Raw genomic sequence first — 72,089 nt, 5'->3', positions numbered from 1 at the left:
TAATTTTCACTAGGACTATGATTTGGGTTGAGCATGTAGACATATTGTCAATTGTGAGGCACTTTACACTAGGGTTTCAGGGAAAGTGCAAAAAATATTTCATGAAGAGAGTATCATGGAAGAGTCATAGGTGTTACACCTAAGGGTTTTGGAGGCCTCCAAGGAAAATGAAAGGATGCAAAGAATAAATGCACAAAGGGATGAATCTTGTCACAAGAGATGAAAGTGAGGATGATGGTGAAGAAGAAGAAAATGTTGAAGAAGAGGCAGTTCTAAACCCTAAAAATGATAGATGTTTTAGGATCATTTCCAAGGTTGGGAAAATACCTAAATTTAAGTTTCCCACATTTTTTGGAAATCTTGGCTTGGAGGAATAGATTGATTGAATCAATGAATTAGATGAATACTTTGAGTATGAAGATATTGAAGAGTAGATAGGGTTAAATTTGTGAAGGTTGAACTAAAGGGTCATGTGAAGTTCTGGTGGCATGAGATTCAATTGGAGTGAAATAGAAGAGGGAAGGAAAAAATCACAAGATGAGAATGGCTAATAGCTAAATTGAAGAGACAATTGATTTTGATGGATTATGAGCTTGATCTGATGAAGAAATGTAAGGCTTGAAGCAAGTGAGAACATCTATTCAAGAGTATATCAAGGATTTCTATCAAGTTCTCATTCAAACTAGCCATGTAAAAGATGGAAAGGAGAAATTTGTTCATAATCTTAATGGGTTGAGGCCAAGCATTCAAGAGGAATTGAGTCTAGTCCAAATGAATAGTATTAAAGAGTCATACTAATTTTCCCTAAGAGTTGAGGAAAAGATGAACATTAAATTTGATAACAAGAAAAGTTCAAGAGATTGAGGTGGAAGATATGGAAAATAGTCTTATGGAGGCCAAAATGATGATTAAAAAAGAAGGATGAGGCTATCAATAATAGTTAGAACCAGAGAGGAAACAATTCTAATCATTTTCCTAATCACAATAATAAACATTAGAGTGGAAGAGGAAGAGGGAAAGGAACTGGTAAAGGAGGTTTTTGTAGAACCTATTTTCTTTGTAAAGAAGAAGGAAATAGAAGGAGGACATATAGGAGTAATTAAGGTTAGGCCATATTTGTGCATGTTGATGAAGATGTCAAATCATCACATTCTAAATATGTTGAAAGAGGAGAAGTCATAGCTAATAGAAGAGTCCTACCAAGTTTTGAGAATGAACTTGATCAAAGGAGGAGTCTGTTTCACACAAGGTGCAAATGTAAGATAATTATTGTGACATAATCATTGATGGTGGAAATACTAACAATCTAGTGTCATAATATATGGTCACGAAGTTAAAGTTTAAGAGGAAAAAATATATGAGTCTATATTGTATCTCCTGGGTACAAAATAACCACAAGGGCATGGTCAATGAGTAGTGCCTGGTGAATTTAAAGATTGGAAGCTACCAGGATGATGTGCTTTGTGATATCATACATATGGACATATGCCATATATTTTTAGGTAGGTCATAGTAGTTGGATATACATGATATACATGATGGGTGTGCAAATATCTACACTTTGGAAAAGGATGGAGTGAAATATAAGTTCAATCCATTGAAGGTTATAGATGAAAAGGTATGTAGTGATTCTAGAGTATCTTTTTTTTATGGAAATTAATTCTTTGAGGGTATGAGGCATGAGCATATGTGTTTCCCTATAACTCCAAATGATGGCATAGAAGAAGTACAAGAGGTATTCTTGGCTATTTTTGTCACCATTTGTCATCATTTAGCCAATCATTGATAACTAATTTGAGAGATCTTCAATGGGCTGGATTCTTTGGTGGGTTAGCATATCAGTTGGAAATTTATTTTTTGTGTTTTCTAGGTTGTTCTTTGGTCACGTGGCTCAGTAGTGTTGAACAAGTGTCGTGTTATCCGATAATATTTATTTTCAAAGGTTAACTTGGGTGGTTTGCAAAATGTGTATGATATTTCCTCCACTGTGGTTGGGTTTTGAACTTCATGGTTTCATTCAAGAGTTATGCTTGGACTCTATAAAAAAAAAAGTTGTAAATATTTTCAGGGTTCTTCTTTGGTTCTTTTATAGCAACATTATGCTTTTTGATTGTAACATTTCTTGTTTTTCCTTGCATTAATAGAAACCCATGTTTCCTCTTCTTACCATGTTAACTATCTTGTGCATGTTTTTCCTTGCATTGAATGTTTCTATTTTATCTTTTAAAACTATATGTTGTGTTAATCTTCTCATGGGTGTTGCATTGTGAATATCTCTTTCCTTGGAATGTCTCATTTTTTCTAACCTATATAAGAAATCATTGAAGGGTGAATTAGAGTTAAGATGTGAATTAGAGTTAAGATATGTGTATTTTGAGTCCTTTTATTAATTTTATGTGCATCTATAGGAATAGATTGTATCCAAGTTTAAATCTAGTGCGTCACCCCCTTTCCCTATCAACAATTTAATTTCATGTAATCCTTATCCCTTTTCCCTCAAACAAATAGTTTAGATGCATCTTGATTGTAAGGAAGCTGACCTTCTTGGGAGATTCAACCTTAGAGCACAAGTCCTACACTTGGAGTTTGTTTCCATGTTATACAAGGTCACTTGAGGGACATACCTCAAGCAGGGGTACATACTTTTGTGTCAATAGGTACCTATAGAATTTGTAGATTTTTTGGTAGAGATTTTTCAAATGTTGTATTTGATAATGCACCTAATGGATTGTCACTAGTGAGGAAGATTAGTCACTAGCTAGACTTGAATACAAGTGGTAGTTTTCCATACAAGGAAATGCACATAATGACATTGACATATAGTGGGGAGTTGAAAAAACAAGTGCATGAGTTGTTACAAAAGGGTTTGATTTGAGAGAGTCCAAGTTCATGTGTTGTACCAACCATATTGGAACCAAATAATAATGGAGAATGAAGGATGTGCATAGATTCTTGATATATCAACAAGATCAAAATCAAATATAGATTTTAATTGCTATAGATGGATGATATTATAGATTGTTTGAGTAGAGTTGTATATTTCACAAAGATACATATGAAGAGTGGTTACAATAAAATTTGCATCAGAGAAGGAGATGAGTGGAATACTACCTTAAAGAAAATGGAAGGATTATATGAGTGGTTAGTCATGCCTTTTGGGCTAACTAATACATCGAGCACTTTCATGCGGCTCATGAATGAGGTACTGAAGGATTTTCTAGGTAAGTTTATCATTTTTTTACCTCAACGATATTTTGATCTTTATTAAGACATTGGAGGATCATTCGATGCATATTTTTAAGGTTTTTGATAGGTTGAGGGGAGAAAATTTGTTAAACTGTAATTTTTTGAAGGAGTTGGTGCACCTAGGATTTGCAACTTTAGCAGAAAGTCTAAAACTAGACCCTAAGAAAGTGAAGGCTGTCCTTTAATGGCCTACTCCAAGGAGTATGATTGAGATAAGATATTTTCATGGATTGACTAGTTTTTACAAGAATTTTATTAGAGGTTCTAGCAGTATTTGTGGACCCTTGAATAAAATAATAAGAGGGGATACAAAAATATTTCAGTGGATTGTAGGAGAAGATAGGAGTTTTAATTTTTTGAAACATAAATTTATAGAGAAGCCTATTCTAGCATTTCTAGATTCTAACAAGGTGTTTTAAGTAGACTGTGATGCTAGTGGTACTGCAATAGGAGCTTTTTGAGCTAAGAAGGTAGACTTGTTGCTTATTTTAGTGACAAGTTAAATGATGTCAACAAAAGGCATTATATAAAACTTATGATCAGGAATTTTATGCTATAGTTTAGACATTGAATAAGTGGAGATATCATCTTCTTCTTAAGAATTTTTTTTGTATACTAGTCATCAAGATTTGCAATATTTGAATTTCGAAGGAAATTGAACCAAAGGCATTTCAAATGATTTGAGTTTTTTTAAAGTCATAATTTTTTTTGAAATATAGGAGTGGGAAGTCTAATAGAGTTGTAGATGTTCTTAGAAAGAGAAAAAGAATTGTTCACAGAGACATTGATTGAGGTGGTTGGGTTCAACGAACTAAAGAATTTGTATCTTGAGGATCCTAATTTTGGTGAAGCTTGGAAAGAGTGTATAGAACCTGCTACAATTGACAAGACTAAGTGATTTCATTTCATAATATAGAATGGAATTCTATTCAAAGGAAGTAAATTATTCATTCCTAGAAGTTCTATGAGAGAGGATCTCATCAAGGAGAAGCATAATGAAGGATTGGCTGGACAGTTTGGTAGAGATAAAACCATTGCTTTGGTTACTAAGCAGTATCACTGGCCATAGTTATAGCAAGATGTCAAAAATTTTACATAGAGTTGCAAAGTATCTTAGATGGAAAATAGAGTGAAGAAGAATACAATATTATATGAGCCATTACCTATACAAGAGAAGCCGTGGGAGGATGTAAGCATGGATTTTTTTTTTTGGTTTACCAAGGAATCAACAAGGGCGTAGTTCAATTTTTGTAGCCATTGATAAGTTTTCAAAGATAGCACATTTTATTCCCCATAATAAGACTAGTAGTACTTTTCATGTGGCAAAGTTGTTTTTTAGAGAAGTGGTAAGACTACATGGTCTTCCAAAGAGCATAGTTTTTGATCTAGCTACCAATTTTGTTGGGTATTCAGGTTGAGAACATTGTGGAAGAAGTTGAAGATAGATTTGAATTTCATCTCATCCCATCATTCACATGCTGATGGATGAACAAAAGTTGTGAATTGAAGTTTGGGGAATTTTTTAAGATGCTTGGTAGGAGGTAAGCCAAAAGGTTAGGATCTAATTTTACCACAAGAAAAATTTACATATAATAATTATGTCAATAGTACTATTGGTAAAAATACCTTTCTAGATTATATATGGGAGCAGTCTTAGAAATGCCTCAAAATTGAAGCATTTGGATAAAAAAGAGATAAGTAATGTTGAAGTGAAGGATTTCATTAAACATTTGAATAACATCCATGAGGAGGTGAGGAAGCACATTACAAAGATGAATACATAGTACAAGGTTAAGGTAGATGTGAAAAGGAGAAATAAGGAATTCTAGATTGGAGATGAATTCAAGGTTTATCTAAGGTAGGAGATATTACCAATGTGTACATATAATAAATTGGAAATGAAAATATTTGAACCATACAAAATATTGAAAAGGAATGATTCTAGAAATGCCAATGAAGTAGACTTGCGAGTTGAACTGAATGTTTCACAAGTATTTAACATTTTAGGTTTGACCAAATATTATGAAAGAGGTGATGAAGATAAATTTGTAGAAGCATAATGGGGTATTCTAACAGTTGCTTCAACTAAAAAGGAGATTGAGGAGATATTGGATAGTCATGTTGGAAGAGGTATGAGGAATAGAACATATATAAAGATTATCTAATCAAATGGAAAGAGATGATGATGGAGGATTCATCATGGCTAGTAAAGAGGAGGTTGATCATCTTTCTATTCCTCCAACTAATTGAGAATTGATGGGGTCACTTCTTAAATCACCTCAGATGTCTGATGTAGGTGCATCTTGGGTATAAGAGCAATATTTCATCACCCAAAAATATTTCCTTTACATTTCTTGAATAAGGGTTGGCTTAGTGTAGAATTGTTGTTTCTAGAAGCTTGTTACTTAGTAAGTTAGTCATAAAATCTTGAAATGTCCTAATTTTAGAGATGGAGGTTTAGCTTGGATATATCAACCTACTAGGTAATGTTTAGTTCCATATCATGAGTATTTGTGAAGTTATTTGTTAGCCTTACTTTTGAGTCACCATTTTAAAACTTTTTCAAATTCCCCTTAAAACCTGAGATCTTGTGTCAATCGAGCCTTTACTTGATTTCTTATTTTCAAAAGAATCACCATACTTTGCATATAGAAGCCAATCTCATGATGTTTTTCACAATCCTTGCTTTTGAACCACTTTGAACCTCTTTGAACCTTGGTTCAAAGTAATTCAAATTAGTTTAACCAAAGCATTTTGACACTAATCTTTTTCTACAGGTGGGAGCTACTAAGTGTAGTGGAGACATTTACTTGAACCACTTTGAACCTCTTTGAACCTTGGCTCAAAGAAGGTCAAAGTAGTTCTATTACTAAAGATTTTTGCACATGATGGTTAATGATTCCCAAAGGACAAGTAGTTCCTAAGGAATTAAATGAGGTGTCAAAAGTAATGATTAAAGGTCTTGTCCTATTTATTTTTGCTCGAGACAAAAGATCAATTATCATCATGATTAAAGAAGGAAAATATTTCATTTGGGAGTCAAATTAGAAGTTAAAAATTTATAATTATTGCAAGGACATTCACAAAAGGATGATCATTTAATGAGGGTGTCTTGTCACAATTTCAAGCATGCAAATTAGGGCACAACAAAATAACCATGAATAACTCATTATAAGGAAATACTTTCACCATCCCCTTACCTTTTAAAGCATAATTTTCCCACTTAATTGTTTTATCATGTGCAATGGTGAATCAAAAGTGGAGCAACAATAAGCGAAGAGAAGAAGTTTGGTTTTGTTTTAGTGGATTTCATGTGAGAATATGATAAAATCCCTTGTCCTTTGTTCTATGTATTGCTTTAAAGAACAAAAAAGGTGTTGGGATTTTATTTCCTTGTTTAGTATGAGGTTTGTTCTACATTTCTTTGGAAATATTTCTAGTCTTGAGTGTATGAGACCTATCAATTCTGACACTGATTTAGAAGGAGTCAAGTCTGAAAAGCTACAAGAATATTTTCTTAAGTGGTATAATTAAGTTCATGGTTGTTTAGAGGTCATAAATATTAGAAACAATATTCCATCAAGCAAATGGGGGGGGGGGGGGGGGGGGGGGTGTGTGGTGAATCAGTTATCTAACAAGTAAAACATTTATCTTCTTCAAAAAAACTTAACCATTCAACCAAAGTAAATAAGAACCATACAAAGATGCAAATAAACAATTACACCAAATAAGTTGACTACGGAAACCATTGATCAAAGGGAAAACCCCAGTGGGAATGATGCCCACAAGATGATGTACTAATATGAATATTCCTTGTTAGAGGGTGGAACTTATTAGGAGTCTCTAACAACATTTAGTACAATGAGTCCCTGTTAGGAGTTGTAGTACAATCTATACAAAAGGAGTTCACTACCCAAACATGCAATTTCAACTACAAGAAGAGCTCATTGCTCAAACAAATAGTTTACTATTATATTCTTCTTTCTTTGTTCTTTCCTCTATCCTATCAACTAGACCAATCACTCTTAGACCTTGTAGATTAGGTCACAAACTTTAGATACAAATATCAAACCTTAGATCTCTCAGGAAAACCTTGGTAATTAAGTTTCCTTCACTTCAACACTGTTGTACTCAACTTCGCATTCTACACTCTCTGCTACTTATGGAATATTCAAAATTCACATATATTTATACCATGATAAAGGAAAACATCCTTCCTTTATACCAAGTCCATTAAACAATTCCTTGAGTTAGCTATTATTCCTTGTCAATTAATTATTATAGGACCACATTAAGAACATGTTACACTTAGGGATAACATAAATCTTCCACCTTGCAACTTGTATAACTTTTTGTACACACAATATTATGACAAGTGAGCTTAGCCACATCATCCTCAACATGTCTTCTCCATGTCGTCAACCTTGATCCTTAGGATATCAATTCTACTAAGAAATATAATAGGTTTACCAAAACATGCCTTTGTAAACTCTATCTCAGAATAGATATCACCAAAACTTACATAACTTCTTCTAGACTTATCCTTTTTGCTTCTGACATTAATTACATATGCCAGATACTTAGACATATCTTCCATTACCTCGTATGGTTATCATGCTCAACTATCAATCTATATCAACTTGATCTGTCCAGTTTTCTTCTATCAAATACCACATAAGACATCAAACATGCTATTTGGACATCAATGACAAACTCAGACATGAATGTAACATATCATCATCAAACTAATCTTCCAACAATTTCCTCCTTTGGCATTGATGGCAACATAGATGAAAAACATCTAGTTCCAAGAAAACCAATAAAAGATTGTCCATCTTCAAATCCTTTTCATTAATCATAGTCCCCCATTGATATACCTCAATGTACTCTATAAAAAACTATTATTCCACATATTTTACTTATGCCAAATGTCTTCCTTAGCATATTGTCAAACTTTTCTTCTTAGTATAATACTTCTCCCCATTTAGCATAATGTTTTTCATGCCAAATTTTCCCACATTAACATCAATGTCAAAGGTTTCTGCAACCAATATCTCTACATCAAACTCTGAAATCAAATGATACTTATTAAGCTCGAGTGTCAAAAGACACTGTTTACAACAATATCAATCAAGAGTCCTAGATGACTCTATCCATCAGAAATACTCCCCCTAACAAGAAGCATCAACACCTATTCTAGATAAATAATGGTGCTCTATTACCCTAGATTGATGCATTCTTGCATCTTCTACTCTGATTTAGAAAGGGGCATAACCCCAAGAATACCTTGGAAATACTCAAAAGTCTCCTTGGGAAGAAGATTAGTGAATATATCTACAATCTTCTCTTTTGTGCTTACATACTCTAATTTGATTTCTTTTTTTACAAATTTTGCTCTCAACATGTGATCCTTAATAGAAATGTGCTTAGTCTTCAAACACAACACTAAATTCTTAGACATATTTATTGTTCTTGTGTTGTCATAATTTATAACAACTAGTTCATTGATTTCTATCCTTATATCCTTTAGCATCTATTTCATCCAAATAACTTGATTGCAATTATTTTCTACTGCAACATACTTTTCTTTTGCTATACTTTGAGATGTACAATCCTACTTCTTGCTTAACAAAGAAACTAATCTTCCTCCAAGAAAGAAGGCTCCTCCACTAGTGCTCTTTCTATCATCCATACTACCTACCCAATCTACATCAATATAAGCAATTAGAGTAAAGTCATTAGTTCTGTCATACCATAATCCAAATTCTAAAGTTCCTTTCAGATATCTAAATATCCTTTTTACTTTTGCATAATGTGCTTCTTTGGGATTGGCCTAGAATCTTGCAACAATTTTTTTCTGCATTTGCTATATTTGGCTTTGTGTGAGTCAGATATTGTAATTCTCCAATCATAGATCTATACTTCTTCTGCTCAACAGTAGGTGTCTCATTCTTTGTAGATAACTTGTGTCCAGTTACCATAGGTGTTCCAACAGGTTTATATGTTTCCAAACCAAGCCTTTTTAGTAAATCCTTTAAGTACTTAGTCTAAGAAATAAAGTTTCCTTCTTTATTTTCTACTATCTACAATCAGAGGAAATATTTCATTTCTCCTATCATACTCATTTCAAATTCTTTCTTCATTTCAATTTCAATTTTTTTTAATTTCTTCATCATTTCCTCTAACTTGGCATACCAACTTTTAGATTCTTGCTTCAATCCATACAATGCTTTCCATACTTTGCATACAATATCCTTGCAATCTATCAAAGGATATCATTTAGGTTGCTCAATGTATACCTCTTCTTCAAGTTCTCCATTTAGAAATGTTGACTTGGCATCCATCTAATATACTTTGAATTTCTTTTATGCTCTATAGGCTAAAAATAGTCTAATTTCTTCTATTCTAGCTACTGGAGCATAAGTCTCCTCATAATACATCCCTTCTTGCTATGATTAACCTTTACATACTAATCTTTCCTTGTTTCTTACAACTTCTCCTTGTTCATTCAGCTTGTTCTTGAATACCCATTTGTTAGCTATCACATTCTTGTCTACTATTCTAGGGACCAATTCCCATGTTCCATTCTTTTCTATTTGATCCAATTCCTCTTTCATGGCTTGTTTCCAATAATTATCTTTACATACTTCATCTACATTTTTTGGTTCAAATTTAGATATCAATAATAGTTCTTCATTTACTCTGCTTCTTGTCATCATACGTTTGTCTTGGCTTCCAATGATCTATTTAGATGGGTGATTCTTTATCATGTTCTTTCCTGAATTAGGAGTTGCTATCTCAACTCTTTGTTCTATTGAAGGTTATGAGCTTTGTTCCTACCTTGGTTCTCCTTTATTCTACAAATCATTGTTAGTCTCAAAAAATATCTCATCATTCCTTAGCATAGTAACAACATCATCATCTAAATTGTAATCAACTATTCTCTCTTGTATTATGAACTTCTCATCAATTCTCACATTTGCACTTTCCATAATAATCTTAGTTCTCTAATTATAATATCTATAGGCCTTTATTTTTAATGAATAACTAAGAAACATACCTTCATCACTTCTAGCATCAAACTTACCAATACCATCATCTCTCTTTATGTAATACTTACTTCCAAATATTCTAAAATACTTAACTATAGGTGAGTTGCCAAACCATAGTTTATAAGGTGTCTTGTTTATGTCCTTTTAAATTTGTACTCTATTCATAGTGTAGACTATTGTATTCATAGCTTCTCTCCAAAATTTCTTGGATACATCATTCTTTGCTAACATAGTTCTCGCAGCTTCTGTAATAGACTTGTTCCTTCTTTTTGCAACGCCATTCTGTTCAATGGTTCTCGAAGCTAATAGCTATCTTTTAATTCCATTTTCTTCACAAAACATGTTAAACTCATTTGAAGTAAATTATCCTCCTTTATCTCATCTTAAACATTTAATCTTCATACCAAATTCATTCTCAACTCTATTCTTGAATATCTTGAACTCGTCAAATGCCTCAGATTTCTCTTTTAGAAAAATATCAACTAGAGTCATCAAATACCTTTCATCATATAATCTTCTAGTCTTTGTAGGACCACTAAGATATGTGTATAATCTCCAACTTTGTTATAGTGGTAAAATTTTTGCTGGGAAAAGAAGTTCTGTTATGTTTTACAAAAACACACTCCTTGAAAATTGTGTTAGTAGGCTTTACAACCTTTGACAAATCTCTAACAAAAAACATTCTACTTGTCCTCACAACAATATAAAAGTTCATATGATAGAATCTCTTATGCCATAACCAACTATCATCTACCTTTGCAACCAAGCATGTGATTTTAGTAGGATTCAATTGAAATACATTAGCTCTAGACCTGGTTCCTATTCCAATTACCTTTCCATCTTTATCTCTGATCATGCATGTCTTTTCTAAGAATTGCAACTAATAACCTTTAACTTCTAGTTTTCAAACTCTCAAAATATTGTTATTTAAACAATAAACAAAGTATACATCCTTAGTATTAGTTTTACCATCAAGAGTTATAGATCCAATACCTTTTACTTGGCATGTTGCATTGTTTCCAACTCTGACAATTCTTCCATTTTGACTTTTGAAGTCAACAAACTTGTTCATGTCACCAATCATATGATGTGAACAACCACTATCAATTATCCAATTAGATTTCTTCTCAACCTATGATACCAAAGCTATCTTCTGTGGAATTTCTTCTTTAATTGCCACAAATCCAATTTCATCATCACTAGCACTCAATGCTAGTTCATTAGAATCAAAATCTTAATTTGCATACAAACAATCTCTATCTTTTCTAGGCTTATGAGTTCCGTTATAATTTTTATCCCTTTGAAGACACTTAGATGCATAATGGCCATATTCATCACAAGTCCAACATCTAAATATTTTTTTACCTCATTTTTCTCTTCTTACAAGAAGAGCTACTGCTTCATCAATCTTTCTATCTTCTTTGGACCTACAGCTGCTAGAAAAATCTCCTCTAGCACTTGTGCTCCTTGATAAGTTAATGATGTAGGAGCATCAAGAGGTATAAGGGCAATCCTGTGTCACCCAAAAATATATACATAGGCTTAATTTCTGTTTCATGTGTTTTCATTTTTGGATACCCATTTGCGTCAAATAAAGGTTCCAACTCTCACAGTTCCACTATCAGTGTTCATGTAAATCCCAAAAAATTAGGAGTATGTAATTGAGCCATCATTTTGGTGAACTAGGAGGTGTAAATTGGCTAGATGAATGTAATTGTAATTTAGGGCATTCCAGAAAAAAAATCAGGTCAAAAGGCCCCACGGTTTGAAAGTTATTACAGTTTTTCGGGTTGTGGAGACCTCCTAAGAATGCTTCAAAGTCAAGTTAGGGGCATTAAATGACCTCAAAAAGGGCCAAAAAATGGGGGACAAGCAAAGCTGGTCCATAGGGCTATAGAGCGCTTTGAGAGCTTTTCAAAAATGTAAATAGTTCGTCAATCAGAGCTACGGTTCAAAAGTTATGCCTCCTGGAAGTTCAGTTACCATTTCTGGATTCTTCTAGATTTGCGTCGACTTCTAACATAGCTTCTGGAACCTTCTATTTGGTCGGTGGATGCCTACTAGCACTTTCTAGAATGTACTCCTAGTCCTTAACCCTCCAGGGTCTATTTAAGGAGATTTCTGGCATTGTAAAAGGCAGTTCGGAGTGGAGTTTGAGAGGAGGTACTAAAAGGAGAAATTATCTCCACATTTATGCTATTGTAAGCCCTTAAGGAATGTTTTGAAGTTTATTTTCTCTATACTGAATGTACTAGCTTATTTTTTAGTTAATAAAATTTCCCTTTTCTGTTGTGTCCATTCTGTTCTTGGGTTGTGTCCCCATCAAGTTGTATCAGAGCTGGTTTTCCTGAGTGTGTAGACAGAGTGCCGACTGTGAGGCAGTTTTCACCAGGACTGTGTGGTTCTGGGTTTGAGTTAAGAAGATACCTCCATGAAGAGAGCATGGCAGAAGGGCCAGAGCTATTAATCTTGAGGAGGTTAGAGCCCTCCAAAGGCAAGTACAAGCATTGCAGGAGGAGCTCCGTAGAGGAGCAATTGTGGTCGCAGGTGATGAAAGTGAAGATGACAACGAAGAAGATGAAATTGGACCAGAAGGAGAATTTGACAAGGAAGTTCTGAATCATGCAGAGGAAAGGCTTTTTAGGGCCATTACTAAGTTTGGGAAAAGACCTACAATTGAAGTAGGTGTATTTTCAAGAAATTTGAAACCAGATGAGTTGATCAATTAGATCAATGAACTGGAAGAATACTTTGAGTATGAGGATATTAGGGACCCAGATAGGGTTAAGTTTGCAAAGGCAAAACTAAAAGGCCATGCCAAAATCTAGTGGCAAGAGGTTCAATTGGAAAGAAATAGAAGAGGAAAGGAAAATATCACAAGATGGGATCACATGGTGGACGAATTGAAGAAGCAGTTCATTCATGTGGACTGCGAGCTTGATTTGTTTAAGAAGATGCATGGGTTAAAGCAAGCAGGAAGATCAGTCTAAGAATATATAGAGGAATTTTATCGACTCTTGATTAGAGTGGGGCATGCAGAAGCAAATAAGGAGAAGGTTTCTCATTATATCAGTGGGTTGCGACCTAGAATCCAGGAGGAATTAAGTCTGGTAAGAATGACCAGCATTGAAGAGGCATACCAGTTTGCCCTACAAGTTGAAGAGAAGCTGAATAAAAGGTTTGAAGGAAGACAAAGAGGGCACGATCAAGGAGGAAGGGGAAGCGGTAGATCATCTAGAGGCCACAATGAAACCCAAAAGAAAAATGAAGATGTGGGTACTAGTAGGAACTCAGAGAAATTAGAGAGGAAGAGGTAGAGGACGTGGACAAGGAAGAGGAGGCTTTCATGGTACCTATTTCCATTGCAATGAAGAAGGTCATTGTGCCTTTGAATGCCCTCAACAATAAGGAAGGACAGATAGGAGAGCTGAGGGCCAAGCTAGGGTTGCTCATGTGGATGAGGATGCACAATCATCACATTCAGAGGATGTAGAAAGAGGAGAGACCTTGGTAAATGAAAGAGTCCTACTAAGTGGTGAGATTGAACTAGGACAATGGAGGAGTTTGTTCCATTCCAGATGCAAGTGTGAGGATAAATGTTGTGATGTGATCATTAATGGTGGTAGCACTAATAACTTGGTATCAGAAGAGATGGTCTCTAAGTTGAAGCTCAAGAGGGAGAAACATCCCTAGCCCTATCGGATTGCTTGGGTAAAAGATGATCATAAGGTCTTGGTAAGTGAACAATGTCTAGTGAAATTCAAAATTGGGAGTTACGATGATGAAGTTCTCTGTGATGTTATTCCAATGGATGTTTGCCATCTATTGTTGGGTAGACCATGGCAGTTTGATAGAGACATGCAGTACATGATGGGCATGCAAACACATACTCTCTGACAAAGGATGGAGTTTGCCACAAATTGAAGCCCATGAAAAAGGAAGGTGAAAAGGTATGTAGCAGTGCTAGGATTTGTCTTGTTGATAGAAGGATGTTTTTAGATGGCATGAAACATCAGCATATGTGCTATGCTTTGATTCCTAGGAAAGATAAAGAAGGTAGTAGTGAAATACCACTTGAAGTTTCAAATTTACTAGGGGAATTTGGAGATATTATCTGTGATAATGTTCTAGATGGATTGCCACCAGTAAGGCAAATCAGTCATCAGATAGATCTGATTCCAAGAGCTAGTTTGCCTAACAAGGCTGCTCACAGGATGACTCCTACTGAAACAAAGGAGCTAAATAGACATGTTTAGGAGCTTTTGAGGAAGGGCTTGATTCGAGAGAGCCTGAGTCCATGTGCAGTACCTGCAGTACTAGCACCAAAGAAGGATGTAGAGTGGAGCATGTGTATAGATTCTCGAGCTATAAATAGGATAACCATCAAGTACCGATTTCCTTTGCCAAGGATGGATCATCTTATGGACTACTTGAGTGGAGCTCAATACTTCACAAAGATAGATTTGAAGAGTGGTTATCACCAGATACAGATTTGAGAAGGAGATGAGTGGAAAACAACCTTCAAGACCAATGAGGGTCTTTATGAGTGGTTAGTCATGCCCTTTGGATTGACGAACGCCCCAAGCACCTTCATGCGGCTCATGAATGAGGTACTTAAGAAGTTCTTGGAAAAATTTGTTATTGTTTATTTGGATGATATTTTAACTTTTAGCTTGACTTTGGAAGAACATTTATTGCATATTCGTAGTGTCCTTGAAAGGCTAAGGGAAGAGAAACTGTTAATTAATCCGAAGAAGTGTATCTTTGCAAAAAGGGAGTTAGTCTATTTGGGGTTTGTTATATCACCTGATGGTCTCAAAATGGATCCAGAGAAGGTAAAAGCCATCTTGAAATGGCCTACTCCAAGGCTTGCTACTGAGGTAAGATCATTTCATGGTCTGGTTAGTTTTTACAGGAAGTTTATTAAGAATTTCAGTGGCATTTGTGCACCCCTAACTGATACAATAAGAGGGATAGAAAAGAGTTCAAATGGACTGTAGCAGCTGTGAGAAGTTTTGAATTGCTGAAGAAGAAGGTGACAGAATAGCCTGTGTTGGCACTTCCAGATTTTAGAAAGGTTTTCCAGGTGGATTGTGATGCCAGTGGCAGTGCTATTGGGGCTGTATTAAGCCAAGAAGGTAAGCCTATTGCATATTTTAGTGAAAAATTGAATGATTCAAAGAAAAGGTATTCTGTTTATGATCAAGAGTTCTATGCAATAGTTCAGGCCTTAAAGAAATGGAAGCATTATTTATTGCCAAAGGAATTTGTTTTGTATACTGATCATCAGGCATTATAGTACCTAAATAGCCAAGGTAAATTGAATCAAAGGCATATGAAGTGGGTAGAGTTCTTGCAGAGCTATACATTTGTGTTGAAGTATAGAAGTGGAAAATCTAACAGGGTTGTAGATGCACTAAGTAGGAGACAGTTGTTGCTTACAGTAATGCAGGTTGAAGTAGTTCGGTTTGATGAACTCAAGAAATTGTACCTTGAGGATCCTGATTTTGCTGAAGCATAGAAAGCTTGTAAAGAACCTGTTGCTATAGATAGAACCAAGTGGTTAGACTATTTGATTCAGGATGGCATGTTGTTCAAGGGTAGTCAATTGTGCATTCCAAGGAGTTCCATGAGGGAAAATCTGATTAAGGAGAAACATAGTGGAGGGATGGCAGGACATTTTGGTCGAGATAAGACCATTTCAATTCTTAGAAAATATTATTTTTGGCCTCAAATTTCACAGGATGTGAAGAATTTTGTACAAAGTTGCTAGGTTTGTCAAGTTGCCAAGGGGTTTAGTCACAATATTGGCCTATATCAGCCATTGCCTGTTCCATCGAGGCCATGGGAGGACATAAGTATGGATTTTTTCCTTGGATTTCCAAGGACACAAAGGGGTAATGACTTAGTATTCGTGGTGGTTGATAGGTTCTCCAAAATGGCACATTTCATTCCATGCCACAAAACTCATGATGTTGTCCATATTGCAGACTTTTTTTTCAAAGAGGTGGTAAGACTACATGGTCTTCCAAGGAGTATAGTTTCTGACAGAGATACTAAATTTGTGGGGTATTTCTGGAGGACATTGTGGAAGAAGTTGAGAACAGACCTAAAATTTAGTTCCAATCATCACCCGCAAACTAATGGCCAAATAGAAGTGGTAAATAGAAGTCTAGGCAATTTGCTGAGATGTTTAGTTGGGGATAAGCCCAAGGGATGGGATTTGATTCTACCACAAGCAGAGTTTTCTTACAATAACTCTATAAATATGAGTACTAGAAAATCACCATTCCAAATTGTATATGGGAATAGCCCAAGGACTGCACCAGAATTGAGGAAGATAGAACAAGGGGAGAGGACAAGTGTTGAAGCTGAGGAATTTGCTGAACATATCAAGCATCTACATGAGGAGGTTCAAGCACACATTACCAAGATGAATCAAGAGTATAAAGCTAGGGCTGATCAAAGGAGAAGACATAAGGAATTCCAAGTAGGGGATCTAGTCATGGTGCACTTACGAAAAGAAAGATTTCCAGTCGGTACTTACAACAAGCTGAAAATGAAGAAATTTGGCCCTTGCAAAATTTTGAAGAAACATGACTCAGGAAATGCATATGAAGTGGAGATGTCAGATGGTATTCAAATTTCTCCCATTTTCAACATTGCAGATTTAACAGAGTATCATGATGATGGTGCAGATGAGGAGCTGGTGTTAGAGCCATGTCCAATTCCTGCTTCTAAGAAGGAGGAGATAGAAGACATTCTAGATCATCGTGTGGGTAGGAGTACCAGAAACAGGCAGTATGAAGAGTATTTGGTCAAATGGAAAGGATGACCGATCGAGGACTCAACTTGGATTTCAACAGCTGAGGTTTCCCATTTGGGATTTCCTCTACCATTCATAAAGTGATAGGGTCACTTTTCAATCTACCATGGGTGTCTGATGCAGGAGCATCCAGAGGTATAAGGGCAATCCTGTGTCACCCAAAAAAATATACTTAGACTTAGGTTCTGTTTCATGTGTTTTCATTTTTGGATACCCATTTGGGTCAAATAAAGGTTCCAACTCTCATAGTTCCACTATTAGGATAGCCCAAGGACTGCACCAGAATTGAGGAAGATAGAACAAGGGGAGAAGACAAGTGTTGAAGCTAAGGAATTTGCTGAACATATCAAGCATCTACATGAGGAGGTTCAAGCACACATTACCAAGATGAATCAAGAGTATAAAGCTAGGGCTGATCAAAGGAGAAGACATAAGGAATTCCAAGTAGGGGATCTAGTCATGGTGCACTTACGAAAAGAAAGATTTCCAACCGGTACTTACAACAAGTTGAAAATGAAGAAATTTGGCCCTTGCAAAATTTTGAAGAAACATGACTCAAGAAATGCATATGAAGTGGAGCTGTCAGATGGTATTCACATTTCTCCCATTTTCAACATTGCAGATTTAACAGAGTATCATGATGATGGTGCAGATGAGGAGCTGGTGTTAGAGCCATGTCCAATTCCTGCTTCTAAGAAGGAGGAGATAGAAGACATTCTAGATCATCGTGTGGGTAGGAGTACCAGAAATAGGCAGTATGAAGAGTATTTGGTCAAATGGAAAGGATGACCAATCGAGGACTCAACTTGGATTTCAACAGCTAAGGTTTCCCATTTGGGATTTCCTCTACCATTCATAAAGTGACAGGGTCACTTTTCAATCTACCATGGGTGTCTGATGCAGGAGCATCTAGAGGTATAAGGGCAATCCTATGTCACCCAAAAAAATATACTTAGACTTAGGTTCTGTTTCATGTGTTTTCATTTTTGGATACCCATTTGGGTCAAATAAAGGTTCCAACTCTCACAGTTCCACTATTAGTGTTCGTGTAAATCTTGAAAAAATAGGAGTATGTAATTGAGCCATCATTTTGGTGAACTAGGAGGTGTAAATTGGCTAGATGAATGTAATTGTAATTTAGGGCATTCTAGAAAAAGAATCAAGTCAAAAGGCCCCATGATTTGAAAGTTATTACAGTTTTTCGGGTTGTGGAGACCTCCTAAGAATGCTTCAAAGTCAGTTAGGGGCATTAAATGACCTCAAAAAGGGCCAAAAAATGGGGGACAAGAAAAGCTAGTCCATAGGGCTATAGAGCGCTTCGAGAGCTTTCCAAAAATGTAAACAGTTTGTCAATCAGAGCTATGGTTGAAAAATTATACCTCCCGAAAGTTCGGTTACCATTTCTGGATTCTTCTAGATTTGCGTCGACTTCTAACATAGCTTCTGGAACCTTCTATTTGGTTGGTGAATGCCTACTAGCACTTTCTAGAATGTACTCCTAGTCCTTAACCCTCCAGGGTCTATTTAAGGAGATTTTTGGCATTGTAAAAGGCAGTTTGGAGTGGAGTTTGAGAGGAGGTACTAAAAGGAGAAATTATCTCCACATTTATGCTATTGTAAGCCCTTAGGGCATGTTTTGAAGTTTATTTTCTTTGTACTGAATGTACTAGCTTATTTTTCAATTAATACAATTCCCCTTTTCTATTGTGTCCATTCTGTTCTTGGGTTGTGTCCCCATCAGTTAAGTTGAATACTTAAGGCATTGAAAGTTGTCTCTGTTCTAGTCAATTCTCTAGACTGTCTAAGTTCATTCTCAATACTTCAAGTCTTCCAAGCAATGTTTCCTTTGTGAAATATTTGATGCATGATATCAACAACTGTATCATCTAAACTACTAACTTGAATGGTGGTGTTAGAGTCTTCAATATCTTCCATATAACTTCATCATCATCCTTGGTTCCTCCTCGAGCTTTAGTATTCTAATATCTTGCCTAGATATGTTCTTACAGATTCATCTTCCATCATCTCGGTATTTTGAAACACACAAATCCAATTTTGTAGCCTCAACTTCTTAGAGTGTTCATCACCTTCAAAACTATTTTCTAAAGCTTTCCAAATCAAATGTAAAGTAGCAAGTGATTTTACTTGTTTTTACTCAATTTCAAGAAGTGCAATCAAAAGTGTTTCTCTATGCACACATGAAAAGATCTCTTTTTACCCTGGTACAAGTTTCCAAGTTCTATTCTTCAATGATTGTCTTCTCTAATTTTGTCAAGATCTAATATCCCAGACCCATACACAAAAAATGTATCTTCATCTTTTATTTCTAGCTATCATAGTTTTTTCCATCAAACTTCAAACTATCTTTCCTGAACATGTTCAACATGGATCTCCCAAAATTGTTAAAATTTTTCTTCAAGGACCTGAAGCTTTGAGGGTGGGGGGGGGGGCGGGTTTGGGTGGGGGGCATGTAGGGGGATGAATTAGTTATCCAACAATTAAAACACTTATCTACTTCAAACAAACTTAACCATTTGACCAAAGTAAATAGAAACCATATAAAGATGCACTTAAATAATTACAAAAAATATGTTGACTAGGGAAACCCTTGATTAGAGGGAAAAACCTAGTGGGAATGATGCCCACAAGATGATGCACTAATATGAATATTCCTTGTTAGAGGATGGACCCTGTTAGGAGTCTATTACAATATTTAGTACAATGAGTCCCTATCGAAGACTTTGAATCCCTGTTAGGAGATTCTAACCCCATTAGGAGTTGTGCCAACCCTATTAGAAGTTGTAGTACAATGTATGCAAGAAGAGCCCACTACCTAAACATGCAATTTAAACTACAAGAAGAGTTCACTGCTTAAACAAATAGTTTACTATTATTTTCTTCTTTCCTTTTTCTTTCCTCTATCCTATCAACTAGACCAATCATTGTTAAACCTTTTTGACCAGGTCACAAACCTCAGATTTAAATACCAAACCTTGAATCACTCAGCAAAACCTCAACAATGAAGCTTCCTTCACTTCTATACTCTCTAGTGCTTTTTTAATATTAATTATTTACATATATCCATACCATGATAAGGGAAAATATCCTTACTTTATACCAAGTCCATTAAACAATTCCTTGAGTCATCTATTAGACCTTCTTAATTAATTATTATAGGAATACATCAAGAATGCGTTACACTTAGCAATAACAAAAATCTTTGACCTTACAACTTGAATAACTTTCTATACATGCAATATTATGATGAGTGAGCTTAACCACACCATCCTCAACATGTCTTCTTCATGTCCTCAACCTTGATCCTTAAGATATCAACTTTGCTAAGAGATATAACAAGTTTACTAGAACATGCCTCTGTAAACTCTATCTTAAAATAGATATCACCAAAACTTATATAACTTCTTCTAGACTTATCCTTTCTACTTCCAACATTAACTACATATGCCTAATACTTAGACATATCTCCCATAACCTTGGGTAGTTATCATGCTCAACTAGCCATCTGTATCAACTTGATCTTTCTACTGTTCTTCTGTTAGATACCATAGAAGACATCAAACATGCTATGTTAACATCAATGGCACACTCAGTCATGAATGTAACATATCATCATCAAACCAATCTTCCAACAATCTCTCCAATCTTCTAGTAGTAACAACTAGTCTAATCAAAGTTGTTTCTTTTCTCCCTACCTTTTTAAGTCCTAAGCTACTTTAGTTGTGTATTGATCACTATGATGTGAGAGCCAAAAGTATCCTAAATAAGGATAGAGAACTAGTGTTTTCCATCTCTAGGGAGACTATCTCATTAGTGTTACATCTACCTGAGTGTACCTTTTCTTCTTTTAGCCCTACCTAGTATTTGGTTGAGTATCAAGAAAAAATAGACATGTACTGCAACATGTTGGATAGGAAATGGATAGAGACTAACTATAAAGGTTTTTTGAGGCTACCCAAAATAATTACCAAGCATCATATGAAACCACATGTCATGACCTCATTTTTTTTGCACTAGGTTAAAGGGTCTATAGATGTTTTCTTCCTTGAAGATTAGATGTACCACTACATAGAGATTATCATAAAAGGAGAACAATTTTTAGATTGGGCAAAATTGATAGCTAGTTCATTGAGGAATTAGTTCAAACATTCTAAGATATCCAAAGATGATTTCCATATGTCTTCCTACATAAGCTATTACATTGCATGTATTGACAATATTACTTCTCTTCCTAATGAACCTTGCAATAAAGATGTAACTACCTATCAGTATTGTCCCCTACTCCAAAGGAATAGATTAATTGAAAAATTTAGGAAAAAACATGATGTTATAATAAAAAGTGTACATTTGAACCTCAAAAAAGTACCGATGTTGAGAATATCCCCAGAGGCCTAGAAGATGATTCAAAAGTACAGGAGTTATTTCATTCAATTTCCTAAGTTTACATATCTACAAATAGGGGAATTTGAAGAAGAACTAGTGAAGTAACCTTGGTATACTTTAGATTATTTTATTATAGCTGAGATATATAGGTAGTTGTTTTTAAGGATTAAGGATAATCTACCACAGGAAGAATAGGAGTCTGTTTTACCTCTCAAGCTTGGTTTTTTAACTTGTAGCAATATGATTGGAAGAAACATGCTTAGTTTCAACCTTGGATCCTACCAAGGAGGAATTTTGATAGCAAAGGGTTCATAGTAAAGGTACTCAGTTTGAAGTGTCAATCACCAATGGTTCCTCGTTTAGAAGATATGTGGCAAGATTGAAATCATGAGAAAGAGGTGGTAAAGAGGGATCATTCAAGATTAACACTTCCAAAAATTAACTCCTTGAAATTAAAGTTCGAAGTGGAGGGGATAATTGAGTATGTTTCAAATATTGTTGAACTAGGATGGGAAGAGGCAAGTAAACAAAAACAATTATAAGTAGATTGGAGCTAGTGTGAAGAAGGTGATATAAACTTGAGGACTAGATCTATTATCACCCATATAGATAATTGGTTAAGGAGAAGAAACATGAAATTTGTCAATGAAAAACAAATTACAAAGTCCCCAAAGATGGTTTCTTTCTCTAAAATATTAACCTTTGGCATCCCAATTTCATCTCATGTTATACGTAGCACTTCATCCCCCAAGAAGAAAAAATGAACAGTGTCTCCTAAATAAATCAAAGCTCCTAGAGCTAGGTCTAAGACTAGATATGAAGCACTCATGCAACAACAGATTCAGAAGGAGAAAATGATGACTCAAGGAGAGGGTCAATGAGAGGAGCTCACCTTTTTTGATAATCAAGATGGCAATGTAGAGTTAATAGAGGCTTCAAATTCAGGTCAACCTACTTTCATGATTCCTCCCAAAGGAAATCAAGGGATGACCACTACCTCCATCATTCCATCATGGTTATCTAATTTAGTCAATGAGAAAAATAGCCTTCAACTAATGTCTACACTAGTTAAGGATATCTCCACAAAATATGCAGCTTGTGGTTCTAAAAGAAAAAAGATGAAAAGTGACCCATGTTTGATCAAGGACCCAATGATAGGAAAAGTGATGGAAAAGGTAGTTACCTATAAATAGAGAGATGAATCTAGGGAGATTGATGCAGAAGGTTTCAAAGTCACTACTATGCAATTGGGGACCATCACTAGAGATACTAGGAATCACTTCTTCAAATTTTTTGCAGATCATATGCTGAATCAATATGAAAGGGATAGGAAAGAAAAGGAGCTAAAAGGGCTTGTGACCACTATGGCTGCATACATAGATTCCCTACTAAATTTTTTCACCCTTCCATTGGTTTAGACTTTGCAATATTTTGATCCCAACCATGAGATAGCCAACAATTGGTTAAGAAAATGCAAATGGGAAAATTACTCTCAAGTGTAATACAAGAATGCATGGAATTCATAATAAAAGAGGGTAGTAAATTCATTCTAGATTTCACTACGATGTACACTAAAGGAGAAATTCTAGTGGGTGAGGTTCAAACCCTTGTACTAGTGTGGAAAGCTAATCAGACTCAATGTCAAGCCATTGTGTTTCAAGTACATGAGGTTTCATCTAAAAATATTGTGTGTTGAAGTTTTTGAATGAGAATCACATGAAAACTATAGATTCGCGCATGTTGTTAATCCTAAAAAGTAATATGGATTGGAAGGATTCAATTACTGGGATGTATAAAGAGTTCTTGAAGGATATGCAGATTTTCAACCCTACAAGTATAATAAAATTTGAGGATGGCGACATGGACTCCAAGTTTTTAACTAAATACTTCAACAACGCGATATCTGGAATTAAGGAAACTGACATCCCCACTTCTAAAGATTTCACCACTCTAGCTAGAATAGGAATCTTATGTTGAATCAAAGTTGCAAGATTAAGGAGCTTAGATGAAAAAAAGATGCCTGTAGGTGAAAACTACTCATCCTAAAAAATCCTCACACTCACATGATGCAATAATTTGCGAGCACCTTTAGGAGTTGGAAACTATTCAAGAAGACCATGGAAAATGGAGGAAAGGCTGATGAGGATGTTTAGTTGCAAATAGTTATTTTTTGACGTTTGAATTTTCAAACTATTTTAAAATTGTTTCTTTTTTTTCTTATAACCATTTTGAACTAAAAGGTTGAGCTTTAATGGAGGCCTTTTCATGTTTGTAAAAGATTATAAATGCTAGAGCATTTGGCTATAACATGGGTTAGATTTTAGGTAGCCTAAAACATACGTTGTTAAAGTCAGCACTATTTTAAGTCAGTTGTGTGGAAATAGTAATAGACAGATAGTAATATATATGAAAGTCCTCTCTTACTTAATTTGTGCTTGAGAAGTCTTTTTGAATTTATATATCTATCATATTTTGTTGTGCTTCAAAACTTAGCATTTGAGTAGAATCAGTTATGGTTACTTTGTGAGAAGTGATGGTTAATTTTGTATGATATCTACTACTATTTTTCTTTCTATTCATTTTATTTCTCATTCCCCAATTTAGTTTAAGTTATTTTCAAATTTAACTTCATGGATAAATCTTGATTACTTGTGGAAAAACTGTGAGATTTTTATTTATTGATTTTCTAAATCTGTAAACTATCACCTCAGTACTCAAGAGTACATGAGTGTCCCTTAAGCACTTTTTGGAAAAAGTGTCCATTTAGTTTGTGTTGATCTTTTAAAACTTATTGATAAATAATTTGCAAAGGGAGTTGTACCTAAAAACATTTAGAGGAAAATGATTAACACATGTTTACCTAGCTGTTATGAACTTTATTGAATTTTCCAGCCTTGGGCATACATAGGATTATTGATTTAGTAGGAAAAGACGGTCTGTACACTAAAATTATTGTATATTTTTGCTGTGTGATTTTGGTAGAAAAAATTTAGGCTCAATCTCAGGCCTTAGAAGCCTTGATTGGGATTTGAAATGGGATCAAGTAGATCTTGCATGAGTTAGGCCTTGTAGATCAAGATATGAGAATTCTAGAATGGGGTTACAATCGCCAATTAAAGAAATGGTTTACAAGTTATAATCTTCCAAAGTTGGGCCAACCAAAGTTTAAAAAATAACTATCATAATTAAATTCAGCTGACACTATATGTAATTTTAGGGTTGGTCAACCTCAGGGGTTAGGGTTTAATGTCTAGAAACTTCTTGGGTAGTCTAAAATTGCTTAGTAAGGATGACTTGCAGATAGTCTAGGACAACTCAAGTTGATAGTTCACAACTTTATCTTGAAAATTATTGTATGAAAGGTGCCCATGTAGGTTTGCAAATTGTATTTCAAGATTGTATAATCCCACATTAATGGCAATAATAAGAAGCCTATATTTCGTTCTCACAATTTATTATTCTTTCTTTGTTTCTGTTATGTGTTTGTGGTATTAAGGGGTGCACCCTTCATCATATTTTCATTTAATAAATTAATATTAAGTGTAAGCCAAAATTGATTGTAGTGGGTTGTTAACCACATAGCTTAAGTCAATACAAGGGAAACATTTCATTTTTAATAAATAGGTGTATTGTAATGTTCTTGATAACAAGAAGAATCAATAAAATTTTGAATTAATTTTTTTTCTGTTGTAGCAACATGTATAGTATTTTTAATTTTTATTTATGTTGTTTTTCCGTATTCTCTATGCTAACAAAGTGGTATTAGAGCCTAGTTTTGTGAAGTTAAATTAGTTTAATTGAAAAAGGAAGAAGAAGAAGAATTTAGAGAATTATCTTTGTTGACATGACAACAATCCATAATATTTCACATCCTTAAATTCCAAATTTTACTAGTAAGAATTATGATATTTTCAAGTATGTTAAAATTAAGACTTTATTTCTCTCTCAAGTTATATGGAATTTGGTTGATAAGGGTTTTTTAGAACCACAAGATCAAGTAGCCTACCAAGTGTTACTACAAGTAGAAAAAGGTTTGTTGATGGATAAGGAGAAGAAGGATTCTAAGGCTTTGTTTTCCATTCAACAAGAAATGGATGAGTCACTATTTTTAAGATTTTATGGATAAATCATAACCAAACAAGAATGGGTCACTTTATAAGTTGCTTATCAAGGTACAATAAAGGTAAACGTAGCGAGATTGCAAATATTAAATAGAGAGTTTAAAAATATTAATATGAATGCATCAGATAACATAGATATTTTCTTTACTAAAGTAATGAATATTGTTAATCAATTAAGAAAACATGGGGATGATATTTATGATCAAAAAGTGGTTAAAAAGAGGCTTAAAAGTTTGCCTAGCATTTGGATTCAATTGTAGCTACCATTGAAAAGTCAAAATACTTATCATTTTTATCTATGATTGAAATAATAGGTTCTTTTTTTATCTCATGAGTCTAGATTAATAATAAATAACAACTCATCTTCTGAGAATGCTTTTAGGGCTCAAAATTCTTTAAGAGGAAGAAGAAGATCAAATTTTTGAGGAAGAGGAAGAGGTAGAGTTGGACAAGTGAATATAGACCAAGGCCGAAGGATAAACCAATTTAATCAAAGCTTCAATAATAGAGGATGCGGCTGAAACAAACAATAATCAAGGTTTGATAACTATAATATCTAATTCTATTATTATAAGTGGTATGGTCATTTGGATAATGAATTTAGGAGGAAACAACATATCTCAAAAATCTTGGTCCAAATTATTCAAATGTATTTCATAATAATTCAGGTTGTTTATTTATAACATGCAATGTGGCACAAGAAAGTTCTAAGGATGTATGGTTTTTAGATTGTGGTTGTAATGATTATATGACTAGAGATAAAGATGAGATACACTGATGGACCAACCTATGCAAGTTTCCCCTACTTATATACATGTGATTGGATCTATTGGTACACCTCTACCTATGCCATTATTGTCTAACTTGGTGATTCTATGAAATTTGAAAGAAAATCGAGAAATGATAGTAAGCACTTGTAATGGAGAAAGGTGGTATTCATGCATTGACCAAAAATAGAGAAAAAATGTTTATTCCTAATGTTTACTATGTGCCTACATTAACACATAATCTATTGAGTTTTGGTCTATTAGTCAAAAAGGGTTATAAAGTAATTTTTTATTATAATTCTTACATAATCTTGGATGGAATTTCTAGAGATAATTTGGTTCCTAAAGTTGAGATGATGAAAAATTGGGTGTGTCCTCTGCAAATCCCTTGGATTCAAGGAATGATGGAAGCTAGTTCCAAGCTACAAACTTTAGATCAAACATGGCTATGACATTTGAGGTATGTGAACCTTCATTTTGATGGCTTTAGTTTATTGTAGAAGAAGAATATGGTAAAAATATTGCCACCCACTACAATAAATCCTAACTCTTGTGAAAGTTGTATAATGGAAAAACAACATAGAAAAAAAAAATTCTAGTAGAAAGTTTAATTAGAGCAAGAGATCTTTTGGAGTTGGTTCAAACTGACATGTGTCGTTCTATGTAAACTCAATCTTTAGTAGAAATTTTATATTTTATGACATTCATTGATGATTTCAGAATGAAAACTTGGATTATTTTCTAAAGGGGAAATCTAATGCTTTCAATAAGTTTAAGGAGTTCAAATCAGTGGTGGAAAAAAAGTGGATTATTCATCAAGGTACTTAGATTTGATAGAGGTGGAGAATATAATTCTAATGAATCTTAGGATTTTATAGATATAATGGGATCAAGAAAAAATTTACAACTAGATACACACCATAGAAGAATGGTGTAGTAGAGAGGAAAAACAAAACCATAATAGACATGAAAAGGAGTATGCTAAAGGTAAATCCTTTTTTCTAATGAATTTTTGGCTGAAAATGTTGCATGTGTAGTATATTTCCTAAATAGAAGTTTTACAAAGATTGTAAATGATATAATCTCACAAGAAGCATGTAGTGGTATTTAGCATTACGTGTATCTCATTTTAGAATTTTCAATTGTGTTGTAAATTCTTTATTTCCAGTTCGATTAAGAAGAAAATTGGATACTAGGAGTGAAAAAAAAAATTCATTGGTTATAGCTAGGATTGAAAAGCTTATAGATTGTATAACCCTATTTCAAAGAAGGTTATTACAAGTAGGAATCTCATATTTAATGAGGAAGAAGCACGAGATGGAAGCACAAACAAGGTAATCACAATTGGAGCACCAATACCTAATGAAGAAGAACATGAAGAGAAAGTGGGTCAGCCAAATCAAGTGGAACTGAGCACTCAACAAAGAAATTACATGCAAGTTCAAACACCAAGTCATGAAAATAAACAAACTTCAATTGTAAGTAATAAACCTTTCGAAAGAAAAGGTAGAAAAACAAGAAGTTTGAAAGATATTTATGATCAAGAAGAAGAGAGTTTGGATTTTTTTTTTTCTTGTGATCCATTATATTTTGAAGAACTAGTTAAGGAGGAACATTGGGTCAAAGCCATGGATGAATAAAATGAGCTCATTGAAAGAAATGATACATAATAGCTTGTAGATATACCTAAAGTTAAGGATTGCATTAAAGTTAAATGGGGTTTTAAAACCAAATCTAATGCACATGGTGAATTTGAAAGGTATAAAGCTATATTATTAGTAAAAAAAAAAAATTCACAAAAATATGATATTAATTATAGTGAAACATTTTCTCTAGTTGCTAGATTTGATACAGTTAGAATGGTTTTAGCTATAGCTACAAAAAATGGTTGAGTTTTTTTTTTCAAATGGATGTGAAATCAACCTTTTTCAATGGTTTTCTTGAGGAAGAAGTTTATATTTATTAACCTCCTAGTTATGAGGTACATGGGCATGAAACTAAAGTCTGGATGTTGTAAAAGACTCTTTATGGTTTGGAGCAAGCCCCTAGGGATGGGTATAGTAGAATCTATTCATACATGACAATCAATGGATTTTTCAAGACTTGTAATGAGCCCACTCTATATACACAGATCGACAAAGAAGGTCCTATTTTGATTGTATGCTATTATGTTGATTAGTTGAGTTTCACTAGAAATTTGTTTGTAGACATGTTTAAGAAATTAATAATGGAAGAATTTGAAATAATTGATTTTGGGTTTGATGAGATATTTTTTGGGTATTGAAGTTGTTTGATTTGATAAAGGGATATTCATTTTTCAAACAATGTATGCCAAGGATGTATAAGAAGATTCAATAAGTTGAAACATAATCTAGCACTAATTCTAGTTGTAACAAGAACAAAGCTTAGGAAAAATGATTTTAGGTCATATGCTAATTCAACTTTATTCAAGGAACTTGTTGGGAGTTTGATGCATCTCACAGTTACAAAGTTTGACATTGTGTATGGTGTTAGGTTGATCTCAAGATTCATGGAATAACTAAAAGACTCACATTGGAAAGTTGGAAAAAGGATGTTCATATATGTTGCACCTAGACAAAACATTTTGAAATTCTATATTCCAAGCCTAATTATTTTAATTTGATAGGTTATTCTTGATGATAGAAGGAGCACTTTTGGATATATCTTTCATTGTGGTGTAGGTGCAATCTCAAAAGAAGCAACCAATTGTAAAAATTTCATCAACTGAAGCAAAATATCTAGTAGTCACATTAGTTGCATGCCAAACAACTTAGATGAGGAGGATATTAAAGTATATACTACAAGCACAAAATGAGTCAACAAAATTGTTTTGTGCTAATAAATCTACAATTCTTCTTTCAAAGAATCACATTCTTCACAAAACAAGCAAGTAAATTGATGTGAGATTTCATTTCATCAGAGAATTTGTTAGCAATGGAGAAATTCATCTTGACTATTGCAGATCCAAACACCAGCTAGTTGATATTCTCACCAAAGCATTGCCTAAAGAAAGTTTTGAATATATACGAGAAAATTTGGGAGTAATTGGAATTGAAGAAATTAAGGAGGAATGATAGAAGTCATCATTTCTTCCATGCAACGGTTTAACCAATAGTTTTTCCTAGTTGAGATTCACATGGAAAAGAAATATGCGATAGTAATAATTTATTTATGATTGTATTCATTGGAAATAACAAGTTTTTTCATGCAAAACTCCACTTTGAATCTCCATCGCCAATTATTTTAATAAGACAAATACTACCATTGATATCCATGTTAGTTTAGCAGTAGCTACCCAAGAGTCTTGACTTAGTTTCATGTAATAAATGAACATTAAGTGTATGTCAGCAGGTTCACTCAATATGAGAGTAACATTTCATAATAAATAGGTGTTTTGTAAAGTTCTTTACAACAAGAAGAATCAATAAAAATTTTAGTATTTTTTTCATTATAGCAATTTGCAAAGTTTTATTGATTTATACTTATGTTTTTTTTCCGTCATCTATCTGATAACACATAATACATTCTATCAAACACTTTTAACTTAATTTTAAAAAATACATCTTACTAAAACTTAAATGATAATAATAGTCAAATGTCCTCTTTCCATATAAATCTGAAATTATCTCTCCCAGCCTTAAAATTCCTTATCATATAAGCCATAATGCAAAAAGTAATTTCATATCTATCCTTTATACTAATTTATGATAAATTTCATTGCCATGTTAACGTCGTATCAAATTCTTCAATTTCTTGTACAAAATTCAAACTAGTTAAATTCAATCTAATAAATAGAATAGAGACTCTCTCCTTTATAACTCCAGAATCTATTGGAATTTCAGCAAGCTGGTTGCATGGGACCACGCTCCGCCAAAGGAGTGAATCTGTACAAAAGCCAAATGCCAAGGCCAAATGATTCCCTCCTATTCAGCCTAGACTACAGAAAAACAAAATCAAAATTTCAGCGTCAGACAAAATAATTTGCATTCGAAGTCCACAAAATGCCGTGAAAAAGAAGCAGAAGTGACAGATATCTTGGAAATAAACTCCAAATAAAACACTAATGGTGTCAACGCAATAACTTTTTTGGGCAAGCAAAATATCCAACTCCACGAGGTAGAAAAATAATTGTGTGATGCATTTTAATCTTCCAGCTAATTATCCTTATAGAGATCTATAAGCTTTTCACTCGTTTTACTATAAGTATAATTGTCAATTTTTTCAGAAAATTCTACTACTTAATTTTAACAAACAACGTCGTGATATCCTGCATACTAAATAGTAAAGTTTCTAGCTGATTCCTAGACAAAATTGTTTTGAATATTTTACTGCTTTAGTCAACTCATACTAATTGGATTCAGAGTAGTCCACTGAAATGACGAGTGCATGAGCAGAGAAACCCTGAGCCCTACTTGCTCTAAGTTTGTAGATATAGATTAGTTTTAAATAATGGCATTATGTTGGTGCTCATGCAAGTTCTTTGACAAAATTTGCCCACAAATTCCGAAATCAATTGCATAATTTGCTCTATTGTCTGATTTAGAAAATTTCCTTCTTATCTTTAGAAAAATGATCCTTGGACATCCCATGATCAACCACAATTTCTTCTTGATCAATAATGTCTTGAAGGATGTTTATAAGTTTATTGCACCAATACGTCTTGCGTCTTTGGTCTCTAATGGTTGCAAAAGTGATCATCATTCCACCATGGGGTTTGATTTGAGGATTGCACTTCCTAGTTTTAGGTAGTGTGATGAAGTTATTCACAAGGAGTACTTAATAATTGATCCGAGAGATTATCCCAAAGGTGTGAATGTTTTCTTAGGTCAATTTGTTAATTTTTTAAAATTTCCTTTTGTTTTGTATGAATTAGTATCTTTAAGACTCGAAGCAAGTTAAGTGGTCTTCATAGTTTAAGCATATAAAACCCTATTTTTAATGACGTTCTTGTTTTTAGAACAAACACAATGTTTTTCTTTGTTACTAGATCTAGCATAAACTTTTTTCTCTTTCTTTGAGTATATTTTGATGGCTCTTTCATCAATGGGAGCTTGTTCAGTTTCTAATTCTATGATTTCCTTAAATGACTCTAGGCAATGGGCAATAAGTTGAATCCTAATTTCTTTAACCAAAATTTGGACAAAGAGATCAACCAATCATTTGTTGGGTACTTTGTAAGGATCTCTCTTAGCTAAATGCCTCTATTTTTTAAAGAACAAGATAAAAAGTCTTTATACTTGGAACATCTTGAGAACCAAGACATAAAATGCCTTCCAAGACTATAAGGGAAAGATATCAAAAGACAAGTTTCTTCATGTGCAAATTTTATAGCAGAGACAAAAAACTCGCTTAAGTACTCTGTAGGATATCCCTTTCCCCTATACTTGTCAAATAGGGAATCTCCAATTTGATGGGAAGAATATCCTTTTATACTAAACCAATAGTAAACAAACAAGTATTACAAGAAAGAGAAACACCAATTGATGTAGGAGATATAATATCAATACATACTTCTTGAACCTCGGTTGAAAGAATACCAAGATTCACTTGACCATATTGATCAATTTCCTCAAAAGTTTCCACACTACATATCTTCAAGTATGTACATCACCTAAAGGAACAGTGTCAAAAAAGTGTGAGAAGGTGTACAATGAGATTGAAAATCTGCCTCCCCAACTACTAGGATATATCTACTATGCAAATCCAAAATAATTACAAAATATAGAGTGAGCTCAACACTTTTTCCTTCCCCACCATGTGTGATCTAATAGATGGAGAAAATATTTGAAGATGATGAAGGTGCAAAAGGGACATCATTGAATGATCCTTCATCTATGTCAGTATACCCTTTCCCACAAACAATCATGTATGTGTTGTTAGTCATTATAATGTTTGGTAATGAGAAATTTTTAAATGCAGAGAATATATTATGTGATAAAAACATGTGATGTAAAGCTTCTGAATCATATATCAATCTCCTTGACTTAGAAATTTTTAGTTTTAAGAAGTTCTTTCCCCTTTTATTTATTTGTTTTAGATAAAGATGGTGAATATTTTGGATGTAAATTGATTCTATTTTGTGGTAAAAAATGCTTTAACTCATTTTTAAAAAAATAACATTGATGTTCATGATGTCCATATTTCTTGCACTATGCACATGTGGGATTCTCATTTTTAGATGATCCATTGCTTGAGTAAGAAGATTCAAATTATTCTATGTCTTACTCTTTTTCTTCTTTTATGTATGTTCAGGGTATCCTACTTCTTTATGTAACTTAAGCTCACTAATCATCAACACTTGTGACTTGGATGACTTGATGATACCTATTATAGTTATCTTCACTTCCTCTTCAATTGGGAGATTTTAACATGCATCAAAATTAGGATCAATATATGAAGATTCCATTGAAATGGTATTGGTATGAAAAGTAGAAAAAAATATAGATTACTTAGGACCAAGTGTGGATGGCACGTTGAGAATAAAATTATGTCTTCTTTAGCTATCTTGAAATCCTTTAATTATGTTCTTAGCTATCTAATATTGGAGATGTGGTCTTGGATTTTGTTGAAAGTTTTTGTATCAAGATTCATTAGATTGTTATCAATCTAATATCCCTTATTCTTCTCAATTTTAGCATACAAACTTTCAAGAGATTTGTAACCTCTTTTAGTGTCTAGACTAATTCAAGATGTAATTATAAATAAAATACAGTAGTAAAAAAATGTAACGAAGAGGTTTCTCATGACTTATCATGTTGACGCTACAAGTATCTTTGGCAAGAAAAATGAAAGAAGTGTGCATTGTTGTCATTGATGGACAAAAGAATTTGATTGGAAAAATGTCTATCAACTGGTCAAAGAAAGAAGAAGATGAAGGAAGTCAACTTAAAATAATCATGATTTTCATAGGAATATACTCTGGCATACCCCCATTGGCACAAGCATTCAAAAGTAAGTTTGAGTTGATCTAAGTCATGAACACAATGAGTCACCAATGATGTGAAAGAAGATAAGAGAAAAATGACACAAGCAAGAAAGGACAAAAGGCTACCATTGGTTCACATAAAAACTAATATAGGTGGGTATGTGCAGGATCATGGTCAACCAAACTATGTTCTTAAGTGGCAACAAAAAATTAGAAAATCAAGGTTATGTCAATTTGATGTGCAATTTTCTACTTGTTATTAACTTTATATCAAAAAGTTGAGAGAAAAGAATCTCTAGCAGATTGAATCTAGTTTCTAAACTACTAGGACTTATCTCAAAAAAAAAAAACTAATTGGTCAAAATATTAAATTTTAATGCAATATTACAAAAATTTCAGAACAAAAATAAGAAGTAGACGTATGTCTAACCATGTTGATCAAAATCAAATGATAATATTTTTTAATAATATTCTAGATATAACTAGTAGACTTATTCATGGATGTGAAACATATTTTTGGGTATTTTTAATTCTAAATAAATAATAATTAATTAATTCTTGACTTTAGTATTTTTGAAATTAAAAACTCTCGTGTCTGACCACCTTAACTAATTCAAAACTCTAAAAAATTCAAATTTTCATTTTTTTCCCTTATAGTAGAAGAAACGTAGAATGTGATGCATCTTTTGGATTTAAAAAAAGTTGTAGCATTTGAAAGTTATAGTTATTTTTCAAGTAGTGTGTTAGTCAGCACTTTATACATAACTCCATTAGAAAATAAGTGATAATTACTTACTAAACTCATAATTTGAAAAAGCTTACATTTATGGAAAGATAAGAACATTCTTAATAAACCCTTTTCATTTCATCAACTATTTGTGAAAATAAAGTTGTCAGCTACATGTTTGAAGTAAAAATCACATAAAAATAGGCCAAAAGCACATTTTAAGGATATTTTTAAAGTTGACCATATAGGTTTGGTATCAAAAGATATAGTAGACCTTATAAAGATATTAATTTTTTTCATTTAGTATTAGGGTGGGTGGGAAAAAATTTGGAATAGATTTTGAAATGGTTTGAGATATTTCAGAACTACAATTTTTTTAGATCCCCACTTTTTGGCACTCCATGATCCTACACATACCTAGGTACCAACTTAGACCCTAGACATAGGGATTACGGATCTCCTATGAACAAAACAAACATGGAATTCAAATTTTGAACTTAAGAATGAATAGGATAATCTAGTCATGGGTAACACCCTAACATCAAGGATGGGATATACATAACAAAATCAGTCATAGTTAAAGAGAGGTTGTCAAAAAATGAAACATGAGTGAATTATAAGAAGTTGCAAGAGGAAAAGTGGAGAACCAAGAATGAGTAACTCAAAAAGAAGAAAAGTAGTAGGAACAATAGTTGCAAAGGAAGAAGAAACAATGATAGGTTGTTGTAGACAAAAAAGGGAGAAGTGAGAACAATGCTCTAACCATGAAAGAAATAAGATCAACACGTCTTTGAGGACACAAAGGATATACCTACCTGACAATCTAGTGCCACATTTGAGGTCAAACCATTTAGTATGATTTCTTATCATTGCATCTATTTGTAACCTCCTAATAGGGAAAGATTCACCTGGATGCTCATTGTAAAATCCTCTGACAAGGTGGCTTTCAAAGGCTTTTGTAACCTTGACTGGTTGTAGAAAATTATAGCATGTTGTACTTCTAGAAGAATCACTTGTATCTCTTAATAGGGTTCCCCTTTACATGCATCATAAGGGTTAGTGGGTATATTATCCTCATTGTGGTTTTCATCCTCTCATTGAGTAGTTCCACATACAAAAGTATATGTATCAACTTGATGAATACTTTTGGATGTGAACATGCTTGCTTTTATCTTACTAAAATTGTCTTGGTTTTAGCTCCTAAGTATATCACATTAAGATTAGTTGAAATGGTTAAAGGAATAATAGATTTTTTAGATGGTAATGATTAACCCACCCCCCTAAAATTAGTTGGGACCAACAATTGGTTCTAGATCTTGGACCCCTATTAAAAAAGATTGGGAGCTTGAGGGAAGATCTAATGGCATCATTAAGAAGAAAGCTAGAGGAAGCCCTAAGCACCATTGAGTATTTGAAGGACAAGTTGAGAAAGTCCTTAGCCAAGAGATAGAAGTTGATGCAAAAGATGAGAGAAAGACAAGAAGTTATTGACCATCAATATAGAGGATCTTAGGATTCCAAGGTCTCCATCTCTAACCTAATGGTTGAGATAGAATAGCCAAAGGAAACTTCTACTCAACTAAGCTATTGGACAAACCACCAATGTTCCCCTTTGAGATTAATGACATGGCTTAACCACCTCCTATGTTATATATGTCTAGTGGTTGTATCAGGAATTAATAGGTTGATTGTTTGGTGCAACAATAACCCTAGCATGTAACAAGTGGTATCAGAGCTTGGTTCAAATCTCCTTGGGTAATACCAAGGTGGAGATTATTGGACTAACTTCGAACATTCCCCCTTGAGATTTGTGACATGGCTTAGCTACTTACTATGTTCTATAAGTCTAGTTGTTGTATCAAACATTAATAAGTTGATCTTTTGGTTCAATGATAACCCTAGCTTGTAACATAAGCAAGGATAGAGAAGAGCTAACTAGAGAGGTTTCTAAAGCCTAAGATAAAAAAGATGTTACCATCCTAACAAGAAATGAAGTTATTTCAGAGACAATGACAGACATGGAATAGAAGACTAAGGAGAAAAATTATCCCAATATAGAGTAGTTCATATAACTGATAGAGAAAATGCTCAAGCTTACCCAAGTGCTAAGAAGCACAAATGAGAGAGAAAAAAATGAGGAGATTCAATGAGAGCTTCGAGAAAATTGATGACATACTAAAGGCTCAAAAAGAAACAAGAGAACACTTAGTCTTGTTTACCAAAGCGACAAAAAGATTGAACAGGGAGTGACTTCTAAAGCCAAAAAATTGAATAATGATATAACTTGAAGAAGGTCTCCAAATGGTAACGTTATTGTTAAACCTACTTGTAGCTTTTATGGTAAGAAAGGACACACATCTGATGTGTCTATTTTAAGAAGATTACACTGATTCAACAGTGTATCCATGAAGGATACTACAATAACTACCATCTCTATGGCCATACTATACAATTATGTATATCTTGTTTCATTGGGAAAATAATAGATGGAAGTTTCTACCATTGCAACAAGTATGGGCATAGAGTAGAAGACTACAAAACAAGAACTAATTATGATCAAATGTCTCCCAAGGAAATTAGTCCTATTGGTAGGGAAAAATTTTCCACACCTGCCTACGTAACATGTGGAAATCAAGGTCATCTTGCAATTCAACACAAGTTGAAGATGAACCCAAGAAACTACACTTGACCATGGAAAGGCAACAAAATGACCTACTACATCTGCCAAAAATACATCATCTTGTAAGAGACTAAAAATGTAATAGAAGAAAAGATAGTAAGTCCCCAATTAGGAAGGAGAAGATTAAGACCATGGAACAGCCAGAGAAAGTCTTCACCACTAAGTGGAAAAAGAAGAGTGAAGTAACTGAAGAAAATCCAAAAGAGATAGAAAACTCACTAGTTAGTGGTGAGACCTCACAAACTTATTAAGCTCACATGGTTCAGATGGGTTAGAAAAAAGAAAATGACAATCCAATCCACTAGCCTAAAAATAGTAGTCATACAAATCAAGAGTAGAAATGTTGATGTTGAAAGAAAGTGTAACTTGTTGATGAAAGATCACGATGGTGAAAAGTGATCTTTGTAGAATGATCCAAAGAATTAATGGCATGTCCTATCATAGGTAAAATCATTTTCCAACCATTGTAACCCTAACATAGAATATGTGTAACATAAATATAAGGATCGATATTTATTTGATAGTTTGCATTGTGAAATCACTTATGATGTCATACAAAAAGACCCTAAGGTCTCAAAAGAAAAGTTTTAATCTATGAACTAGAAGAAGAATCCCTCTTAGTTCCACTCAGTGAAAAATCTTGAATCAAGTATAAATAATGGTTGAAGAAACCAACAATGTAAACTTGATCGACAATAGTAAAAGAAGTCACCTTGAGTACTAAGAAATCATAGTAAGGGGTAAGGATGTTGAAGATGAAACTACATTATCATCACTATATGATGGTAGATTTCTCATAGAATATTTGAGTACATATATGGAAGTTTAGATACAAAATATCAATGATAAGGAGATAAGAGAGTTGTGCAACACATTTTTCTTAGAAGAAACCCTAAGAGATGAGCATAGAGATATGGTGCATACCATGCTAAGGAGAGTGGTGGACATACCTAATTTATTTCAAAAGGAATGGTTATGATCTTTTCTATGCAAAAAACACAAACAATACATATGGTTGAATGAACCACCTAAGATCACAAAGGCCCTAATTGAGACGGTAATTGGATTCAATGCGTCTAGCATTGATCTATTAATTAACATGATCTTGGTGAGGCAAGAACCTTCATTGACAAGAGAAAAGATGATACAAGACAGAATGGGATGCACTATGAATGATATTCAAATCCCTAAGTTGATGCTTGCAGCCATGGTGTTAGGCTATGAATTGTGTCACACTAGTAGAGTGAACTATGTTCCTAGTAATATAACACATGGAGAAGTTTTGAATATCCACAAAAGGTCAAAGATTGATTTATGAAGATACCTACACAAGAAAGCAATGGAGAGCATGAGAAAGATAATTAATCATCATCATGATCAAACTCCATGGTATGGGTCCATACTTTTATGTATTTTTTTCTACTCGAAGGGATGATTCCCTAGATCCCAAAACATCAAGTGGAGAGAAGACAAATTGATCATGACTCATATAGGATAAATTTATAGGAAACTGGAAAGAAAGGGGAATGTAATGCTATGGGAGTATTTCAAAAGTTTCTAGAAGGAAATGAATCAAAGAGAATGAACCCCCACAAATGTGGTGAAAATTTGCAAACAAAATGTTTTCTTTTTGGAAAGCATAGAGAAGTGTAATAAGAAATCTATGGATAACACTATTCATATATGAAGTAAAGATGAGGAGGCTAAGCCCTATATAGAAAAGTTTGTAACTCATGTAGATGGAACTTCCATCTTGCCAAGGTTTGGTACCTATGTAGAGATGCAAAATAGGATTCTCCTAAAATTGAAGGCAACATAGAATCCAACTCCACAAAGAGTAGTGAGGAGTTAGGAACTTAAATCATTTAGATATGTTATATTCAAAGGATTGAGAACCATACAAATGGAAGAAAAACTAGCAACAAGTCCCCTTTATGCAACTCAAGCACTAGAAGGAAGAGAATCATCACCAAACCAACTCGAGGCTGATGAAACTAAATATGAAGACAATGCAACAAGAGAATTTATAAGCACTAAGGCTATATGGGAAGACAAAGAGGAAAAATCATTGACACTCAATAAAGGTAAGGAGAAATCCAAACCAATTCCCATAAGTGAAATCATAAATACAATTGTAAAGAAACATGATTACACTACTCTTATGAATAAATTTACAAGTTTTTCAAAGGAAAACAAAGAAAAAAAAAAACCTATAGGTGTTGTGTTAAATAGTGTAAGAATAACAAAAAAAAGCCATATGATGTTGGGTTTTTAGTACCCAAAGATTTGAGAAAAAAATAAAATGATAAATGGAGCATGGGAGCAAAAGATTATGAAAAAATGGTGGAATATTCTTTGATCAAGATGAGACCTAGGATGAATGAGTCTAAAGAGATGTTCTTAACACAAGTGTTTAGAGGAAGATTCAACAACATAGGGGATGTTATAGACTTCATAACCAATCAAAAAAATCAAAATTGAGCAAGAATAAGCCAAAATTTGAAGGAATTCATCCTAGATATTGATTTTTATCTAAAGAAAAAATAGGTACTAGAGGGCACAAAGGAACAATTCAGTTTAAAGGCTAAAGAAGAAATCATCCCAAGCCAACAAAGGGAAAAAATGGTACAAGAGTTGAGATAGAAAGAAAATTTAAAGAGAGGGGACAAAAAATTACTTCCCCTCAAAGTGAGAATATACTCCACAAAAAAGGAATGCACAAAGACCAACATGACTCATAAAGAGTAAACAATACCCAAGTAAATTGAAGCAAAAGACCCTCCCACATAAGTGAAAAGTGATGAAAAACTAGTAGTTATCCTCTCGATTACAAAGAATTTTAAAGAAATCATAGAGGAGTGAATCAAGTTTCCAAGAGGCATGACTCGAAAATATATTGATGAGACAACCAAGATAATGACCATCTCTATTGACTAGTCATGAGAGAAGGATGGAGATGAGATGGATAAATCGCTTAAACTAGTACAAATACTAGATGATGAACTAATTGAGGAGACTTTCCTAGAAATGGAAAAGGATATGGAATCACCATCAAAGAAGGCTAAAGAGGCTAGAAAAGAAGAATGTAGAAAGGATAAATGGGCTATAGCCAAACCTACATCCTCAAGGTTAAGAGTGTCTAATAGAAAAGCATATGAGTAGGAAAGAACAAAGATATCACCAAATAGATCAAGAAAAATAGGTGGTGAGTATTCAAGGAAGATGAGAAGGTCAGTTAGGAAAATGATAACATACTCCTCCTCCTCCTCCTCCACATCATCATCATCATCATCAAGATCAGATGATGAAGGATAATTCTATGAGAAGAATGCTTGAGCAGTCGAAGACAAGGAGGAAACCAATGCACTCATAACTGCAAAGAAAGAATTGATTGAAGACATGGACCTTGAAATCAATGAGTACACAAAATACTTTAAAAGGTAGGGATAATTCAAGAAGGAGAGGCAATCAAAAGCACTAGTAATTAAAAGAGGCATTATTGTACAACTAGCCTTAGATGTCCAATATGATCCTAATATAGATCACATCAACCAACTCCCCACATTGGTTGACTAGATAAAGGATGATCAAGGAAGTGTAGAAGCAATTGTAGAGAACAAAATTGAAGCCAAAAGACTGAGAACATTGCAAAAACAAGTAGAACTAAATAGAACTTCCCTATAAAAAGAAAAGGATAAATTGAAATAAACTTTTCAGAATTTAACACTAGTCATGAAGAAATCATTCCATCCTTGAGAACTCTCATCAGATGTAGACCAAAATTTGCTGCAATCTCAATAGGAGTTGCAAAATATAAAGGATAATTTAAATATAGTCATTGACTATATAGATGACTATCTATCCAAGACTTAAGGGATACTAAATATCATTTATCATCTGAAGGATGAGAAGGAGAAAATAGCCATCAGACTAATAGAGGTACAATGCAAGCTATCTCTAATGATAGACATCATCTAAATGCACATTGCAAATGTTGTGCACTAGTTAAAAAAGCTCCAAGAAACACCATGAATGAACTTGAAACACTCTTAAGAGATGTTTAAATATTGAGACCATTGATCTCACAACTTTGATGACATAATGGGGTACTCATCTTGCCACAATATAGGGACAATACCCTAATATATTTAGTAACCTTTAGAAACCCTACAAAAGCCTTTATCATTGATAAAAAAGGAAAAGAATTTACAAGAAAAACATACAAAGGAGAGGCTCAGTCTCATGGTGAAAATTCACTAGAAGGAGAATAAATAGGATAAGAATAAGGAAAGAACATAGGGGAGTGAATTCAGACACTAAAAAAAAAAGAACAGGACCAAAAGCAAAAGGATATCGATACAAAATAATAATGAAGAGAGATAAGCATTTCTTAGGGGGAGTCTCCAAAAAAATTGACCAAGTCCATCAACAAATTCTACCAATATGGGAAAAGGGATGGTAACCATCATTTCCATCAAGTTAACTTTGTAAAGGAGAATAGGAGATTGTTGACCCTACAAGTATCTTTGGAATAAAAAATGAAAGGAATGTGCAATGTTGTTATTAATGGCCAAATGTATTTTATTGAAAAAATGTGTGTCAACTAGTCAAATGAAGAAGATGAAAAAGGAATTCAACTGAAACCTATCATGATTTTCACTAGCATACACTCTGGAATACCCACGTTGGCACAAGTAGTCATAAGTATGAGTTGATTTGAGTCATCAACACAATGAGTCACCTATGATGTGATAGAAGGTAAGAGAAAAATGGTGCAAGCAAGAAAGGAAATTTTTTTACCATTGGTATTTTCAAGTAATGAAAGAGCTACTAGTCTAGACCCTAGGCATAGGGATCAAGGGTCTCTTAAGAAAAATGCAACTCAAATCTTGAGTTTAAGAATAAAAGAAATAATATATTTTGAGATAATTGTTCCTTTTCATCGAGGAATGTGTGTGTGTATATATATATATATACACACACATACAAAAAAATCATTATTAAATATAGGTTGTGAAAAAAAATGAAAAAAGGAGAAAATTGTAAGAAGTTGCAAGAGGAAAAGTCAAGAACTGAGAATGAATAATGAAGAAAAAATAAAACTAGTAGGAAGAAAACTTGTAAAGAAAGAAGAAATGGTGATAGACTATTGTAGACAACCCAAGGAGAAGTAAGAACATAACACTCACTAAGAAAGCACAAAGATCTATGCATCTTTGAGGACACAAAGCATTGATTTACATGGAAAGCTAGTGCCACACTTGAGGTGAAAACATTTAGTATGCTTTGTTATCATTGCATCTATTTGTAAGATCCTAATAGGAAAAGCATCACTTGGAAGCTCATTATAAAATCCTCAAACAAGGAAGATTTCACAGGATTTCATAACCTTGATAGGTTTCCTGCACTCCTAGTAGGGTGTGCTTCTAGAAGAAGAAATTGTAGCTCTTAATAGGGCACCCATTTACATGCATTATTAGGGTTAGTGTGTAAATTATCCCCATCGTGGTTTTCATTCTCTCATTGAGCATTTCCACATACAAAAATATTTGTGTCAACTTTTTTTTTATTGTAATGCATTTATCTTGGTTTTAGCTATAAAGAGGATCACAATAAGATTAACTAAAATGGTTAAAGGAATAACTAGTTTTGTAGATCATACCGATTCACCTCACCCCCACTCAATACTAGTTGGGACCAACATATCTCCCATTCATAAAGAGCATTAGCATCAATTGGTGTGAGAATGGATTTGTTTACATATACTAGGAAACTCTCTTCCTTTAGATAATTACATGTACTCATTGTTTCTATGATTCATAACCATATGGAGTTAGGAGTTCAATTTGTGATTTTACCATAGTGCTAACACACAAACCAACACAATCAAAATAACATGAGATCACCCCCAAAATTCAAAAGATCATAAATTACTTTCCGCATATATTACAAGCTAGTAACTTTATACTTTGGTGCATGGAAATGTATTTTTCCAAGTTACAATGCTTAATATGTTAGTCCCAATTGATATTATAATTGATAGTGGGATATTGTTAGCTAATAAGTGCTATGAATGTATCTAATAGAGTCATATCACTTTTTATATTATCATCGATGTCAAAGTATTAGTTGGCTAGACATTACACTAACTCATCAAAGTACCATATTCATTTGACTGATGAAGAAGATTTGAAGAAAGTGTGATGAAGTTAGAGTTGATATGTAAGGTATAAAATAGGTACTTGAATTAGTTGGAGGATGATTATGTAATATTGGTTTGATTATTTCACAATTATGCATGTATTATTATAAAGTATTGAAGATCACAATCTTAACCAAGTCACAAGATTAATGAAGGGAGATTGTATTCACTGAGTGACTATAGTATTGCCCGAGAGATTTATAAATGAAGAAGAACATAGTGTTACCCAAGAAAGTCAGTATTAAGTGAGTTACATGTTGCTTGAGTAAATACAATGTTTACTAAGTGACAACTAGATGGACAAGTTTGAAAAATTGGAATCTGAGGTCAACTTTTGATGGAAATATGGAAAGTTTGAGAAGGTATAAAGTGAGAGTCAAAGTTTGTTACAAGATCTATGGCTAATAAAATTGAGGAAGGATCTAATGAAGGAAATTAAATAAAGATAAGAATGGACACAAAGTTTTGTGTAAAGTTATATTTTCTATGTGTCTAAATTCATTGTATGTAGGAATTCAGTTGTAAACCTAAGACCAATGATGCCTAATTAAGTGGAAAAAGATGGAAGGATTTGGAAGCATTGAAAAAATTATTTAAGAAGGATAATTAGACAACTTAGGTTGCTAATCTGATGATGTTGGTTGACTGCTAAGTAAAAGTTAGAAATCATATTAAAGCTTACTGGCTAGTCCAAAGTTGTTGAAGTAGAAGAGAAAATTGTTGAGCCACATGAACCAAGAAGAGTAGAGAGAAGAGAAGAACACGAATTTATGGAGTACAAGATCAACCAAGTGATTAAAAGATAGAGATAGAGCCAAAACATAGATCTGAACAAGAAAATGTACCTTTTTTAATTCTTAATAGATCACAAATTTCTTTTAACCATTGTAGCAAAAAATATCAGATTTAGTAACTGAACCTAATGAGCCTATGAAATCATATATGGTAACATCAATTAATGGTTTTTGAAAGTACTTTAAATCATGTCACTCCTTTTAGTCAAGGACATGGAGTGATAAGTAATAGATAATCTTTTCTAAAATCCTCTAACAAGATCACTTTAACAAAGCATATGAGACTTTTAACAAGGTTGTCTCCTAGCAAAGATCACTTTAGCAGAGTGAAATTTTTGGTTTGCTGGTCCTTGGTGGTTTTTCTATTAAAAGGGTTTCAAGATTAAAAAAAATATTGGTGTTAAATTGTGCAAATATTCTTTATGTTGCAAGTTGTTCCATATGTTTTACATTTTACTATAACTCAATAATGAAAATGATATCACTAGGTAATAATTGGATATTTTACTGATAGTAGGTAATGCAAGGAACAATTTGATAATGGTTTGGAAAGAAGTAGATATGAATGAATTGAGTATTGAGTTGGATGTTTCTATCGAGTAACTGAAATTAATGTTGTTGATATGCTTTGATGGTGTTGAAATATTTAAAAGGCACTATAACATAACTATTAACCACCCCCCATGCGCCCCTCTTAGTTACCTAAAAAATTGGTATTAGAGTTGAGTACTTGAAGAGAGAAATTCAAAGGAAGTTGAGAAAAATATTAGGATATATAAGAGAGAGCCACCAAAGCTAAACAAGGAGAACTTTTCTTCATGGAAAGAACAAATGAAGTTTCATCTATATGGTATTGGAGATAATATCACACATTGGTTGGATAATGAATATGTCACACATGTTGGACCCCTACCTTTGAAGAAAATGAATGAAAAGAGGAATCATAATAGTCTGATCATTGATATTACATCTTCTCTCAATGATGCTGAATTTAATGATGTCAAGAATTTTGCTAATGCTAAGACAATGTGGGATAAATTGAAGCTTGAGAGGTAATCTCACTCACTAGTAACCCTGAATTTGGCAAAAAAACTACACATTTGAGGTGGGGATATCGCTCACATCTGATGAAAATTGGGTACCATGATTTGACCAATCACCAATACTAATACAAAATTATTTTAATATTAGTTATGTCTTAGCTAATAGAATTTAATCTTTTCACATGATACATTAAATATTTTCTCCTACAATTTCCAATGCTTGCCTTTATTGATAGTCATATTTGCCATTATATGGTATATAAATTTTATTTAGGTGAGAGTTTGAGTACATATATATGACACATGTCTCTATTTTAGAGAGTTTCCTTGGAAATTTATATCCTTTCTCATTTTGTCCTGAAATAGATATTATTGTAGACATGTGTCTTAATTACAGGAACTTTCTCTAAAACATGGTGTTGTTCAAAAAATCTGCCCAAAATAGGATTTGGGTCATTGATTAAGGACCATCCAACGATTATAGAAATAGAGTTTCTATATGTTATATGATATAATATTAACTCAAGCTCATTTAACCTTCAAGTCCAATAATTAATTATGCTCCATATCATAATAATAGAATAAGAGTTTCTAGGTATGTGTACTAATGAAGCTATAGCTTATTAGCTTTAATTCTATTAAATAATGAGAGATTCACAAATATTTTACTGAATTCCAATAGGATTTGAAAAAAATCACTGATAAGATTAAAATTTTTCCTACTTTCAAAAAAAATTGCCGATAGAGAATTATTTTTTTGCCCTTACATATTGTTGGATCTACCAAAGTTTTATAGTTTTTTACAAAGGGAGGTTTCTTAAAGTTATCCTTGGTTTATGGAAGATATGAAAATGTAAGAAGAGCCAGATATGAAATCTTGAGAGGTAAGTATGATAACATGAGAAAGAAAGAAGGTGAAAATTTTGCACAATATGTGAATTGGATCAAAGATGTTGTGAGTGCAATCAGAGCTCTTTGGAGGAATCTTGGATTATGAAATTGTAAATAATGTCTTGAGAACTCTTTTTCCTATTTATTTGATCAAAGTTTTTGCTATTCAACAAATAAGAACTATGCCTGTAAATTGCTATACCCTTGATGATCTAGTTGGTCAATTAATTGCATTTGAGTTGAGCAATTATGAGAATAGTATACTTACAATAGGAAATTATTTTAAGTCATTACTAACCATCAACAATCCAAAGAAATAGAAAAAAACCAAAGAAGAAAGTGAGTCTAAAACTAAAGATGATATTCATGAGATTGAAGCATTTCTTGCAAGTAAGTTATCAAGAGGTAAAGGAAAATACAAAGCTAAATTGTCCTTGATCTATTTCAAATGTAGTGAGGTTGGTGATGTTGCTACTAAATTTCCTAACAAAAGAAAGTCTGACAAAAATTATAGAAATGATAAGAAAGATTACAAGTACAAGAAGAATAGGGATTACAAAGAAAAAGGAATAAAGTCATTCTACATTGGTGAAGAAGAGCACATTGAGTCAAGCTCTTATGATGACATCAAAGTAGTTGAAATGGTCTATGTTGTAATCAAGGAATATCAAAATGGTGAAAGGTAAGAAAATAAAACTACCCTTATTTCGCATGTTACTAATAATGACTCATGGATTATTGATAGTGGATGTTCACATCATATAACTAGTGATCTAAGTAAGTTTGATGAATTTTAAGAAATGGGTCATGGTAGAACTGTTAAGTTCGGTAGTGATGTTCAATACTTGGTGAAAGGTAAAGGAACACTAATTTTGAATGATGAGATCAAATGTGATGATGCATATTGGATTGAAGGATTCAAATATAATATTTTGAGTGTTGCTTAGTTGAATAACTTAGGTCACAAGATGGAATGTGATAAAAGGAAGTTCAAGATCTTTGATGATGAAGGTAATGTGATTGGAATAGGAATGCAAGCCAAAGGTAGCTTATTCTACCTTTGTTAGAATTTACAAATGTGAAATGTACTTCTAAGAGGGGGTTGGGGGGGTGAATTAGAAGTCCTAAAATTTAACCATTAAAACTTTTAACATTAATCAATACATGCATGCACACAATGAAATAACATGTAAAGTAAATGCATTCACACAAACACTTGACACCAAATATGATTACCTAAAATCCCTCCAAATGAGAAGGTAAAACTAGTGTGGGGATGACACCCACAAAATTTTACTACAGTAGCAATAAATGTAACTTGTTAAGGTTACGAAGATTGACCATTTTCATGATCTCCCCTGTTAAAGGCCTGCCCTATTAATGGCTTACAAAGGATTGTTAGATCCTACCCTATTAAAGGATTTCACACCTTGCTAGAAGTGTACCTATTTAAAGGATTTTGAACATCCAATTGGAATGCCACTCTATTAAAGGATTCCTCAATGAATATTAAGTCAACCTTAGTCCAACAGATTTCATTCTGCTAATACAATTGTTAGAAAGTACAATAGAATGTTTGATCTGACAACTTACAATATTATACTACTGAATTTAGGTCTCTATTATGTTCATTCTAACTCTTACTAATCTAATATGAAGATGTTGTAATGCTGATCCTCTATTCTACTAACTAATTGTACAATTTTTTCCTCCTTCTAAGTTACCTTGAATGCCTTCAATTAAATTTATCCCTTTTCTTCTTCTATTCCTTGCTTGCACACATCACACTCTCTTTTTGAATTATGGGGCTTCATCTTCCTTATAAGGATTTTCATGATTTAGGGTTAGGTATGAATCTACAGCTAAGATTCATCATTTTTGCTGCTTAACCATTCCAATTTTTTGATTCATTGCATATTGATTGCATGGGAAATCTAAATAGATTCGATCTTATCTTCTTATCTTCAAGATCTATCCATAAGTTGGCATAAAAATGATTTACATAGTTGTTTGTGCCATCACAAACAAATAGGTCCATTCTATTTTACTTGTCACTTGATAATACTAAAGCTTAGCACTTACTGTAATTCTATCTAGCTTGACACCTAAACTTGCTTGGCATCTATTGTTCACTCAGCACTTGAACTTTCTCGGCACCATCTATTTTCTTGACACTTGAGTGACTCGACACTTACTATATTTCTGGTTGGCTCAACACTTATTGCAACTTGGCATCTATATATATTATACTTGGCATATATTGCTAGCTTGACATGAACTTAGTAAATATCTTAAGTATGTTGAGACTCAATTGTCAAAACCAATTTGAGACCAACAATCTCCCCCTTTGACATGAGTGTCAAAAACACTTAACTGTAATAACAACTCTAATCTCCTTGAGTATAATATATTTACATTTTGGCATATATACAAAACTTCAAAATGTTTCAAAATTTTGTAATAGACTGTATACCTCAAAATTTTGTATCTCTCCCTGAGTTGATGTGCCTCTTTTCTGCATCCAAAATCTCTACACCTCTGAGTAGATTTGCATCCAAAATCTCTACTCCTCTAAGTAGATTTTCCTATTTGCTAATACTCTTTGCCTAATACTCTTTATCAATCTAATGTACTCTATTTTTTTCTCTTTGTGTTGTTTGCTTCCCCTTTCTCATATTTGTCTCCCCTTTTATATGTTTTTCTTGTGCATACTTTTCTCCTTCTTGCATATCTCCTCTTTCATAATTTCTCCCCCTTTTTGACACTTATATCAAAGGGTCTATACACTTATTGTGTATTTGGCTAGAAAAGTCTTGTTAACTTCCATTATAATCTTGAGAGCAGCATCCCAGTTGTCTATGGAAACATCTAAGGATTTGATTTGGATGGCTATTTGTGCTGCAAGGTGAACTTATCCATCTAAAGTTGAAAGATTGGGATCTTTCTTTAACACTATTTTAGAATAGGCTTGTTCTTTTTAGATTATTTTCATGTGGGGGGTAAGGAAAGCTTGAATATTGACTAGCTTGGCTCTTGTGTTAGCCTCTTCTATTGGTAATATAGCTAGTTCCTTTTGTGTGTGAAGCACTATATTGAAATGCTTCTCACTTTGAGATGGGTTTTGTGGTAATTGCATGCCAGATATTTCCAAGTTTCTTTCTAGGCTTAGTATCATCTGTCCCATTTCTTGTGTGAAGAGTGTGGGATCACATAATTTTGTGTATAGTGAGAATATATTCTCAAGTACCTTCTTTACTTTTTCAATCTTTGTAGCCAGTTCTACTTATAATAGTGCTATCTCACTTGATATCGTCTCATTAACCTTGGTTTGAAACTTCTTTTCTGACCATTCCATGAGTTTTGCATTTGCATCCTAGTCTTCATTTGTCACCAATTCCATAATGTCTAACAACTACTCCAATATAGGCTTGGATTCATCAAGTATTTGGAAGCTGCTGGCATCTAAAATGATGTCTTTAATCTTGTGAAGTGCTTGCTTTTGTTTATACTCATTCTTGAGTATTTCTTGTTTATTCTCTCTCTAATGCCTCTTGCATTATGTTGATCTATTCTAAGGTCATGGTTACATAGTCATATTTTGGTATAAATATTTCTTAATCTAGTATAGGGTCTCCATAGTGAAGCACCCTCGAAACCTTTGTTGAGCTCGAGCCTATTGCAAAAATTTGAAGTGGCATTGCATCAATGCTTAGCTTTTGAAGGACTCTGGTAGGAGTTCCAGTTGTTGGTAAATTTACCAATGTCTAAATAGTTTCTTCATCCTTCTCCTTAGGGATTTACTTATCTTCATCTAATCTTCCTTGATCAATCACAATTATTTGTGTTTCACCTTGACATTGTGCATCAGGTACAGAAGCATGTGCATGTCTTGTCTGTTCAATTGTAGGGTCCTTTGTCTCTGTAATTTGTGTCTGTTGTCCGACCATGAAAACTTGTACTATGGTGCTAACCTTTGCAGATGTATCAATTGATGTTTGCACTTGAGGTTTTCCACTTGTAGATATAGAGATAACGGAAGGTGATTCATGTGTATTCACCTTATCCCTAGTGATGTGAGTTATTGATTTCTATAACTCATCCACACTAATCAACACTTGATTATCACACAATTTGGATTGTAGTATGGATTATTCAAGGATCTTCTTTAGATCCTCTGTAGTTAATGGATTGATGTTCTTGGTTGAGCTATCAGGAACATCTTTCACTATTATAGTGTTTGCATGTGTGTTTGTGTCATGTGGAGGACTTAATGCTAGCAATTGTGTGTCTTGCACACTCTGTTATGTTTGTTGCTCCTCAACTAATGTCATTTCATGCTTTTTATGGTGTGTCTCCTCCAATGTGGTATCTTTCTTTTCTTTCTCTATTTCTTCCTCCTTGTCATCTTCCTCATCTTGTCCATTGTTTCTTCCCTCAAAGGGGTCTTCTTCTCCTTCTTTCACAGTTGTCAAATCATATATTAATTTCCACATTAGAGTGGATTTCTTGACAACATCTTCAATGTTGTTTTGAAAAATGCTAAAAGCTTTGTATTTGGGTGCAAATTTGCCTCCATATTTCTCATTTTCTTTAGTAATTTTCCCTCTTGTCAATTCTAGTATTACTTGTGCAAGGGTTGATTCTCTTTTTTTTTTTCAAGATTTAAACAATAATTCCATTTGTTCTCAACAATTGTATATAATTCCTTGGGTATTGTATTATCTAATTTCAGAGGAGTATTCTTGAATTTTTCCATCATGGCATATATTGACTCTTCTACGATATTTTAGTCTTCTCTACCCAATTTACCAAAATCAATGTTCTTTAATCTAGTTAAGTCTAAATTATCCCTAACATTTTCACAAATGTTTTCCAAATCAGATTTGGGAGCATGAATTACCACTCTAAATTAATTGTGGTCCTCTGACTTAGTCCTCTCATCATCATTCTCTGGTTGTACAATATATTTTCTTCTTAGTTTCTTCTACACAGGATCTTTTTGTTCAGTAGCCTTCTTCTTTTCTTTTCTTCGCCATTTAGCCTTTTGAGTGGTGGCCCTTGTACTGGCTCCTATTGCTGGAGCTGTAGGTTTTGTAGGGCTTGGTTTTGTAGTTTTCTTTCCTTTTGGCTATGTTGTAGGCTGTGTCTTAGCCTTCCTCTTCTTTGGTTTAGGTTTTTCTGGTGCTTCTTTTGCTTGTTCCTCCTTGACATCTTCTTCTTTTGCATCTTCACCCATACCTTGTGTTAGGGCAAGAGGTTCTTGGCCTTGTTCTTCTTCTTCTTCCTCTTCATCTTCTTCATCATCATCTTCATCTCTAGCACCTTATCTGAATTTAGCTTTTAGATTCCTCACAATTTTATCTTTCTTTCTTAGAGTTGAGGTTGTTCTCAATTCCATCTCAACCTTAGACTTAACAACATCATAATAACCAAAAAAATTGGCAGTCTTGTCTACTTCTTCTGAAAGAAATGCAGTGATGGAAACTGATGCTTCATCAATATTTATCTCATAACCCAAAGGCCTTAGCCATCTGATCTCTAGGCACTATAGCCTGAGTGTATGTGTAGTCAATATCTACTAGAAAACAAATATCATTGTAATGTTGTCCCACTAATGAAATAGGAATTCTAAACCTCTGTTTCATGGACTTCTTGAAGTCCTCAAAGTAACTAGTCATTAATGACTCAAAATTATCACCCATTTGTTCAATATGCTCATTGATCTGAATAATTGTTGGTCTATTTGTCTTCCATCCTAACTTTCCAAAAGATGGGAACTCATTTTTCACTTGAAAGAATATACATACCAAAATTAAACCAAACTTGCATTGAGCACTTTTAGATTTCCTTATTGCTCCTAGGTTCTCCATTTTTTGTTGCATTTGAATTTCTACAAGATCAAAGGTATGATCTTTCTTCACAATCTTATAGCCTACATCAACTACCATGCATAGAACACTATTCAATCTACTTGAGTTATAAAACTTGTGGGAAATGACTCTAATGGAAAATTTGAGAAGAGGGTCTGTGATTGTATTAATTGTCATTCCTCTCTTGTTCCATTTAGCTCTAGTTTTTTTCTCAATCACCAATTTTGAGTCACTTCTCAGGGTCTTGGGCTGATCTAGGGTTGGGTAACCTATAACCCTATGCACAATTTTCTTCATTATTTTGATGGGTCCACCCTCTAGCCACATGCATCCATCATGTATTTGGCTAAGGACTATCTTTATCCATTCTATTTTGAAAATTGTGAGGAATTCTAGGGCATAGATCAAGCCCTTTCTCTCTACAATCTTGAACTCTTCCTTCAACACCCTATTTTCACATCATTTATCATAGGCCTAATGGATTTTTTGTGTCTCCAATCACTCTAACCTTGTAGTTGTAACATTTTCTTACATCTTGTACCATAACCATCTTAGGTGGAATCATTGATAAAGCACCTGAAGGATCTTGTTTATAAGCAATCTCTAGTATGGCCTTGAAATTGGGATACTTAACCTAATTACTAACCAATTAAGCCTCAAAGGTCTCTTTATCCTTTACATTTTTCAAACTAGAAGCCATATCTACAAACTAGGGTTTCAACAAATTTAAAATTACATAATTTGACACTTGAAGAATACTTCTTAGATTGATGAAATGATTCTTGATCTCTATTGTGATCCTTACAAATGATTCAAACAGGTTCGTAGATTGCTTCTTCACTCTACTCGCTCTTGCTCTAGATTTGAAATGATGAAAAATGGGCAAAAATCTGCCTTACACCCTTTAAAAATCACATTTAATGCATAGTGCATATACAACTATAAACTTGGCTCCTACGTGATTTCTACTTTACTCAGTAGCTATTGTCATTACTTTGACTCAGTGACCACTACTTACTCAACTCCAATAGACTTTGACTATTAGGTCGACACATACTCACATTTACTCGTCATTTGAAGAGAACTTGTCATACTTGGCAGTAGTGTGAAAATTTAAAGATTTAATATTGAATTTTCCTTATTTCCTTGCATCTCTATTTATGCTAATTTATCCTTTTCAGTACTTAACTTATCTTGGAATTGATGTATGATAAATCATTTAAATATTAGTCCCACATACCTCTTTTTGCTTAGTTTGATGAGGTATGACCACTTGACCTATTAGGTGAAGTGATCCCTCCATTTGATGTGTTTCTTTCATCTCTCTTCTTCCATGTCTTGTTTATCTCTCCTCTAATGTTTTCAACTTCCACTTTGCCCTTTCCTTTGTTGAACTCAGAATTGGGTGCCTTTGACCTTTTTGGACAATGTTTGCCGATATGACTAGTTTTCAAATAGGTAATGCAAGTGGTTTGACTCAACCATCTATTTTATTTACCATTGAAGTGTGTTCTTATGTAGTTCTCAGGGATGTGTCCATACTCTTGATAGTAGTGATAGCTTTGTCTAGTATTGTAGTCCCAATTGTAGAAGTGCTCATGACTTCTTTCCTTTGTTGGTTTTTTTGGTGACCACATGGGCTTAGATCTACATTTGAAGGCTCTATGTCCATACTTTTGATAGTTATAATAGTAAGCTTCAAATCTTGGTGCATGCATGGTTCTTGTCTTGCATTCAAGTGTCCGATGACCTTGCTTATTACACTTGTGGCAATGACCCATGTCATTAGGTTTTTCATGTTGATTTGCATTTTTTCTCTTGCACACATTAGCAGTATGTCCTTTCTTACCACAAAAATGACATGTGGCTTTTGAGTTCTTACATTTTTCATTGCTTTCTTCAGAATTCTTGGATGATTCAACTTCTTTAGTGTTGGTATAGCCTATTCTTGATGTGCCATTGCTGGATCTAGGGGATTTTAGTAGTTGTTCAAAGTACTTGATGGCTTCATTTGGCTGGTTGAAGCTTTCCACAATTCCTCTCTCTTCTCAAATCACTTTGTAGTTGTTCATTCTGCAACTTCAGTGTGGTGATCTCAATGTCTTTGACATTCAACTCATGATGAGCATTGATCATTTGGCTTAGTGTATCCAATTTCATGTTGGAAATTCTAACAAGCTCATTTGACTATTCTTCTAGTCTATTGGCAAGATTTCTCTTGTCTTCTTCTATCATGATCTTGTCTTCAATGGCTCTCTTCTTTTGTTCGGTTACTTCACGTAGCATCATGGCTTGTGATTCTTGCTCAATCTTGAGACTTCTGATCTCTTCTACTTGAGCTCTATTCTTCTCCATTAGATCTACTATTGTTGCATCAAACTCATTTGAATCTCCATTGGCAAAGAACTTGGTGGTCTCAATCTATTTGTACCATGTGTCATTTTCTACAATAGCAATGTCTTTCCTTCTCTTTAAGGATTTCCTCAATTCTTCCTTGGCTTCTTCTAGTGAGTGCAGAATGAGTTGGATCTCAATTCCTTGGTTTTCTATAATCTTTCCCAATTTGTAGACCTCCGTCTTAAGATCTTTTCTCCAAGTTATAAAGCTTCTCCTGATGAGAACTTAGCTCTGATACAAATTGTTGGAATTTAGAAATGGGAAATGTACTTCTGAGAGAAGGGGGGGGGGGGGCAAAGAATCAAAAGTCCTAAAATTTTAACATTAATCAATACATGCATTAACATAATGAAATAACATGTAAAGTAAATGCATTCATACAAACACTTGACACTAGATATGATTTTCCATAAACCCTCCAAATAAGGAGGTAAAATTAGGGTGGGGATGACATTGACAAATTTTTACTACTGCAGCAATAAATGTAACTTGTTAAGGTTACAAAGTTTGACCATTTTTATGATTTGCCTTGTTAAAAGCTTACAGAGGATTGTTAGATCCCACATTGTTAAAGGATTTCACACCTTGCTAGAAATGTACCTATTTAAAGGATTTTGAACATCCACTTGGAATGTCACCTTGTAAAAGGATTTCTCAATGACTGTTAAGTCAACCTTAGTCCAAAGGATTTCATTCTGCTGATACAGTTGTTATAAAGTATAGTAGAATGTTTGATTTGACAACTTACAATATTATATTGCTGAATTCAGATCTCTATTCTATTCATTCTGACCCTTAGTAATTTGATATGAAGATGTTGTAACACTGATCCTATGTTCTGCTAACTAATTCTACAATTCTATCTTCCTTCTAAGTCACCTTGAATGCCTTTAATTCAAATTACCCCTTTTCTTCTTCCATTCCTCGATCACATACATCACACTCTCTTTTTGAATTATGGGGCTTTGTCTTCCTTATAAGGATTTTTGTGACTTAGGGTTAGGTATGAATCTACAGCTAAGATTCATCCTTTTTGCTACTTAACCATTCCAATTTTCTAATTGGTTTCATGTTGATTGCATGTGAAAACCAAATATATTTGATCTTATCTTCTTATTTTTGAGATCTATCCATAAGTCAGCATAAAAGTGCTTTACATAGTTGTTTGTGTCATCACAAACAACTAGGTCCATTTTATGTTACTCATCACTTGATAATACTATGCTTGACACTTATTGTAATTCTGTCTGGCTTAGCACCTAAACTTTCTGGGCATCTACTATTCACTCGGGACTTGAACTTGCTTAGCACCATCTATTTGCTCGGCACTTGAGCGACTTGACACTTTTTATATTTCTAGCTAGCTCAATAGTTATCGCAAATTGACATCTATACACATTATACTTAGCATATATTACTTGCTTGACATGAACTTAGTAAATATTTTAAGTATGTTGATACTCAATTGTCAAAACCAATCTGAGACCAACAACCTTGACCCTATAGTTGAGACAATTTTATTTGGTAGATTGAGGATTTATGGTTATGGCTTAAAAGGTAATGTCATGTAAACTTTGAAATATGATGAAAATTAGTAGAAAGAAAAGAGTAAGATGCTTTTTGAATCTACAAAATCCTAAGAATTCTATCTGCAAAGAAACACTTCAAATGATTTTCTAGGATTAGTGCCTACTAATTTATGTGGTCCAATTAGAGTTGATATTTTTTATGGTGATAGATAATTTATATTTTTTTTGGATGATTACTCAAGGATGATGACTATAATTTTCATGAAAGTGAAATCCACATGCTTTTGATATGTTTAAATGGTATAAAGAAAGAGTTGAAAATGAAACTGGTAAATTATTGAAATATTTAAGAGCTGATAAAGGTGGCGAGTTTATGTCCACTAAATTCACTAATTTTTGTGCTAAGTATGGTATCAAAAGACAATTATCTACATCATGGACATTACAATAAATTAGCATTGTTGAAAGGAGAAATAGATCTGTCATGGATTGTACAAGGACAATGATGATTGAGAAGGAGGTCTCTCAAATATTTTGTAGAGAAGAAATTAGTACCATTGTGTATACTCTCAACCAAGTTCAATTGAAGAAAGGAACAAACAATACTTTATGAGCTATGTTATGGTCATATACCAAATGTAAGTTATCTCAAAAAAAATGAAAGTAGATACATTACATTCAAAAGGACGCTAGGAATGGTAAACTTGGTAACAAAGGTTATGAAGGTATATTGCTAGGATATTCATCTAAGAAAAAATCTTACAAATGTTTGAACTAGGTTACTAACAAGATGATTGAAAGTGAAAAATGTAAGATTTGATGAGCTTGCAGAGAGAACTGATCAGGAAAGAAATAAAGAACCTAAAGATTACAAAAATGTTTTTGATCTCTATGAAAAGGTACCTGATACTCTACCTGAGTTAGAACACATGCCTACAAAGCACCAAATAGTAGCACCCAAGTCTTAGATAGTTACAAAAAAGCACTAGAAAATACAACCTGAGAAGGAAGCCTAACCTCTACCAAGTGAAGAAAATATTGAGACTCAAAGAATTGAACCTATGTTGATCAAATATGTGAGGAAGAACCATTCACTTAAACAAATAATTGAAGTGTTGGAGTAAAAGCAAGAAGAGAAATAAGATAAGGTACATGTTTAATAGCTGATTTTGAGCCTAGATGACTTAAAGTTGCATTGGATGATGAATGTTGGATTAATGTTATGAATGATGGGATCAATAAAATTGAGAATAAAAATACTTAGACACTTATACCAAGAATTGTTGATGAGAATGTGATTGGAACTAAGCGGATTTTTCAAAATAAGTTAAATGAGAATGGAGAAGTGGTAAGAAATAAAGCTAGATTAGATTGCAAAGGTTATGTAGCAGAAGGAATTGATTATGGTGAGACTTTTGGACCTGTTGCAAGATTGGGAGGAGTAAGAACATTGTTGATTTATGCTACATACAAGACATTTAAGGTCCACCAAAATAGATGTAAAATATGTATTTTTGAATAAAATACTTGAAGAGGAAGTCTATAGTGAACAACCTAAAGCATTTGTTGATCTTGGAAAGAAGGACATGGTTTGCAAGTTGAAAAAAGCATTGTTTGGACTAAAACAAGCCCCAAGAGCATGGTATTAAAGGTTACACTCTTATTTGATTAAGATTAGATTTTCTAGAACAAGAGAAAATAGTACTTTGTATTTGAAGAATGAATCACAAGATATAGTGTTGATTTCTAAAATATTTGTTGATGATATAATATTTGGAGGAAATAATGTGTTGAGTAAGAAATTTTCCAATCAAATTAGTACTAAATTTGCAATGTCAAAATTTTGAAAAGATTAAACTTTATATTAGTTTGCAAGTCTATCAAACACTAGAAGGCATTTATGTTACTCAATCCAAATATTTAAAGGAAATATTGAAAACATTTGGGATGGATGAGTCTAAACTAGTTGCACCTATGGTAACTAGAGTGAAATTGTCAAAGGAAAATAATAGTGGTGAAGTTGATCAAACAAAATAAAGATCTATGATTGGAATGTTACAGTATGTTGTACATAGTAGATGAGATATTTTCCTAGTTGTTGGAATTATTGCAAAATTTTCATATAATCCAAGGAAAACACATATGACTTATGTGAAAAGGATATTCAAATATCTCAAGAGAACTGAAGATTATGGAATATACTATAAATAAGAGGATGACTCTAATATTAAAGTCTACATTGATTTTTATTGGGCTGGTAATGTTGATGATAGAAAAAGAACTAGTGAAAGAGCATTCTTTTTAGGAGAAAATTTGATTATGTGGATACACAAGAAACAAATTTGTATTTCACAATATACTACTAAACAAAAATATGTTTATATTATCAATTGTTCAAATATTGTATGGATCAAAAAATTATTGGAAGGAATGCAAGAAGAAGTAACTAAGCCTACCACTACTTACTATAATAACACAAGTACTATAGATGTATCAAATAACTCAGTGATCCATGCAAAAAGAAACACATATCAATCAAGTATCATTACTCAAGGGAGCAAGTTCAAAAGAAGCAAGGCTTGAATATGTAAAGTTTAAGGAAACAATTTCTAATATATTTACAATTTCATTACCTAAGGATGTTTTTGAGTATCTAAGGGGTAAATTGGGGGTCCTACCCCTATCCAAAATTCACTAGGTGAAGATGCATATTGCACCAATTCATGGACGAATTGAATTATCTTTATGGAATTGATGTAGAAGTGTTCACACTTTAGGATAATTTCTGAAGTTTTGAAGTTAATCATGCTGAAACTAATGTAATTTGCACATGAAAAGTACAAGGATAACTACAAGGTTGTATAATTTTTACATTGAAATTTATAATGATCTTAGGCAAATTGCTGTCAACAAGAGAAAATATTAAAGGGGGAGAACAAATTGAAAAGGAAACAATAATCAAAATAGAAAGAAGAGAGGTCTACCCAAAGGGGGAGTTGCTATAGAATGAAGACAACTGAACTTGAAATGAGAGATCATATTCAAAGGGGGAGTAATGTTGAAGATGTTCAAGATTTTTGCTACTGCTGAAGATACAAACTAAGTACTAGTTTGAAGAGCAAGAATTGAAAAGTTATATTTTTGTCAATACATACGTTTGATTATCCTATGTAATATTTTGTAATGTAAAATCTTATGTTATGTATTGTCATTATTATGAAAGAGGGAGATTGTTAGCACAAGTGATATTGTAATTGATAGTGGGAGATTGTTAGTTGATAAGTACTATGAATGTATATAAAAGAATCATACCAGTTGTTATATTGATATTGATGCTAAAGTCTTAGTTGACTAAACATGATGCTAACTAATAAAAGTACCATATCATTTGATAGATGAAGAGGATTTGAAGAAAGTATGATGAAGTTAAAATTCATATGTAAGGTATATAAAGGGAGATTGTATTCACTAAGTGACTAGATCATTTCCCGAGCAATTGGTAAATGAAGAAGAACATGGTGTTACCAAAGCAAACCAGTATTACCTGAGTTATATATGTTACTTGAGTAAATGTAATATTTACTAGGTGACAATTGGATGAACAAGTTTGGAAAATTGGGATTTGAGGACTACTTTTTATGGAGATATGGAAAGTTTGAGAAGGTCTAAACTGAGTTTCAATTTTTTTGCAAAATCTATGACTGAGAAAATTCAAGAAGGATCTGATGAAGGAAATTGAATGAAGAAAAAGATGGACACAAATTTTTATGTAAGGTTATATTTTTTATGTGTCTACATTCATTGTGTAAAGGAATTCTATTGTAAACCTAAGATTGATGATGTTGATTAAGTAGAAAAATATGGAAAGATGTGGAAGCATTGAAAAAACTATTTAAGAAGGAGAAAGAGATAGTTTAGGTTCTTGATATGATGATTTTGGTTAGATAATAAGTAAAATTTGGAGATTGGATTGAAGGTTGCTGAGAAATATGAATTTTTTGAAGAAGAAGAGCCAAGTGTTGAACTAGGTGAACTGATCAAAGAAGAGAGGAGAAAAGAAGAAGGATTTGTGAAAGATAGAATAAGTCAATTCAGTAAAAGATAGAGAAAGAGAAAGAACATAAATCTAAGCAAGCAAAGGTAGTTGTTATTCTTAACAAAACACTTCATACTATTATTGTCTAGGCATTGTAGTGGAAAATATTAGAAGTACTGAGTGGACCTAACATGTAAAATCCTACATGGTAACATTGATTAGTGATGTTTGAAAGTCCTTTAAATCAGGTCACTATTTTTAGTCAAGGACAAGGAGTGATAAGGTCTAGATGATCTTTTGGTGAAATCCTCTAATAAGTTCATTTTAATAAAGTGTATGAAACCTTCAACAAGGTTGTCTCCTAATAGAGATCACTTTAGAAGAGTAAAATTTTTGGTCTATTGGTTGCAAGTAATTTTTCCCTTAATAGGGTTTGCATGTTGAAATATTGGTATCAAATTGTGTGAATTTTATTTGTATTGCAAGTTGCATTTTTTATAGTTTACTAAAAGTTAGTAATAACTATGATATCACTCGATAATTATTGCATATTTTACTGACAATAGGTAATGCAATGAATAGTTTGATAACAATTTGGAAAGAAGTGGATGAATGAATTTAATATCGAGGTCTATGTTTCTACTAAGTAATTAAAAATTAATGTTGTTGATATCCTTTGATGGTGTTGAAATGTTTAAAAATAGGACTCTGAGATAACTGTTTCACCTTCCCCCCAGTTATCTAACATAATTGGCTCATAGTGGTAAAAATTAATAAATAATGATATGAAGTGAATTAGATATAAAATATAGAATAAAACAAGGATCTATAAATGTGTAGTGCTCTTCACTGGCTTTCCAACAATATCTCATTTAATAATATATATATATAGTCAAATGAATAAAATATGATATTGAACTTCAACCTTAAAAAAAGGGAGGAAATGGAAAAAGTTGTAAAAGTAATAATGTATTTACATATTAATGAAATCATATTGATTTAATTATTAAGTTATTTATTATCTCTATTTTCCTTAAGCTAAATCTTGGGCATATAATAATTAATTCTTTTATTATTTACTATGATGCAACCTAGGTTTTACCTATTAGGGTCTTGATCTCCTTTTATAAGGATTGATCTCTTTGTAATTTATTAATTCACTTTTGATTATAGCAATCTCTTCTTTGCTCATGAAGATTGTCTCATCTATGGATCTAGGAATTCTAGCCTCCATAGTTTTTTGCTCCTCTCTTTCTATGATAGGTGTTTGCATGCAAGTGATTCTTGGGAGCTATGGGGTTGATCTTTCATCAAATTTGACATGGAATCAGAGCTCCAGATCTTCATACACATGTTTTGTTCTTGAGAAATTTGGCATCATTTTTCAAATTTGTGGCTTTCAGAGGATTATTTTATTGAATTTGGGGAGTCACCACTTTTCAGTGCACTTTAAGCACAAATAGACATTACCATTGATCTCAGAGCACCCAAAAACCCCTATTTTCATATAAACTTTGTCTGATTTGGACACAGTAAGAATTTGAGGCTAAAAAATATTGCTCCCAAATTTGGCACATTTATTGAGGCAATGATCTTTTGATTTTTGGTATGCAAGTCAAGATTTTTTAGTCAAAAATTGAGATTTTTTGGCATGCAAATCAAGATTTTTTGCTTGCAAATTGATATTTTTGGTGCACAAATCAGATTTTTGTACATATTCTAAGATTTTTTGGTGTGAAAATCACTATTTATGCACACAAATTGAGACTATTTAGTATGGTAATTAAAAAATTTAGCATAAATCTTGATGTAATTTGGTACTGTTGGGTATACTTCCCAAAACATTCTGGCACAGATCCCAAGGCAATGATTTTTGGCCCTTCTATCTCTTTTTTGACCTACATGTGATTTTTTGGCCATAACTTTTTCATCTAGATTCCATTTTTTGAAAATGAGATATTGTCGAAAAGATGATTATGAGCCTATCATAATGTTGCAATTTATTTGGACTTGGGATGTTGTTTGGTTTCCAATTTATGCAGTCAAAGTGATAGGTTATTATTTTTACTTTAGGAGACATTTTGAGACATTTTATTTTCCAAATTCTGCACCAGGCACATCCCATTCAGTTATTTTCATTTTACATTTTGGTGGATATCTTGATTGTTTTAGATCTAGGGATTGATTATTATTTTAGGTATTTTTTTCATGGGTTGTACTCTCTTGTATTAGCCTTATGTCTCTTTTGATTTTTGTTGACACCCTTGTGTAGTAATTTTACAAACACACTGAGATAAAGTGTCACTCTATTGCATTTTGGGATCTTGCACATTTTTGTGTTTTGTTGTACTCACACTAAATTATAAAGTTCCTTGGGGTGTTTCATGTTAGCCATATTCTCCATCGTCCTTTTTCAAGTGAGTGTTCCTTCCATGACATTAGCCTCATGATGTGTCAATGACACACGTACCATTATAAGTGTTTATACTTCTTTTGCACTCTCAATGTTCCTTGTTCTTCTTTCTGTAAGAGATATTATATTGAGTTTTAGTGTTTATATCTTACCTATCACCATTATAAGTGGGTTATGTTGGTTCTATTGCTTTCTTGGTTTGATGGAGTGAGCCATGTATTTAGTATTTGATCTTATGTACTAGGCAATCATAGTGGCTAGATACCTATGAATTTCAGTGAGATAGATTCTTCACCATATAGACACTCTTTCATTCCTATTTTTGGAGGCCATGAAGATACCTTCCATCTTCGATTGATCAGCTCTTCATACTTAGTCTTCTCTACCTAGTCTTATTCTATATAGCAGAAGTTCTTTAGATCAACAATTTGATAGTTTTTGTAGCTTCGTTCTTTAGTGGTTTTCTTCATGGTCATCATTTTGTTCCCATTTTTTGGAACATTATTCTATTTTTTTTTGTAGTAGGTTTTTTTCAATGTGTTTCTCTCTATTTCTCCTCTTTTAGATATTTGATTGTGCTTGGGTACCTCATCAGGCCTTGTTGTCGGGACACAATTCTTCTTTCAGTAGTAGTTTCTAGATTTTTAGTTACTCACTAAGTTTATCTTGAGGGGGGGTGTTAGAGTAATAAAGTGTTTACTTATTAATTAAATCATATTGATTTAATTATTAAGTCACTTATTATCTCTATTTTACTTAAGCTAAACTTTGGGCATATAATAATCAATTCTTTTGTTAATTACTATCATGCAACCTAGGTTTAACTTGTTAGGGTTTTGATCTCCTTTTACAAGGATTGATCTCTTTGTAATTTATTAATTTACTTTTAATTGTAGCAATCTCTCTTTTTTTTCTCATAAATAATTTCTCATTTATGGATCTAGGAATTCTAGCCTTCATATCTTTTTGCTCCTCTTTTTCTTCGATAGGTGTTTGCATGCATGTGATTCTTGGGAGCTGTGGGGTTGATCTTTCATCAACTTCAAGAAAAGTATGATCTAGACCTCCTTTATCATGAGTATCATCTCTCCATCTTTTTGGTGATATGTCATGTCAATTTTTTTGACTCCTATCTTGAGAAAGTTATGCCCATTTGAAAAAACTTTCCTTTTAGTGGGAGGTAGGCCCCGTTGGAGGTGGGTCTTGTAGGGATTGGGACCCATTATAGGTGGGTCCTTCTAGATGTAGGCCTCACTAGAAATTGGGATCCATCTGTGGGCCCCATTGGCATCTTGCATTTGCATGTTATCCTCTAGATCAAAGCTACAAACCCCCATTTGTAACTTATAAAAATGATCTCTTGAAAATGATGAAATGAAAGAAATTATGTACTTCTACAAGACTTCTAAACACAATGGTACAATTAGGAATTCTCTATAGATCCATTAACATGCTATAACAAACTAGATCTTGAGAAATATATTGACATTGAAAAGAGAGACTATCAAATCTAATATATCAAAACATGTTGTTATACCTTGTTAGAATCTATTAAAATAGGTATAAAAACATAATTAAATTGAAAGTGTTAGACTAGAGAACTAGAAAGAAAATAAAATAAATAAACCAATTAAAAAAACTTGATAAAAAAAGGTCAACATCAAGAGAAAACTTCACTATATGAAATATCCATGTATTTCCAATGTAGAAAATGTAGTATACACAATGTATCTCCAATATGGAGAGTACAATCTCTAATATGATTTTATATATGCAATCTAGATTTTTTATATAGGCAAGAGCTAATAGGAAGCATGGACAAGGTTGAGATAAGTGTCTTAACCTAGAGGAAGTAGAACTTTCTTATGGAACTCAACCACTCCCTATCTAGAAGAATGAAGTCCAAATTGTACTTCATCATATAATGAGAGGAGGAGGAGTCAAAGTAGGACCCAACAATGTCATCCAAAAATAATATCCAAATACATAAAATCTTTCTAGTAAATAAGTTCACCTAAGTAAACTTAAGTCAAGAGTCAAATGGAAAAAGAACATTTACTCTAACAATTTACCAAAATGGATAAGGACACATATTGTCAATGGATAACCTCTTGGAATATGTCTTATTTTTCTTTATTTTTTCTAAGAGCCTTAATTTCTCTATCACAAGGCCATTGGCTTAAAGTTTCTTTTATATTGTCAAGCCTTATAAACTATCTTGTAGGTGATAAGGTTGATAGTCCTTTCATGTATCTTTAGTACCATTTTGATTAGCATCGTATGATTAGTTTTGGTATATTTTTCATGACAACTACAATTGATTGTACACTCTATTATAAGTAAAGACACATTAAACTTATAGGGTATCTTCGTTCCCTCATTATCTATAGTCCTCAAGTAATAGTTTTGATGATTTTTCATTACTTTTATGAATATCTTGATAAATGTGTCATAGATGAGGCTTTTATTTATGTCACCAAGTGAGATATTTAAATATTTTCATAGTTATGATTATGATCATCTCCTAATCTTGATACACTTTAATATACTCTTAACACAATTGTGATTTTTCTCTATTTATCTTCAATTTTAGGATTTAGTTTTCACCAACATGAGATTATTCTAACTATTCACCTTGAAAAAAGATGGAGGAAAATATATGTCTTAAATTATGTGATTGAAGATAGACTCAAGATGTATAATTAGTGCTAAGATAAACCAAAGATACAAGTTGACTTTGAAAATGATCATGTAGGAAATGTTTACTTGAGTTATGATGGTTAGACACAAGAAAGTGATCAAGATAAATTATTCCAAATAGGGAGATAATGAAATCCACATAAGACACTATACTTAATGTTGTAGAGATGGTCATATACTCAAAGATGTTGAACCTCAAGTAGTAAAGATTATATATTAATATCTAAATGAATAATTGAGACCAAGAATAACCTAGGATTATGTGATCCAAAGAGGTGTTGGCTAAATATAGTTTAACTAATTTTAGATATTGAACTTGGGTATGAATTAGTTGATGAAATCTAATGTGAAAATGTCAGAATCGAACTAAGAAGATAAAGAGTATGAAACATAATTATTTCAGCTCTTTGGAATGGATGTGGATGGAGAGTGATTGAAGGTGTAGATAAGCTAAAGTCAAATGTGTAGGAAAAATGAGAAAAAATGTAGAAATATCTCTTATATAGATAATAATAATAATGCTTTTACATGAAGTAATAATACAATCACATGCTCAGGAATAGGGCACAAATGTGCAAGACGACCATGAAATGTTTTTCATTTTTCCAAATCTAGATTTCTCATCTAATTATATTTATTTTCTTATAACCATTGTGTAAATAAATACATAAAACAATATAGAATTCTTTTCTTGGCTATATTGGGCTCTTTAAAACTCTAAAATGATAATGATTTGAAGGGTGGCCCAATAAGTTGGATAAATAGGTTTCACAACGTATAAAATTTCACTTATATGTAATCAAATCCTAAGGTCAAATAAGGTTATTTATTGGATTGGGATCAATAAATAAAATAGTTATCCCCTAATAATGGTTGGAGGTCTAGTGTCTCAAGCTTGATGACAACTAATTTGAGCCTATCCTCTTACCTTAAAGATTCTAAAGAAGCCTTGTAACTAATCAATTTGTACCTTATTTATGGGGCAAATGTTGATTAACATAATTAAATGATCCTAAACTATTACACCTATCCGAAAACACTAATAGGATCTTAAAAACGGTGTAATTAAGGGCTTTGAGAACAATGACGTGGGACTAGGATATTGGGATCTAGTATTTATTTCAATATTTCACTATCAAATATAGATCTACACCTAGTGTGTTAGAATCATTAAGGAGTACATTTAACATATCTATGCAAAATTTGATAGGAATGAACTTGAGCTTTCACTTTCATACTTTTTTATGGCCTAATATAGTTGAATACTTGAGATCATCCTCTTAAAAATAAACATTCTTAGGTAGTCCTCTCTAAGAAAAGAAGTAATATTGCATTAGTTTATGCCCAAGGTTTGCTAAGGTAAAGGCATAGGATATTTTCCAAGGGTCAGTGTGTTGGTGTTTGAAAACTATTGAACAACAAAGGTTCAATACCAAATTGATAGTACTCACATAACCTAAGGATTAGAGAATTCCTATTAGCAATTATATGTGTAAATCATTTAGACCCAACTTCAACAAAACCAAGGATGGTTTTCTACTCTTTAGGCTCTGTAAAACTAGGGTGGGTATACCCAGGATGATTCAAGACTTGAAGGTATTGTATGAGAATTATTTTAGTTTCATTCTAATTTTCTTCTTAAATCCTCAAATACATGCATGGTTCTGGCAATTTGAATAAACACATCCCATATAACAAACTTGGCCAAATTTCTTCTATAGATTTGCAAGTGTTCCTAGCAATAGTGGCTAACTAAGGCTAAAAAATTCCATGCAAACAAGTGCTGACCATCATTTAAGATCTTCAAGAAATGTAATTTAAAGTTGATTATGATTTTAGAACTGATTCTCCTTCACAATGCATCTATTCTGCATATTGTGTAAAATTCATTTGTGCCTATTCCATTGGGATTTAGAGTCTACTTCAATTTTTGATCTAATCTGTTAGTTTACAACAAGAATTACCAACAATTCTTACTGAAATTCATTTATAGACACCCTTTCTATTACCATGACAACCCCATAAAATTCATCAAAATAATTGACTTGATTCATTAAATTAATAGCAGTAATGAATTGACATATAACCTAAATGAATTGCATTCAATTGAACAAGCTTTACTCACACAATCTCAAAATAACCAAGTAACAGCTAAGGAGACAAGATTCAATAAAAACTAATATGGGGATAGTTCATAACTTGTATTAATTCTCTTTGAAAATTTTATACAATTTTTGTAAACTCACAATGACCTTGAGAAAAGACACAAAGATCAATCCATATTGACATATCCTCAGAAAACATGCAGAGAAAATACATCATAAAGTTCTACTCAAAGACTAGACCAAAAAGGTCCTTAGTGTACTACTAAAATGCATTAGAAATTGGACCATCACATTGCCTTGAAAACTCATTTATATAGGCATGAGTTGCAACAAGCAAAGGGCCAATGTGATTGACAGGTGTCCTTCAAAAAGATTCTTACATACACCTATCACAAGAAAACAAAACTATGAATAATAGAAAGACTATTACATCGAACATTCTTTTGTGGGTACCTTTCTGTTACTCCACTTGGAAAGAAAAAGGCACTATGATCGAATTATTTTATCATTTTGATTCTTCAGAGTAAGTGGCCATCAAGCTTGAAAGTGATGAGTCATCTCCAGTTACCTGAAGATTCTCCTTATCTTTATCATTAATTGCACGGGTGACTTTTACTTTTGTAGCTTCTTCTTCCTCATCATCTTCTACCTTATTATCTTCTACCATCTACTCTATAGACATAAATTTATCTTTCCACTCATTATAGGAAGTGTCATCCGGCCAATCAAAACTGTCATCTGGCCAATCAAAACTCAAGACCTCTCTTTGTATAGTTATTAAAGAATTTTCAATTTGCTGTATATCCACAAGATCTTTTCTGATGGTATTATAGAATAATTGTACCTTTACTAGCTCTTCATTTTTGATTGCCCATAATAGATGACATGTTTCATTTATAACTTTATTCATTCTTTCACAAAAAATCTCATCCAACTCCTTCTTTCATTCTTCCTTTTCCTTCACTTTCTCAATTGTCTTTAAAGCACACGGGAATAAATCAAATTTTTCTACAAGATACTTGGAAAAAAAATAGTTAATTTCCTCTTAAAAGAATCTTGTTTATCTTCAAAACCTTGCAATTTATTTAACAAATCAAAAATCTTTTCTATCTGATGATAGGGCAGCTAGATGACAGATATACACATAGTAGTGATATCTTCATTTCTTTCTATCCACTTTTGCATAAGGGGTCTAAATATAGCCTCATCTCTCTTCAATTCATCCCTAATAACTACAATCCCTGCTAGCAAATCAAAAAATGATGGCCATTCAATTCTATCTACTAAATACATGATACCCTACCTCAAATTTTCTTCATATTGATTATTAAGTTCTACATGAAATTCATATAACTTATTCTTCTCCTCTTCAAAATCCTCTGCAGTATAGAACTAAGGCCTTTTAGGGGTATTTGGTATCTAAATAATTGGTGTTGACTTAAAAGGTTCAATAGGCGGCCATGGGGGGTATGAAATCCTAGGTCTGCTAGACTCTCCTATTTTTCTTTTCCCAAGGATCTTCTCCATTTGAGTCACTTTATTTTCCAATGACTGTATTTCCATACCCCTCTCCTCATATGCTTTCAAGAATTCTTCAAATCTAGCATTGAGTTGTGCAAACTTATCTTCTTCCTAGCCAAACACCACACTACCAAATTTTAACATCTCTAAGGCCATCCCAGTTATCTACTTGCTGCCAACCTCACTAGCCCTGAACACTATTAATGCACTAGCATGCTCTGCAATAGAAATTTATTGCATTCTAGTCATATCCATTTTTTCAATAGACCAAATAACCAAGGCTTGACGGTCATCACTTAACTTGACTTCCCTATGAGCCTGTAACACCTCTTCTTTAGTCTTAAATTGGATATCCTTTTGTTTCCTATCTGAATAAAAAACCATGACATTTACTATGTCTCATTCTGGCAAAATAAGGACTCGTAATTGTCTAACTATTTGCCTTTCAGCCTTAGGGGTAAAACGAGAAAATTCATTCAAAAATTTAGATTTCACCTCTTCATTTATAATAGAGTCTGATTTTTTAGGTTGCTCTGCCTTTATTTTTTCACAAGTCTTTTCAAAATTGCCTATGTTTAACCTCCACAAAAATTGTGCAAAGGCTCTAGAATTTACAAAATTTTCATCATTAAGAAACCTCTCAGAGCCTTGGGAAACTATAGAATCTATTTCCTTACCTTGGTAATTAGAAATAATTAGATCCAAGGAAGGTGTAGGAGGTTCTTATGGTTCTCCAATCTCTAAATCAATGGAAGTAACAATTACATCCCTATCCCCACCAATTTGTCTAAGCTATTCCCTTAAAGATGCTTCATCATCTATTTGGATTGGGGATTAGCTTGGGGAATATTGTTCGGCTTAAGAAGAAGATGACCCTTGCTTTAACTTTTATCTTTTTGGAGCACTGGTTGTAGATGGACTTTCCTATTGGGTCTTTGTTGCAAGGGAGCCTGTTGTACACTCTAAACCATAACATAACCTGCCCTTTTTTGTAAAGTGTATTGACTAGGAGCTACTACATTTCTTCTATTTATCCTCCTCTACACCTCTGCAGCCTTGTCTAGATAAGTCTTGACATATATGTCCTTCTTCTCATTCATAGTTTGGATTATCCCAGCAAAATTATTCAGTAATGCTTGCATCTTGGCTCCCTAATATTTTTTTATCTTTCAATGGGTCATAGCTAGAGTCAAAAGCATTAATGAATTCTAAAGTCTTATGGAATACTATCCATTTCTCCTTTCTCATTTCTTTATCTTGCAAAGAAAAAATATTCCTAATAACATCCTCAGGATAGTATACTTGGTGCACCATGCGGGTAGCCTTTGTCCTCTCTCTTAATAGGTCATAGAATCCTTAAGGGTCAATAAATCTGGCATGAGATTCTGCCATGTTGTAGCTATCTAGGAACAAGTTGAGGTGTTTCCATCCTTTCCACACAAAAACAAAATCATGCACTCTAGTAACAACTGGAAAGAATGTAGCTTTCTTTAGAAAATTTCTTTCATCAATAGTGCCTATTTTCCATAATAATTCCTATTTTCAGCGGTACATGGAATGGTAACAGATGAGGCTTTCCCAAGAATCCATACACTCTTATTAATGTTGAAACATTGTAAGGGATTATATCCCCGGGCAATTATGACTAACCAGTAGCCCTTTTGCATGGTCCTTAGGTCTGACCAATTCTAGTAATTCTTGTGGAATCTTAAGGATGTCTCCTCTCAAAAAAAATCTGAGCTTTGATGCAAAATATTTGTCAAACCTCACATAACTAGCATCTGTATCTTCTGAAGTCATGTCCACACTCCATAACTAAATTGGATTCCACTCTTCATCTCTGGTTATTTCTAGCTCCATACCCTTGGAGAAAAAGGTAAATCCCTTGTACAAGCATATATACATGAGCAACGAATACCAATAGAATGGTTTGTTGACTTTCCCCTATGCTATCCCCACCAAATCATTGTACATTTCCTTTGTAATAAAAATAGCAAAATCTAGAATAGTGCTCATCCCAAATTGAAGAGTTTGAGCCATAATAAGGAAAATTAAGCCTAGGATTTGATCAACTTGATCCATTCCAAAAATCTTGCAAAGAGAAAAACATAATGCCTAGGCCCTAAGGTTAAAATGTCTTCTCAGTAATGGCTCTAGGGTGCTAGCAATAATCACAGATAAAGTACTAGTTTTAGTAGCATGCTCTTGCAGTGGCCCTATCCTTAAGTAAATCCTTTTTGCATCATACCTTTCTTGAAGGTCATCCATATCAATGATTTCATGCATGATGTGGTTAGGGATGAGGTTAAAAACCTCACTAATTAGTTCAGGGAAGACCCTAAAAAGATTCACTCTAGCATGGTTCTTTACCCACCCTGTAATTGGATCATATTTCTTGGCTAAATCCATCAATAAATCACTACCAAAGAAAATTGTGGGGACTATTAATTTCCCAATATCAAACTCCCAAATTTTTCTCATAGGGGTATCAAGTTTTCATTTTGAAAACCATTTCTTGAACAACTCTAAACCTCCCATGGAAACTTAGGCATCTCTTACCCAATTTTTTATCATAGAAACCTTCTGCTATAGCTACTCTAGGGTGTTTTGGAATGAGCTCCCTCCCCTTAGTTATTTCATGTACTAATAAAGGGAATTGTTCAAGAAAATCATCGTGTACATAACATTTTAGATAATCCATTTGTCCAGTGAATTCTTTTCAGGGAGGCATTTTGAATAAACCCTAGAAATTATAAAACAATAGATACTTGATTTTGAGGAGTCATAGAGTACTTATCCACTCAAATTTTCACTTTTGCATTGTATTATTTTCATTGCAACTCACTAGATCGCTAGATAAAAAATTTGTGCTCTAGCTCTGAAAAATTTGTATTCTCTGATATTCTTTCTATGCTTTGATGGTTCATTAATGGTGAAATCATGAGTTTTATTCATGCATTGAAATTGCATGAATGAGCTTTGCACCATATTTATTCTCAGTAACTATTACCTCCAAATTGTACCTAGATTTAAATCTTATCCATAGATTTTCACTAGATCAGATGGCTTTAATTCAAAAGGCAACGAGCTTTATGGCTTTAAAAATGTGGCCACATGTCACATTACCGCTTACTTGCATTCCTTAAATTTCTTGCACCTTTATCCATTGATCAAGACAAGATCAATGATCACACAAGTTTACAATTGAATAAAGTCCAGTCAACTATGCTAACCAATAGGAAGCCTTTATATGAGTTTGTGCCTCCTGATAACTTCCATGCAAGTGAGTCCCATATAATCTTTTGAGGGAGTAGGTGCTTGATGTCATTCTTTCTACATGTCAAGCTAGTGCATCCCTGCTTTCCTTATTAGATGAGCATCTTCAAACTGCAAGCTTGTGCCAGTTGTCGATCTTGGAAAGATCAACCGTGATATTGCTCAAATCCTACAAATCTTCTGAGATGGGGATAGTGACATCACCATGGACACGTGCCTGCATGGGGCATACCCACTTTGCTTAAAATTCCTTCAAGTTTTTAATGTGGGCATGCACCCATTGTTGATCAAGAAAAGATCAATGGTGTGAAATTTTTTTGACTTTATGGTCACATCATCCACTTGGACCAATGAAGTGACTCTTCTCAACCCTCATGCTTTGACCAACTTGACTACTACATTAGTTGTTGAACATTCAGTGCCTATAGCATAAGTACTTCTAGCCAAGCACATGTGGAATACATCAAGGTGTGACTTAGCATTCTTCCCTAGTCTTGGCCCATTTGTGACATGTGGCACAAAGGTGCATACCTGCATTCTTTATTG

The sequence above is a fragment of the Cupressus sempervirens genome, chromosome 5 (assembly GCF_028749045.1).
Source record: "Cupressus sempervirens isolate cs-2001-9-10 chromosome 5, ASM2874904v1, whole genome shotgun sequence".
NCBI lineage: Eukaryota > Viridiplantae > Streptophyta > Pinopsida > Cupressales > Cupressaceae > Cupressus > Cupressus sempervirens.
This window is presented reverse-complemented; position numbering follows the sequence as displayed.